This window comes from Macrotis lagotis, chromosome 1 (assembly GCF_037893015.1).
Source record: "Macrotis lagotis isolate mMagLag1 chromosome 1, bilby.v1.9.chrom.fasta, whole genome shotgun sequence".
Taxonomy (NCBI): domain Eukaryota; kingdom Metazoa; phylum Chordata; class Mammalia; order Peramelemorphia; family Peramelidae; genus Macrotis; species Macrotis lagotis.
This window is the reverse complement of record NC_133658.1, coordinates 881996708-882068796: the sequence shown is the minus strand read 5'-3', so window position 1 is coordinate 882068796 and position 72089 is coordinate 881996708. Positions and strand designations below refer to the sequence as shown.

Genomic DNA, 72089 nt, shown 5'->3' with positions numbered 1-72089 from the left:
TCTATGTACACATAAAATGAAAACAAGTTTACCTTGAGGATAGAATACAAATCTTTCATTAAAATGTCCTCAATAGGGGCAGTTAGGTGGCGCAGTGGATAGAGCACCAGCCCTGGAGTCAGGAGTACCTGAGTTCAAATCCGACCTCAGACACTTAATAATTACCTAGCTGTGTGGCCTTGGGCAAGTCACTTAACCCCATTGCCTTGCAACCCCTCCCAAAACAAAAACCTGTAAAAAAAGTCAACAATATGACTCCAATATACTTACTGATACAAATTTATTCTGTATCACTCCCTTTTATATATTTGATATTTCAGCCAAACTGAGTTAGACACTATTTCCCATATTCAATCCAGTCTCTCCCAATTCAGTACCTCAATTTTTTTTAGGTTTTGGCAAGGCAAATGGGGTCAAGTGGCTTGCACAAGGCCACACAGCTGGGTAATTATTAAGTGTCTGAGGCCGGATTTGAAACCAAGTACTCCTGACTCCAAGGCTGGTGCTTTATGCACTGTGCCACCTTAGCCACCCCCTTAGTACCTCAATTAGTCCATTCCAGTGCTTATAAAAGTCTATACTCAACTCTGACTCCTAGAATACTTCTTGTCCTTTAGAGGCTCAGGTCAGGTGCCACCCATTCCATGAAGCCTTCCTGGATCCTGAGATGAAATCATTCTCTCCCTCCTCCAGTTTTCCATACTCATTTTGTTTGCCTCTAGTTTATATGTTTTAACATGTCTGACCATGTCATTTGGGAGATTGTTTTGGCAGCTGTGTGGAAGTTACAATCTAGACTCCAGGTTCACATGCACAGGGACAGTATTATTTTTTCAACTTTTTATTCTCAGCCCCTAAAACAGTTTATTATACACATTATTATTTTCACTGTTTTTCAGTAGTGTCCAACTATCTGTGACCCCATTTGGGGTTTTCTTGGCAAGAATACTGGAGTGGTTTGCCATTTCCTTCTCCAGTTCATTTTACAGATGAGAAAAATGAAGCAAACAGGGTGAAATGACTTGCCGAGGGTCATAGTAAGTGTCTGATACTGGATTTGAATTCAGCTCTTCCTAACTCCAGGCCCTATGCTCTAACCACTATACCACTTAACTCCCATTTGGTAGTTAGCAGGATATGAACCCTTGGGAGAGAAACCCCAATGGATTTCAAATTCATTGTTGCATATAGTTTTTACTCAAATAAATGTTTGATGGATTGAATACCACCTCCCTTTAAGATTAAAAATAAGCCCCACTTCTGGTATATACTTTCCCTGATAATTTTATGGAGTTTCTCCTTCCAATATGCCCCTACAATATTCGCTATTGGCACCCCTCCTTTGTCTCTTAATATATGCTTCCTGATAACTCTATTTATCTATCTCCTTGACTATTCTGTAAGTCCTGGCATAGAAATCTTGTAATCCCTTTCTGTATCCCCAGCATCTAACAATGACCCTATAAGGAAATGATCCAAGCTGCAGGAATCTCAGCTCACTTGACCTCAGATTTTTCTGTCTAATAACAGACCCCATTTCCTCTTCTGTAAATGAGAGGCTTGAACTTGATTTCTAAGATGTTACATTATTTCACATTCTAAATTAAATTCCATTCAATAAAATCTTATTAAATGTCTATGTACTGAACATCATCTTAAACACTGGAAATATAAAAAAGAAAAAGAGGAAATCCCTGCTCTCAAGAAGCTGGCAATCTAATGGGGGAACCAAAATATACCTAAGGAAGCTAAAAAGAGTTGGCAAGGGGCATCAGGGGCTATATTGTTCCACAGAGTCCAAGACAAGCAGATCTGCTGATGGAAAATGGAATTACCAGGAAGGTTATGAATTTTCTATAAAGGAAGGCTTTGGGAGGAGTTTTGTGCTCTGCCCTCCAATTCTTTTAATCAGAGAGAGAGAGAGAGAGAGAGAGAGAGAGAGAGAGAGAGAGAGAGACAACTGAAGCTAAGCTGAGAAGGTGCAGAGTATCCATGGTGATGAGATTTCAGGTTAGCCCATGCTGGGGGCAGGTGGGGATGGGGGAGGATGCATTGTTCCCTTGAATGGTAGCCAAGCAGTATAGATGATGGAAAATGGATTTGAAGGTTCTTTCTGGACTTAGTATTCTTTGTTCTGACCAATAAATCAACCATCACTTAGAAGATGCCATTCACTATTCTAGAAATACAAATACAATAGTGATATAGTCCCTGTCTTAAATGACCTTGCACTCAATGAGAATCTTAAGTGCCTTCCAGGTCTAATGTTCTGAGGTCCCTTCGAGTTCTAAAATTCTATTTTCTAAACTATCTGTCTATAAATAACTCACTCATTGAGAACCCACCATGTTGTAAGCTGAGGTGGTGCTGAGAATGCTAAAACAAGAAAAGAATAGTCTGTGGTCTCAAGATGACTCTTCCTGACTGGGGGTGGGAGGAAGGGGACTTAGGTCCAGCCATCCTGACTCCTGAAGTGCACCTATCATTTCCAGATTATAAGAGTTAAAGGTGGAAAGGACTTCAGAGACCATCTAGTCTCTGAGATGAGAAAATTGAGGTCTAGAAAATTGAGATGACTTGTCCATGGTTAATCGATCAATCAATCAAGCAACATGGATTTATTAAGTGACTTCTGTGTGCCAAACAGTGAGTTCAAACAAAAATGAATGATTTCTACCTTCAAGGATCCTATCTTGAGATAATTCTACCAGGGAGGATAACTGGCACACTAGCAATAAGGAACAGTTAAGTTGAGCCAACAAGTAATTATGAAATACCTCCTATGGGTCAGTCATTGTGCTAAGGGCTGAGGGTACAAAGAAAGGCAAAAACAGTCCCAGTTCTCAAGGAACTCATAGTTGAAAGAAAAACAACATGCAAGCAACTATGTACAAACAAGATATTTGCCGAATAAATGAGATATAATCTTACAAGGCAGAGGAAATATTCTAGCACAGAAGAAATGAAATGTCTTAGTCAATATTGGAGAATTGAGAGGAAGGAAAGAATTAAGTATTTATCAAGTTTCTGCTGTATGCTAAATTAGTATGCTAAATGTTTTGCAAATATTAACTCATTTTATCCTCACAACAACCATGGTGCTTTTCTCATTCTTATTTTATAACTGAGGAAACTGAGGGAAACAGGGTTTAAGTGACTGACCTGGAGTTTCTAAGGTAAGACTTAAACTCCAGGTAGGCTTTCCTGATTCCAGGATCAGGGTTCTGTCCAATGACCACCTAGCTTGGTTCATTCTATTGGGATCCTGAATAATTAGGCCATGCATCTTAAAACTTCAATCCTCTGGGTTATTGAGGGCAGTATTGGTAGTTACAGTCAATTGACCCAGGGATGGCAGGACATCCAACTACATCATCTTGGTCTTTGCACAGGAACCAGGAAGACCTGAGTTCAAATCTATCTCAGATATTTGCTAGTTGTGTGATCCTGGGCAAGTCACTTAATCTCTATATTCCTCAGTTTCCTCAACTGCAAAATAAGAATGCAATTGTGCCTATTTTTTAGGGTTGTTAGGAAAATAAAATGGAGTGATATTTTTATAACTTTTAGTGCATAGTACTTAATAACTGTGTTCCCTCCCCAACCAGTTCCTTCTACAGAAATCATTTTCCCCAAAGGTTGAAGATGGTTTAATAATAATAGTAATGATGAAACAAACAATAGGGCATGTCATCCACTAAAGGCTGGAACCTCTCACCCAAGGAACATACTAATCATTGGATCAGTTGTCATCCTAACCACTGACTTCTCTGCCAAAGCCATCTGGGCTGCTGGCCTCTCTGTTGCACCATCATGGAATTCCCTCTAAGGGCCACATTCCCTCTCCTGATTTCTAGTCTTGTTTGTTTCTGCTCTGAACTCTATCAGCTGCCCACCAGGTTTGAGAAAGCAGATGGACATCACATATTAATTTCAGCCCTCTTTTATTGCCTGGACTTCTAAGCTTTTTCTTCTCCTGTGCCCTAGTGAGCTTCCTAAAGCTCATGGAACCTTGATCATCTCTCACAATCCTTTATCTGGCATCCAAACTTTCCCCCTCTCCCTCCCCTAACTTGTTTTCAGACCCACCACCAACTTTCTATCTCCAGAAACTTTGGCTCCCAGCCAAGTTGCAGGTCTGAGAAAAAGGACAAAGCTTGAACCAATGAAGTATCTTGGTCCCGATCAAGAAATTTCCCCACTTTTCCAGGTTCTTTTTCAAAAATGGATCATCAGCACCTTGGACAGGGCCTCTAAGGTAATAAATAGAGTCACTCCGTAGGGCTCTGGTGTCTGTTTATATAAAGCATCTGTTGTGTTTGCTCACATGTAGATGAATGTGTACTGTTTGGACTCTTTCTGGGCTGGAGGAACCACTCACAGGCAGCACTGCACCAAGGAGACTTATGGCAGGGGAGACCTGTTTTTTACATGATGGGGGTGGGGAGGGCAAAGCAGGAGTAATCATCTGAGGGGTAGAATGTATGTGGACCTTACCACGTGGGGGCCTGGTAGCGCCAGTGCCAGGGGGATTTCTCAGTAGATGAACTGAACCAGCAGTTGGCTTGAAGCTCACACTTCTTCCCTTCAGCACAAATCAAATGAGAATCAAATGAGCTAATGCATGCAAAGTGCATGGAAACCTTAGAGTGCTATAGAAATGCTAGTTGCTGTTATCTAAGTCACCAGTCAATCAATACACCTTTATTAAGTGCTTCCTCCATGCTAGGTACTAAGTGTTAGGGATTTAAAAAAAAGGACTGAGGGGCCTGGGAGAGAGAGCTAAAAAACATGGTCATTGCCTCCAAGAAGTTTGCAGTTGAAGGGCGAGGAAATTTTTGTGTTTGTATAATGTATATACAAGATATATTCAAAGTAAATGGAAGGTAACCTTAGCAGGAAATCTTTCCATACCTTAAGTACTGATTGGGCATTGCCTCAGTCAAACTGAGACCTGTTAAAAATTTAGTTTAAAGGGGCAGCTAGGTGGCGTAGTGGATAGAACACCGGCCCTGGAGTCAGGAGTACCTGACTGAGTTAAAATCTGACCTCAGACACTTAAAAATTACCTAGCTGTGTGGCCTTGGGCAAGTCACTTAACTCCACTGCCTTGCAAAAAAAAATTAGTTTTAAAAGACCAAGGTCTTTTACTGCATCTGGGGTCATCTCCAGTTTTCCTGATCCATGTCTGACCACAGGACCAGATGATTCTGGAGGAGAAAGTGAGACTTGTGATCTTGCCCAGCTACCCTCTCCCCACCTCACTTACATCCAATTCAGTTGCATGTCATGGCATCACCTCCCTGGTATCATAGTCCTTTTCGAGAATGAAGGACAAATAACACCAGAAGGAAAGACAACAGCAGCAGAGAGGATTGAGAAGGGCTTCTTGTATAATGTGAGTTTTGAGGTAAGTCTTGCAAAAAGCTGAGGTGAGGAGGGTGAGTATTCTTGGATAGAACAGACAGAGCAACAGCATGGAGATGGGAGATGAAGTGGGTTGTGCTTGAAGAACAGCAAGGTGACCAGTGCTACTGGTTAGTAAAATCATAGAAGGGAAGAAAAATGAGAGAAGATTGGGAAGGCAAGGAGCAGCTGGGTAGCACAGTGCATAGAGCACCAGGTCTGGAGTCAGCTGGACTTGAGTTCAAATTTGACCTCAGACATGTACTAGCTGTGTGATCCTGGACAAATCACTTAACCCCCAATTACCTCCCTTCTCGCCCAGCTAAAAAAAAGACTGGGAAGGTATTTATCACCACCACCAAACCAGCAGAAGAGTTTCTTCTTCACACAAACCAACCATATGTTGATATTTCATAGACCAGGGCACATTGTTCTTCACCATTTTTCTGCTATTCATTTAGGTGGACAGGAGGCATAGGATAGAGAGTCCAAAATGGGATTATGATATGAACTGGGAGAGGAGAAGGAGGAGTGGTTACACTAGCAAGAAGGGAGCTGGAGACTTGATGCCAAATGAAATGAGTCAAGTAAGCTCACCCAGTTGAGCTGGAGGACTTGGGGAAGGAGTCCACTGTCAAGGTAGGGATCAGGTTTCAATGATTTCTGGAATGTTGGCAGCACATTGAGGATAGATAGTTTTTCCTGATTCCTTCCGTTGTTTGTGACATTGCTGTTGTTCAGTCATTCCAGTCATATCTTATTCTCTATGGCCTTGTTTGGAGTTTTCTTGGCAGAGATACTGGAGCAGTTTGTCCTTTTCTTCTTCTGCTCATTGTACAGATAAAGAAATTGAGCAAACCAGGTTAAGTGACTTACCCAAGTACTCTACTACCTAGATTAATAAATATGTAGTGAATGAAATTGAACAGAGACCCAATAAGAGATAATAAGCTGCCGAAACTTAAGTAACTAGTTAAGTGGCAAACACTGAACCAATATCCTCTGATTTAAGATCCTGTGCTGCCATCCTCCCTTCTTACAAAGGCCACCCATTCTTACAAAGTTGTTCATTCCAGGACTAACTTTTAAGCTTATTGAAGGTGTGTGTTGAGAGAGGGAGAGGGAGGAAGAAGAGAACAGAGAGAGGAAAGAAAGGGAGAAAGAAACAGGGTGGGAGAGAAGAAAGGACAGAGAGACAGAAAAAGAGGGTGAAGAAAGGGGGGGAAGGGGAGAGAGAGGGAGAGAGAGAGAGAGAGAGAGAGAGAGAGAGAGAGAGAGAGAGAGAGAGAGAGAGAGAAGAAAGAAGAAAGAAAGGACAGAGAAAAGGGAAGAGAGATTGGGAGAGAGGGAAAGAGGGAGGGTAACCTTAGCAGGAAATCTTTACTTACCTTAATTACTGAATAGGCACTGCCTCATTCAAACTGAGACCTGTTAAAATTTTAGTTTAAAAAGGCCAAGGTCTTCTACTGCATCTGGGGTCATCTCCAGTCATCCTGACAACTGGACCAGATGATTCTGGAGGAGAAAGTGAGACTGGTGACCTTGCACAGCAACCCTCTCCCCACCTCACTTACATCCAATTCAGTTATACTATGCATGTCATGGCATCACCTTCCTGTATCATAGTCCTTTTTGAGAATGAAGGATAAACAACAGCAGGAAAGACAACAGCAGCAGAGAGGAAGGAAAGGGACTAACAGAAGGAAAAGAGGAAGGGGAGATACAGGAGAGAGAGAAAGAGAGAGAGAGACAGACAGAGACTAACAGAGAGACAGAGAGAGACAGATACACAGAGAACAAAGAAACACCCTTTCCAACAATCCTATGCTTGACTTTCCTCATTACCTGCCATGTTCTTGTTATCTAGCTTTCTTAACCCCTGTTCCCAATTGAGGGGGTCTCAGAAAGACATGGGAATATTCCCCCATGGTGCCAAACAGGCATCATTCCAAGGCATCCTTTAGTAGTGCCGCCCTCCTCATATCTGAGGCACATGAAGGGCAAGTTGCCTGCCAGAGCTTGGCCCTTTTGTCAGAGACAGTAATTGTCAGGAAATTTGGCCAATGGAGTGGAATAAAGACCCTTGAAGGTATAAAAAGGCAAAGCTGAAGATAAGAAACTATTTTATATTGACTTTCATCCCCAAGATAGGAAAGAGAACATAGGTTTTATGTGTGTAAGTGGGGTGTGTGTGTGTGTGTGTGTGTGTATGTGTGTGTGTGTGCGCACACATGTGTCATCAGAGTCAGTCTTTCTATACTTGGGAGGGAGATATGGAGACTGATGGTTGAACAAACGGGGGCTGAGGAGAGCCCAGCTACAGATCATGGCAGTGGGCAGCTTTCCTGTCCATTTTCACTGGCATAGCCTACCAGCTTCTGAAGATTCCTCCAGAGGTGCTTCCAGCTCATCTGTCCCTAGGCACAGACAGGTGAAGGGGGTGTCACACTGAACTATGCCCAACTCCTCCTACGTGATGACCCAGGGGAAAATGAGGGGAGGAGTAAAGATGGGGGTAGGACTCTTTCTAGGCCCATCTCCAGACTTCTTTAAGGCTCTGGCATCCCCTTAGTCTCTATAGAATAAGAGAATGTGAGAAGTCTTAGGAATTCTACTGCATCCCCTTGAAAAGGAAACATGGCCTGAAAAGAGCATTAAAGTCAGAGGATCTGGGATCCAATTCCCAGATCTGTGTGGCCTGGGCCCACTTAGAGGATCGAGAGAATCTGAAAAATCATGCAGTCCAACACCCTCATTTTCAGATGAGGAAACTGAGCCCCAAGGAATAGAAATGTACTATTTTTAGCCTCAAGGGTCTTGCAGTGGGCCACAGAACCAAGATGGGATGGGAGCTGGGTCTATCAGTCTTCATGATTCATGAGGCAATGGGCTCTAACTCGTAAGGGGATGTGTCAAGCATGTAATAGACCTCCCTATCTCCAGGGCCCAAGGAAGAAGCTTGAGTCTGATGGAAATGGTGGGGAGGGAGGAAAAGGGAGTGAGCAGAGGCTTTCTGGTTTGTTTATCTTGTTCTTAGAGCCCTCAGGTATATCGGGTGAGAATCCCTCTCTCATCCTGCCTCATCTTCCATTCCGGCTTTATTAATTAAATAGTTTTTTGTTTTTGTTTTTGTTTTTTTTTTTAGCAGCTGCTTCCCCAGAATTCAGCAAATGTTTAATTCAATTCTAAGCCTTCTTCATCTCCCCTCTACACATCCGCCCCACCTCCACTCCCCATCCTCCTAAAGTGGTTCCCTGGGAAATTCTTCCTGGCATCCATCCTTGCTGTTACCTCACTGCTCTTTTCCCTGGATGCTTCTCCAGGAGTTGAGTTGCTGCTTGATCTGCCAGAGGTGATTTGTTATTCAACAGAAGAATCTATAAAGAAGGAAATGTGACCAGGTGGGAAGACAATTGGTCCCCTGGACACTGATAGTGACTTATCAAAAATCCATCACACGAGAATTTGATGATCACCTTTATGACTTATTTTAGTATATCTAAATGAAGCAATAGATTGCTTTCTCTGTGGTGCTCTGGAATGGACTGGACTGCCTTGGCCTAGGTTTGGGAGCCTCTACCTACTTCAAGATGAGTAGTAGCAAAGAAGGGAGCTTGGACAGCTCATTAGCATGGAGAATGGACTCTACAGTGAGGAAGATGAGTTCAAACCTACTTCGGGAACTTATAACCTGTGTGACCCTTGACAAGTCTTTCAACCTCTGCCTCATTTTTCTTATCTATAACAGCACTATATAATACCCCAAAGGATCAAATATATGAATAGACTATATATGAATAGCACTGTCTCTATGTTCATTGTAATTATTTACAGTATCTATAATGGAAGGTGCGGGTGTCCAATAGGCTGATGGGCTGAGAAAGCTTTGGAAGGAAAGTTGAACTCAGAGACAGGACTTCCGATCAAATCCTGGCTTTGCTATTTTCTATCTATGTGACCTTGGACAAGTCATTGCACTTCTCTGGGCCTCAGTTTCCTTCTTTGTCAAGGAAGGACCTCTGAAGTTCCTTCCAGCTCGAAAGCTATGATTTTTCTAATTGTATAATTCAAGGGTCCATTTATTAAGTGCCTACATTAGACATAAAACAACTTCTGACCTTAAGAAGCCCTAGTTGATCCTTTAGATGAAGGACCCCACAACTACATCAGGAACAACTGGTAGAGCTGGGTATTGCTCCCATCATACCCCATTCTCCTTGAGTTTCCTTGGTTTCCCAGTGGACCTTAGGACCAATTTAAAACTGCAAGTGACTTTGAGGGCAGCCTACCCCTAGTCTTTCATTTACTAGATAAAGAAATTGAGACCTAGAGAGAAGTGACCCAAAGTAAGTCCTTTCCTTGTCTAACTGAGAAATAATTATCTATTCTCCACTTGCTCTTCCAGGTCTTTATTGGGTCTTTATTGTGTCTAGGTAGATGCTGTACCAGCTGAAAACCATCATCCAGGGTTTACAGATGGAAGTGACTTTAGTTGTCATCTGGTCCAATCTGCTTCATTTCTGAATCCCAGATATAGAATAGAGCTAGAGCTAGAGATAGAGATAGTGATAGAGAATAACTTCCAGTGTCGAGCAACCTTGAGAAGAAACATTGGATAATAGAGTCTGGACCTGAGATTTCTTTGGCATAGGGAATTGCTGAAGAGAAATATCATTACTACTAATGCAGGTTGTCACTTTCTCTATTATTTATAGTTGTAGAAAGTTTCTCTGGACACTGAGAGATTAAGATACTTGCCCAGGTTCAATAAATCCAGTAATGTCAGAGATGAGATTGAGTTTAGATCTTCCTAGTTCCTAGTATAGTCTTCTAAACATTACAATACAATACAATAATAATTCTATAATATCCCAAGTAATAGCAGTAGAGTTGGGTTTGGAACCCAGTCTTTGGATGTTTATTCAATTAGATCATGCCACCACAATAACTGGCACTAACAGAGATCTCAAATGAGCTCTTAGCAGAAGGCACCTTGTTTTGGTATCATTTCTCTTCTCTGCTTCCCTGGGCTCTAGTATCTTCTTATTCCCACTGCAGGAACATGGTGTTAGCAGACATGAAGTGATTTATGCTCGGGTCCCTATCTTTCCTCTTTGCCCAGATGAGATAAATGGGAGATGGCGCATCTTACCAGGTGCAGCATCTGAACCTTGAAAACAGCTGCTATAGATGTCTTCCCAGCATGCTTAGGGATTGTTAAGGAAACCAGAAGGATGCATGTGGGATGGGACCTGGAGCTGATTTAGTTGAAAAACATGATAATCAGTTCTTTTTTTAAAAGATCAAATGAGACCCCCCTCAGATTCTTGGCAAGATGATTACCACCTTCTGGGAACAAATAACCCAATTAAACCCTTGGAAGGTAGAATGACTACAGGGCTAACTTTGGTGTTAAAAGACTCGAGTTCTCCCATCTCTGATACATACTGATGGTGACCCTCGATAAGTCCCTTAACCTTTTAGTGCTCCAGGAAATTCCTAAGAAATCAAGGAGAATTTAATTTCTTGCCCTTACAAAAGATCTGGAAATAATAACTCATATTTTCTTTTTTTAAAAATGTATGTACTTTGTGATGGAATACCGTGCTATAGGAAATCTTAAGTTGGTTGATTTTAGAAAAATGTAGAAAGCCTTGCATGAAATAATGAAGAATGACATGAGCAGAACCAAGAGAACATTGTATACAGGAACAGCAACATTGTTAGAAGAGTAACTGTGAATGATGAAGTTATTCTGAGGATTAGAAATATTCAAATTAACTACAAAGGATCTAGGAAGGAAGATGCTATCCATTACCAGAGAAAGAACTGACAAATAGAAGAATACATAATATATGGTTACACACACACACACACACACACACACACACACACACGTCTTTGGAACTTAAACTATATCAAAAAATTAAATTCAAAAATTTAAAAATTTAATTTAAAAATTAAATTAAAATTTTAAAGTCCTCTGAATGGCTTTTGTTTCTCCAGCCATCATTTTTAATGTACTGCACACTCCCCTCCCTGTGTGTGCTTTCCCACATCATAAAAACAGTTATCCTTTCCAAATAGAATTTTTGGTTTAATAGTTCACATTTCTAAATTACTTTGAGTTTCTTAAAAATTAAGTTAAATTCTTTAATTAGCAAAAATTTATTTTCTCTCTCTCCTACCTCTCCTATTGAAAACAAAAATTGTATAACAACATGTGTAGCAAAACAAAGTTCCTCATTGGCCATGTCCAATAGATGCATAGCATGCTTTCTCATTAGTCCTTTGGAATAGTCATTGTGGTGATCAGAGAAAAGTTCTTCAAAGATGATAATCTTCACACTACACTGTTATTATATAAGTGATCCCTCTTATTCTTCTCACTTTACTTTGCATCAGTTTGTACAAGTCTTCCTAGGTTTCTCTGACACTACCTTCTTTATCGTTTCTTACAGCACAATAGATTCCCATCACATTTACACACCATAACTTGTTCAGCCATTTACCAATTGAAGAAGAGTCTTCTCTTTAAATCTCAAAGCATCTTCTTCCAATAACCCTATGAGTCAAGTAGTACAAATATTTTATAGATCAGGAAAATGAGACTGAAAGGTATTAAGTGACTCGTTAGAGTCACACAGCTCGTAATTGTCTTCAGCAGTGTATGAGGGATAAGAATAAATGACATCTCTGTAGGATAGCCAGGTAATGCAGTAGATAGAGGGCTTGATCTGGAGTCAGTAAGATATGGGTTCAAATCCTGTCCAGGCTATTTATTAGCAGTGTGACTTAGGACAAGTCTTTAACATTCCCTAGTCTCAGTTTCCTTATCTGCAAAATAGGAATAATAATAAAAAAGCTCCAGGGTGGCCATGAAGATTACATGAGATAATGTATGTAAAATATTTCACAAACCTTCAAGTACTATATAAATGTTAGTAACGATGATGTTACCTCATTTTTCTAGTCCTTAATCTATGAATTGGCTCATCTGTAAAATGTGATATGTTGCTTTAAAGTTTACAAAGCACTCTATATCCATTATCTCAAATCATTCTTTCAAGAACAGTGTTAGATAAGGCAGTTTATGTATTATGGTTTCCACTTTACGGATGAAGAAACTGAGGTCCATAAAAATGATGCTTTGCCCCATGGCCCTATAAGTAGGACATATTAAAGGGAGGAGGGGAACTCAGATCTGCCTGATACTCAGCCTGGACCTGCCTAGGACCCATGGTGTGTGGGGAGTAGAGCAGATATTTCTGTTCTGGAAAGTGAACCAAGCTATGTAAATGTGTTTATATCTGTTCTCCTGACTCCTATCCAGGGCTCCTTCTGTCCTTTCTTTCCATACATATAAGCTACATTTGGGGAGTGGTTGCTGTGAATCTAGATCCTTGATGTCCAGTTAGAGGATCACAGGGGACTCGAATATACCCTGTTTGATTTCATTGAGTAGGAAACCAATGAGTCCAAAGATAAGTCCAATTTTACAGGTGAGGAAACTGAGGCTAGATGCCTAGTCTGTAAAGTACAGAGTTAGGATTTGAACCGAGGTCCTCTGACTGAATCCCAGTGGGTTTCTATTTCTGAACATTGAACAGCCTGGAGGCAGAGGAAAGTTCTCTGCAAAGAGGCTGTGGGATCCCTGTGTATTTGCTTGTCTAGGAGGGGCTCCCAAAAAGAGATTGCTTAGAGTGGTTATTTTGGTCCTAAAATGATTGGGAGCTTTGAAGGCAAGAAATTGAGTGGAGATTAAGGCTGTAATAAGTTGACAACATCAAATATCATTACCCACAGAACATGCAAATGATCATATCTTTACACGGGATTTGCCATGCAAATACCAATTAGGGAGAAATGACTTGCCTTCAGAAGGGTGGTTTATTCTCTTCACATCCCCTGCCCCTCTGCAACTCCCCTTCTTCATCCTTCTTCTCCTGCAGACAAACAGGAGATACCCATCGAAGTCTCTGAGTCCGGGGTCCTGCCAAAGTTTTGTAGGGCAATAAATACAGTGAGGAGGAATGGGGGCTTAGTAGAGGTCTCCTTTTCTACCAGGCAGCATCGACTGTGCAAAGAGAAATGGCTTTAGAATCGGGGGATCCAACCAGGATTCAAATCCCACCTTAGAGATTTACTAGTCATGAGACCTTGCTTGAGTCATTAATTTTCTCTGTCTCATCTATGAAAGGAGGTGATTGAACTAGAGGTGAATATCAAGTCACTATCCAGAGAAGGTCACAACTCTGGTGTCTATCAAGAACCATGATTCCAAAAATGAATGTTGAGAACTATCTTTACATGTAAATTGGGGAAAATACTATTAAGTACAAAAAATTATGTGTTACTGTCAGGAAAAAGAATAATTATTAGTACCTTAAGGTTTGCAAAGTATTTTACAATTATAATCTCTCTTGATTATCACAATAATCTTAGGAGATAGGTGCCAATAAAATACCCATTTTAAATATGAGGCAGAAGGTGTCGAAGTGATTTGCCCAGAGCCACACAGCACTCAGCCTTGTGGCTTCCTCGTTCTTCCTCACCCCACATATCCCATTAGACATTTCCTTCTTTACATGTCTCAAATGATCCTCCTCTCTGCCAACATAGCCCTCACTCCAGTCCAGGACCTCAACATCTGAACTACTGCAATTGACTATTGCAATGATTTCCTAATCGACTGCCCTATTTCCATATTCCATCCTCCATACAGAGGTCACAGTGATATTTCTAAATTAGCAGATAGATGACCATGTTACTGATTCAGAAAGCTTCCTTGCTTCCTGTCATCTATAGTATAAAATACAAATCTCTCCATTTGGCCTTGGAACCCCACATAATCTGATCCCCAAAACAAAACAAAAATCACAGCCTTATTCTTATTGCTGTCATTTGTTTGCCACCAGATTCATTTATGAATATTATCTTTCCCAACAGTTCTAACTCAACCTCTTGGAATTCTTAGTTGGCTTCAAGATTCAGCTAATATGCTCCTTTCGACAAGAGACTTCCCCTTATTTCCCAGTTATCAAGCAGCTAGATGGGACAGTGGCTAGAGTTTTTGGACCAAGAATCAGGAAGATCTGAGTTCAAATACTGTCTCAAGACTTACAAACTCTGTGAAGTTGGGATTTTTTCCCCTTCAGTATTCTTGGGTAGGTATAGCTGAATTTTGGCATTCACTCTTTTGATTACAAGATTGACTAGGTTTTTTTGTGTGACCAAGATGTGTTTTGATCTTTAGGGACCTTAAGGGGCTCTCATGAATGAATAAATGAAAAAAGCATTTTAAAAGTCCTTCTTATAAGATGCCAGGCTCTGGCTCACATTCTGATGAATTGTGTTCTCATGATTTCCACATCCTATCACTTTCATTATCCTCAGAGAATGACTCTCCCTGTGAACTTTACCCAACCTCCCTCTCCCCTCAACCTATAAAAGGGTTCACCTGCTGTTCTTAGGCTTACTGATTTAGAACTGGTTGACAATTTTGAGGCCACTGAATCTGATTCTTTCATTTTACAGATAAAGAAACTGAGGCACACAGAGGCAAAATGATTTGCTCAGGGACTGAGTCTCTGAAGTGAGATTTCTAACTGGAACTTCCTGGGTCCTAACCTGTCAATCTATCTACTCTCTGAATGACACTACTAAGATAATTCTCAAATACTTTCTCCTCCTTTCTTCTTCAGTAGATGAGAATTCTCTTCCCTTTCCAATAGGGTCAAGGTCCCTGGTAGAACCTCTTCAGAAGTGTGGCCAGAAGGTGATTCTTCTCATGTAAATGAAGATGTTTGTGAACGTGCATTTTTAATGGGCAAGTGAACAAACCGGAGAGTTACTGGGAGGAAGCTGCATAATAGATGAAAAGCTTTGGACCCAGGCATCTGAGGGAGGGAAGAACAGAGAAGAGTGAGCGAAAGAAAGCAAGATGAGTCAGAGAGAGGAGGGGGATGTGATAGGTGGGGAAGCTGGAGGTGAGAAGAGGTCAGGCAGATTTGGTGAGAGATGGAGGCTGGGATTAGAGCATAGTTAACACTGGGGGCAGTTCAACCATTGTGAGTTTGAAAAGAAGAAATGGAGAAATCAGACTGAATTGAGGGCTCTTTCAGTGCATTAAGGAGTTACGTATTCAATTGGGCAAGAACGTGTGGTCCGTACTTAGAAAGAAAATACAAACACTTCTCTCTCTCTCTCTCTCTCTTTTGGTTTTTGTAAGGCAAATGGGGTTAAGTGGCCTGCCCAAGGCCACACAGCTAGGTAATTATTAAGTTTCTGAGACCGCAAACACTTCTCTTAAGCAAATAACTCCTCCTTCCCTGTCTCAGTTTCCTCATCTGGACAAGGAGAGGTTTGAACTAGATGATTTAAGGTTCTTTCCAGTTTTAATTTTATGGGCATTGTGATTCCAGATAGGTGAATAAGTTCTGGGGTGCTAGGGGTTTTGGGGGGGAGGGAAAAGGAAGTAGAGGTAGAGAGAGTTGGTAGATCCAGAAAAGAGAGTTCTTATTCTAGACAAATTTGAACTAGGCTGTATACATATGTGCACATATACATACATGTAAATATGGGTGAGATATATATATTCCCCAGTATACTACCTCTATGTTTTATCATATACATATATATTCACACACACATATATGTGCACACATATACACATACACCTTCAATATATCTACATATGTATGGATATCTGTATAAATATATGTGTGGATATATATGTGTATGTGTGTTTATAATATATATCAGATATGCTACTTGGGGGATAGTTCTCACCTCTAATATACACACTAATATACACACTAATATACACATATACATATACATATACACATAACATAACATACAATACACATACACATATATAGTTTGTGACACTAGGTACATAGTTATATATGTGTATAACTATATATATATATATATATATATATATATATATATATATATAGAGAGAGAGAGAGAGAGAGAGAGAGATTCTCACCTCTGATATATATTTATAGTTTGTGCCACTAGGCACACACATATAGTAAGTATGTATTACTATATATCTATAGTTTCTCACCTCTGATATATATGTGTGTGTGTGTGTGTGTGTGTGTGTGTGTGTGGCACTAGACACACACATATATAGTTATAAAATCTATCTCTCTCTCTCTATCTGTCTCTCTCTCTCTATCTCTGTCTCTCTCTCTATCTCTATCTCTATCTAATTTTCTCACCTCTGATATATATATATATATATGTATATGTATAGTTTGTGACACTAGGCAAATCCCTTAACTTTTCAATGCTAAGGACATTTTGGAGCAGGTGCCAACCTATATTGGTTGGTGGGAGTCTTCTCATTATATTTACCTCTACCATTAAAACCACAATTCCAGTCTCTAAGCATGGTTTATACCTTGAGATGTACCTAGAAAAGCATTTTCTTATTCTTTGCATAGGACTGGTAAGAAATGCCATAATACTTCCTGGGTAGATGAGACAACAGCTCTGTTGAGGTTATAACTTTCAAAAGGAGGCTGAAGAAGGAGCCAGGGGCAAAAACAGGGCAGCTCTCTTTGGAATGCCCTAATTTATGAATATCATTAGCACCTACCATTTTTGAATATCTACTGTGTAGGACAACACAATGTATGCCAAGGAAGACACCGTGTATGTGCAGGAGAACACCATACCAAGCCAGGAAAGGTGATGGTTTGGTTGGAATAGAGGGAGTCATAGGATTATAGGGTCACAAGTTAGAACTGGAAGAGACATTAGAGATCATCTAGTCTACTCTCTTCATTTTACAGGCGAGGAAACTGAGGTTCTTAAGGTGGCATGGCAAGGAAATATCAAAGGTAAGATTTGAATTCAGATCTTTCCTAATTCTAGTCTGTCTTCATGGCTTGGAGACAGACTCAGAAGGGCCTTCAACGCCAAGCTGTGGAGTTTGGACTTTGGCAAGCCATTGGAAGCCAGGGAAAGGTTTTGATCATGGGGTTTGATGTAACCAGAGCTGTGGTCACTGCATGTGCAATGTGAGTTGGTGGGGGAGAAAGAAGCCAGAGTCAGGGAGACAGTTGCTGTAATAGGGTTCCAATGTGAGGTAATAATGTGGGGACCAGCAAGATGGGCAGGCACAGGCAGGTAAGAGACACAAAGTCCCTCCAACTGATCCTCTCCCAACTGCTGCCAACTACCACCACATACATGGCCCCATTCACAAAGACGTGCTCCAGGAGGTACAGCACCTTGACAGGCCCTTGTTGGAGATGGAAGCCCTCATCATCGTGGGCCCCATCTTTCTCTTGGTCTTCTGCAGACATGCCCAGAATAAACCTGACAGAACCTCCCTGGACCTCCCAACTGGAGACAAGTGTGCAGCATTGAGCACCTGTGGGCAGAGGCAGGGGGCCTGGACCTGTTCTCCAGCAGACACTGAAACCACCTCGGATCAAACCTCCCAGCTTACTAAGACCCAATAAAGATGCCTGAACTGGAAAGAGGGAGGCAACAGGGACCAGCATGGCAGCTTCCCGCCAGATTCCATTGTAAATGCAGCCACCTCAAAGAGATTCTTTTGATCATCTAAATCCAGGTTGTATTAATTCACTAAATCCCTTAAACTCTGGGGGATTTTTCTCTGATGTCTAATGAAAGTTTCTTCCCCGGTTCTTTGGAGCTACCAGGGACCAGAGGACTTCACAGCAGTCCCTGAGCTGCGGAGGGGGGACCAGGGAAAGGAGAGGGGAGGGGCAAGAAGGGGAACTTGACAGAAGACTCAATTACCGAGCATGGAGGGACTTAATGGTCCATCCCCCACCCCTATCTTCTGAGCAGCATGCTCTGCAGATCTAGCCCAGAGGGACTGAGAGCCCAGGGGGGAGGCTCTGCTTCCTAGGGACGGCTCCTCAGAACCCCAGTGGCAATCCTGCTGGTAGAGAGGAAGTGGGCCAGAAGAGTTGTCACTCTGTGTGTGTGTGTGTGTGTGTGTGTGTGCTCCCTTTCTGAGCTGATGCCCCTCTTCTCCCCAACTCTGATAGTTCCATCTCACCTGCAAAACTCAGGCCAAGGAGGAGAATTGGGGTTTCTAACCATGGGCAAGGCGCTTGGCTCAACTAAGCCATTAAGGAGCAAAAGCTTAATTTCATGCCCTGTTTCTTCCTTCCCTGGGCTGCCTTTTCTGCTCTATTTGTCCAGAATGAACAGAGATGAAGGGAAATGAATGACAGCTTCTCTCTCTCTCTCTCTCTCTCTCTCTCTCTCTCTCTCTCTCTCTCTCTCTCTCTCTATCTCCTCCTTCCTTTCTCTCTCCTCTCCATCTCTCTCTACTCTGTCTCTCCTCCCCCTCTCTCTTCTGTCTCTTTCTCTCTCCTCTCTTCTCTCTCATTTTCTCTCTCACCTCTCTGTTCTCTCTTCCCTCTCTCTTTCCCTCCCCTTTCTCTGTTGTATCTTTTCTTTCTCTCCTCTTTCCCTCTCTGTCTTTCTCTTTCCTCTCTCCTCCTCCTCTCTTGTCTTTTTTCTTTCTCCTCTCAATTTCTCTCTCCTCTCTCTCTTCCTCTCTTCCCTAACCCCCTTGTCTTTTCTCTCTCTTCTCTCTCTTCCCTTCCCCCTTTTTTCTATCTTTCTCTTCTCTCTCTCTGTTTCTTTTTCTTGCCTCTTCTCCTTTCTCTCTTCCCCTCCCTCCTCTCTTTGTTTCTTTTTTCTCCTCCTCTCCCCTCCCCTCCTCTCCCCTCCCATCCCCCTCTCTCCCCCATCTCTTTTTTCTCTCTCCTCTCCTTCCCTCTGTTTCCCTCCCTCCCCTCTTTTTGTTTTTTCTCTCTCCTCCCCTCTCTTCTCTCTCCACTCCATTGCCCTACTTTTCTCCCTATTCCTCTGCCATCATCCCTCCTCTCCATTCCTCTTTACAATCCCCTGGGTTTCCCCCCCTCCCACCCCCTTATTTCCCAACTCATTTTTTCCCCTTTCCTCACCTTCTGTCTCTGAAACTTTGCCTGCTTTTAAAGTTTTTTCTTGTTTCTTTTCTCCCTATTTCTCTTTCCCCACTTCTTTTAGGACTCTGTCTCTCCAAACTTCCTGACTCTCCCCATTCTCTCTCTCTCCCTTTTTTCTCCTTTCCTCTCGCTTTCTGACTTTGTGTGCTTCCTTTTTACTGTCCCTCTCTTTCTCTGAGCTTTCCTCCTCTTCCCCTTCTCTCTGACTCTGTGTCTTTTCTTTCACTGTCTTGGTTTCTTTTCTCCCCTGGCTCTCTCTGGCTAATTCCAGACTTTCTCTCCCCTCACACTAGCACTCTCTGTTTCTCCCCTCTCTTCCATTCTGACTCTGCCCATCATACCCTTAGTCTTATTTCCTAACTTGAAGGAGATGTGCACTCCTCTCTTCTCACACACTGTCAAAATGATGGCACTCTGGGAAACCCTTTCTCCTCTCTCTCCTAGCATGCAGATGTATGGTTCCAACTTTCTCCCTTGCCTCTTCCTTCTCTTCTCAGCTCTTTCCCTTTGATCATTCTCTCTGGCTGATATGGAACCAGCAGGCAATAGCTGTTTGGGCTTTCCTGGTATGTCTGGGAGGGATCTGGGGTCAGAAGATAAATAGCAGTATCAGTAAGCTGGGGATCTTTCCTACCTGTCTGATCCTTCTCCTTCCCCTCTCATTGGTTCTTCTGCCTACTGTTCCTGAGATCAAAGATCAGGTATGGAAAGATAGGAAGAGGATGGAGTTTATGAAGCCACCTGAGAGAACTCGATGATCACAGGAATTTTTCATGACAAGCCACAGGGTTGAATCACAGTTCCCCAAATGTAATAGCTCCCTCTCCCCCGAGTAGAAGACCAGCCTGAGATGACCAGCCGCCATGGCAGGGCTTTATTCTTTCACTCTGGAGAGATAATAATTAGGCTTCTTGCAGCTTTCCTGTCAATCTTGCCTGTAGAACTTGTTTTTAACTTTGAGGGGAATCGGTTTACAGACTTAGAGCTGGAAGAAGTCTCAGAAACTGCCCAGTCAAACCATGAGGCAACTGAGTCCTAGGAATGTTAAAGTGACTTTTCCAAGATCACAGGAATTGAGCCTCAAAGGCAGAATTTGAACACAGGACCTTTGACTCCAGAGTCAGTACTCATTCTATCATCCATAACCTTGACTTCCCAGTTAGTCTTCCCTGTGTTTTCTAGAAAGCCTATCGAAGGTTTGGGCACTCACAGAGCTGGTAAGCACACAATTGTTAACCCAAGTCAGGAAACTTAGTTCTTTATGCTCATTCTCCCTACCGGGCAATAGAAATCAGGAAGTGGTGAACCATTATCCAATCCATTTGATACTATACCCCAAGGAGGCTCAGGAACACCAAACCAGCCTTGCCCAGAGTCATAATTGGGCTCTAACTAGGGCAGAGGGACTGTGGCTCGGCTAAGAAGAAACAATTTAGCTCCTAATTAACAAGAATAATTAAAATAGGAAGGTACTAGATGGGTTTCTTTACCCTGAATCCCAGGAAGCATCTGTCCCTCTCTATCACACCAGCTTCCCCATTCTTCCTTCCCAAGGGGTCCTGACTTTCCACCCAAAGGGTTAACACCCCAGAGTCTTCAGTCTCCTTCCTATAGGCTCATGTCCTACCTAGAAGCATCTCTTAATAATGCAACTTTATGGTCCTAGTCTCCCCCCACCCCCTCTCCCACTTCCTTGGGCAAATTTCAAGGTGCTTGCCCTAGATGGCAAAATTGCTAGCTCTGACTCTGCCTTCTCCCTGGTATTCCTGGATGATACTTTCCTAGTATGCTGATGGATTATATGTCAGTCAACATCTATTAAGCACTTAGTTTGTGTCTGCTAGGTGTTGGGGATACAAAAAAAGAGCAAAAGTGTCTGCCTTCAAGGAGCTCAAAGATTGATTAAGAAAGGAGAAAACATGCAAGCTACTATATACTGTCATATATGGGGAATAATGAAAAGGAGGAAGCACAAGAATTAGGGGGAATTAGGAAAGACTTCCTAAAATGATGAGATTTTTAGTTGGGACTTGAAGGAAGGTAGGGATGCTAGTAGGCAAGAAGTGAGGAGAAAGTTCTAGACATGGGGGCAGCCAGGAAAATACCTACAGTCAGGAGATGGGAGGGAATTGTGAGAGAAATAGTGGAGAAGGATGGTGTCACTGACTCAGAGAGGACTTGCAGGGGAATAGGGTGGGGTGGGGGGGAGAGAGAGGGATGGAAGGAATAAGACTGGAAAGAGGAGGAGACAGGTGTAATGTGCCTTTGGACACAGGTTGTATCTCCTGAGACATTTGGTTTTACTAACTGCTGCTGGTGAGGGAGAGCAGGGTCTGGGAGTTTGGAGATGACTTGAACTGAATGTCTCAAGGTCAACTCTCTTCCTAGGGTTGTTGTTCACATACTAAATGTCAAAACTAGGAGAAGGCTGAATGAGATCATGGGATCTCCAAATGGCAGGGTTGAAAAGGAGAGAATCTGAATCAGTAAAACCTAGATATGGATGAGACCTGGGAAGTCTTCTAGTCTAACCCAGTTCTGGAAAAGAATCCCCTGCTGTAAGCTAGGATACAATCATCCAGCCTTTCAGTGGAAACCTCTGATAAGGGACCACCTTCCACCTCCTGAAGCAGCCCTCATCACTTCTGGATAAGTCTAACTGATGGCTTCTAGTCCCAAGCTCTGTGGAATCCTTAGAATACTAGACCCTCTAGATACTAAACTCTCTCAAAGTTCTAATTTCTCTTAAGTTTTCTAGTTTCAAGTTCTCTGGAATGTTCAAACTAGCTAGGACTTCAGAATACAGAAAAATAAGAGAGAACTCTTACAACATAGAATGTTTGCACTGAGGGAACCTTAGAACACAAAATGTAAGAGTTGGGAGGGACCTTAGAATCCGGAATGTCAGAGCTGGGAAAGAGGACTTCAGAACACAAAATGTAAGAGTTGTGAAGGACCTTAGAACTCAGAATGCCAGAACTGGGAGAATCTTGGAACAGAGAATGTCAGAGCAGGGGAGGGGCCTTAGAACACAGATTTGTGGAACTGTAGGACCTTTAGAACATAGATATTTAGAGCTTGGAGGCTCCTTAGAACAGAGAAAGTTAGAGCTGGGAAGGAACTTTGAACATAGAATATCAGAGAAGGAGTGTGTGTGTGTGTGTGTGTGTATGCGCGTGTGTTCTTAGCATATAGATTATCAGAACTGGAAGGTACCTTAGAACAAAGGTATCTGCAAGGGATTTCGGAGTTCATAAAATTCTCTGGAATTCTAAAGATTCCCTCATTTCAAACTTTCCAGCAATTGAAAAACTAGCAAGTAAAGTTCAAAATTCTTTCTCTTTTCCCCTCCATTCTCCTCTCATCTTTTTTTCCTCTTTCTTTATAAACATACACATAGAGATACACAGAGCTACACATACATACACTCACATACACAGATACATACATACACACACAAAACACACTTACACAGATATAGCCACATCTACACAAACTCACATGCACTCACACACAGACTCACACTCACACAGACACACCCATTTATACTACACACACTCACATACACACATACACAGAGATGTATATATATATAACACACTCACAGAGACACACACAAACACACACACAGAAACACATATACAAACTCACACAGGTCCACTTAAACACACAGACACACAACACAGTCATGCACACATAGACAGATACACACATTCATACATACACACAGACACACATATATTCAAAAGCTCACATACACTCACATATTCAGTCACACATACATACACAAGTGAACATTTACTCACACAGACACAGAGACATACAGCACGCATTCTCTCACATAGACACACAAAGACACACTCACATAGACACACACAGACACACACAGACACACACAGACACACACACACACACACAGACACACACACATATGCAGAACAGACAGCCTACATCCCCCTGGCGGCAGGGCGGCTGCTGTTTCCAGTGCCTGCCTCTGACAGAAGGGGTAGTAATTACACTTTGACATTAATATTTAAACCACAAACAGAGTTAGCGGCTCTAATACCATCCCCAAAGGCTACAGACTCATTTAAGTTTTATCCTTATGAGACCTAATTATTGTCAGCAATGAATCCTAAAAGGCAGCTGAGATTAAGAAGCGAAGACTTGATCACTGGGCCTGGAGGGGGCTCATGGAGCTCCATATGGGAAGGTCTGGCGGGGGTGGTAGTGAGGAATGGGAAGAGGAGCCCCTTGGCCTCCACCAAGGCAGGTGTCACTTCATCCATTAGAGGGGCTAGCTCAATTTTAACACTCTCCCTCCCAAAGGGGCTTCTAGTCTTCTGTAAACGACCTCCCACAGGCTTCAGAGGGAAGCTGGCCAGCTGGTTCCAGGGAAGAACCCCGGGGAAATTCTCTTGGGTCTCCAATTTCCAAGGCTCTCTTGGGCTAGCCTCATCCCAACTTCTTCCCCTTTCCAATTTTCTGCTGCCCTGATCCTCAGTTGTTTTTCCTGGTCCCTACTTGAATCCAGATGTGTCATTCATGTGGTCCACAGCACATTTGTTTGCTAGGAATCAGACGAAAATGTTATTTGAAAATATTTAACAAAATAAAAACACATTAGAAAAAAGATAATAATATGTGCCTTTCTAAGCCAATATACAGCCCTCAGGGAGCCTTACTTAGAGCTCGGTTTCTATTTGAGTTTGATTCCATTGCTCTAATCTATAGAAGTCCCTCAAAACTCAGATTCCATCCCTCCTCCTAGGGAGGCCCCAACTGCCTCTGCCTCTCTTCGCTCAGCTCCTCTCGTTATTTGCAACCAGTGGGGACCAGCTGAATCCTAGGGCTATGAATTTTTCTCAGTTTATCTCAGAGAAAGAAACCTCTACCATAAATATACCTGGCTAATCCAGGGAGGAATGACTGACTCCATAATTTAGCAGTGGCCTCCCTGGCAAGACAGGTGCTTTAGGGACTGGTGGGTGAAAGGGGAGGGGTAGGACATTCTGACAAGAGTCGTAGAATGCTTGAGCTAGACAGGATGTTAAACCATAGTTTGTCAGAACAGGAAGGACACCTGGGACACAGATTATCAGATCTGGGAGGGTCCTTAGAATCAAAAAGTCATAGCTGGGTAGGTGCCTCAGAACACAGAAAAGATAATGGCTTAGCTGGATGATACCTTAGAACATAGAAAGAGAGCTGGCAAGACCCTTAGAACACAAAGTCAGAGCTGGGAGGTGCCTTAGAACACAAAAATTCATAGCTAGGAGAACACAATGTCAGAGCTTGGAAGCCCATTTTACAGGGAAAGAAAATGAGGTTCAGAAAGAGAAGCTGATCTATCCAGATTGGAGATACTTAGGAATCCCCACCCACAGCGAGTTAGCATCACCATGGAGAGCCCTATTTAGATGTCAGGAGAATTGAGTTCTAATCTTAGCTCTGGCATGAACACTCTATTTAACCTTGGAAAAGTCATTGGCCTTCTCTGGCCTCTGGCCAGTAGCTTACATAGTGAGACGGGGCTATCACATAGTAATCCTGTCCCACCTCCCTTCCAGGGCTAAACAAAGACTATGAAATGCTATATATGAAGAACACAGTTCTTTGCCAAGGTCTCCTGGCTACCCTTGATTGGTGGCCCTGGTCAGCAGACTGGGCACAGCCCTCCTCCAGCTAATTAACAAGCATACAACATTGTTGAGCAATGGGACAGTGCTCAGGGTATATCCAAGGCTCTTCCTTTCTCAGTGACATTCTAAAGTCCGTTGGTAGGCAGAGTGAAGGATTGGTGCCAGGGACCCCCTGCAGAAGGGAGACTGACAGAGCAGATGGACCCAGCCCTTCCCTTCACAGGAGCACAGGTGGCAGAGCTGCCAGGTCTCTCATTAAAGCAGCCTGGGGCTATTTCTGATGGTCATGGATGACCTGAAGTTGTGTAGGTAAGGACTTCTGTCCTTACCCAACTTCTGCTGCTCAACTTCTGCCCGAACTCCTGTTTGGTTTTTCAGGCAAACAAGAGGGAACAACATTTCTGGCATCCTCTCTTATTCTGGTATCCTCTTTCCAGCCCAATTTGATCTCCCAGAATAAGACAGATATAGCCATAGACAAGTATGGTCTTGGGGCTCCATAGCACTCATTTAAGGAATTCCATAGTAGCTGGTGGTTGAAGGGAGTCTCTATTTCCATATTGGATGACTGTGAGTTTAAAAAAGTAATTTCCAGATCTGATATCCTGTGTTCAATGTCCCTTTCTATTCTAGCATTCTACATCCCAAGTTCTCTCCCTGTTCTGACATTCAGTGTTCTAAGGGTCCTCTTAACTCTGATTTTCTGTGTTCTAAGGGTCCTTCAAATCTGACATTCCATGTTTTAAGGGCCCTCCAAGTTCTGATTTTCTATGCTCTAAGGGCCCTCCCAGCTCTGATTTTCTGTAATCTAAGGGCCCTCCCACCTCTGACTTTCTGTGTTCTAAGGGTCCTTCAGCTCTGACTTTTTTTGTTTTAATGACTCAGTTCTGAGATCCAATGTTCTAAGAGCCCTCTCAGGTATTCTGAATTTATAGATTGCAGAATCTCTGTGTTGAGAAGAGTCCTAGAGGTCACCTAGGTCACCCTGTGCCTACTTTTGGAAGCATACCCTCTGCAATATCCCCACAGAATGTTTATCTGAGGTAGAAGCCATTACTTCCATAGTTTTGCCAAGATTCATTGTACCTAAACAGTATGTCATATTCATCCTTGTCTATGCACATGGTCACCATCTCAAATCCTAAGACAGATTTTGAGGACTTCTAGGTCAAAAGTTCTTAAACTGAGGTCCATGGATTTATAGATATATTTCAGGGGATCTGGACAAACTTGGATGGGGGTAAAATCTAAACTTTTATGACCTTTAACAGATATTTAGTATTTCCTTTTATTTAAAATCTTTCTTCTGAAAAGGACATTTTAAGCTTCACCAGTTTGCCATAGGGGTTCATGACATAAAAAAAGTTAAGAATTCCTGATCTAGGTCATGAAATTTATCTTCTTTATTTACCATTTAGGAAACTGAGGCACAGAGAGGTTCAGTCTAAGGTCACAAAAGAAATAAATATTAGAAGGGAAGGGAAGATTCAACTATGTGGCATAGAGGAGAGAGTGCCAGGATCAAGAACTCTAGCTTCCTGACTTCAAATCCAGCCTCAGATACTTACTTGCTGCGTGTGACCCTGGCAAGTTACTTTGCTCTGCCTCAACTTCCTCATTTGTAGAAGGAAATAGCAGATCACTCCTGTATCTCTGCCAAGAGAACCCCAAATGAGATCATGAAGAGTCATACACTGAACAACTGAACACAGAACTGAACAACAAATGGGATCTGAACCCAGGTTTAAATGGATTCTCTATCCAGTGTTCTTTCTGACTCATAAATCTGACTAGTTTCTTTCAAAACACAACTCAGGATCAGTTCAGACATTCTTTACCTTTCCCCTGGACTATTGTAATAATCTAATTGTTCCTCCTGCCTCAAGTCTCTCTCCCCCTTCTCCAATCCATCATCTCTACAACTGCTAGTGACATTTCTAAAGCCTGGGGCTGACCTTACCATTTCTGACCAATAAACTCCAGTGGCTCCCTATTGCCTTTAGAATCAAATATATTCTGTTTGATACTGAACAACTTGGCCTTACCTACCTTTCCTGTCTATTCTATATCACTCTCCTTTATGAATTTCCAGTGATGTTCTTCACAGTCCTCCTGTTTCTCTGTATGTTTCTCCAGAATGCACTCCTTCCTTCCTCACCTCTTTTATAATATCGAGTTCCCTTCTTAACATTTCAATGGAATCTTTCTCCTTGCTTTCCTGGCACCCCCTTCTCCCAGCTCCAAGTGCTTTTCACCTTCCCTGTTTTGCATATGATTTTATATGCAACTCCTGTCACCTCAATAGAATGGAAGCTCTTTGAAGGCAGGGCTATTTTATCTTACAGGATAATATTTTGCCCTCCATTTTCTTTCTTTTCTTTTTTGTTTTTTGTTTTTAGGTTTTTGCAAGGCAAATGGGGTTAAGTGACTTGCCCAAGGCCACACAGCTAGGTAATTATTAAGTGTCTGGGGTCGGATTTGAACTCAAGTACTCCTGACTCCAAGGCTGGTGCTCTATCTACTGCACCACCTAGCTGTCCCTGTCCTTCATTTTTGAAGAAGACCACGATGTCAGGGAGGTGATGCCATGACAACCACATGAATTGGATTTGAGTGAGGTGGCTGTGATAAGTCACCAGCCTCACTTTCTCCTTCAGAGTCATCTGGGTCCAGTGGCCAGATATGGATCAAGTCAACTGGAGATGGCTGGGAGAGAGGCAATCAGGGTTAAGTGACTTGCCCAAGGTCACACAGTTAGTAAGTGGCAAGTGCCTGGGACTGGATTCAAACTCTCGTCCTCCTGCCTCCAAGACCAGTGCTCCATTCACTGACACCAATAAATGCTGATGGAAACTAAGGTAGCTCATTTTAAATGCAGCTGAAATCTTCCTCTTTGCCATTTCTACTTCTAATCACTAAATGTGCTTTGCCTCAGTCAAAGTGAGACCTGTTAAAGACCTTAGTTCAAAAAGGCCAAGGTCTCCCACTGCATCCTGGGTCATCTCTGGTTGTCCTGATCTGTATCTGGCCACTAGACCCAGTTGGTTCTGGAGGAGAGAGTGAGGTTGGTGACTTTGCATAGCTCCCCCCCAAATCCAATTCATTTCCATGTCACAGTCCTCTTAATAAAGGAAGCACAAACAACAACCTCATTCTCTTAGTTCTGTCTGGGGCCATTAATCTCCAAAGGAGATTCATCCCTCTTTCCCATAACAACCCTTCAAATATTTGAAGTCAATGACGCTCCTTAGTCTACTCCTTGTCAGACTAAATATCCTTTGTTCTTTCAACTGTCCAAGATTGGATTTAATTCAGTAAACATTTATTAAATACTAACTATGTGTCATCTGAGTACTAGAGAAGGGAAAAACCAGTGTTTGCTTCAAGGAGCTTACAATCTGATAAGGGAAGATAACCACTTAAACAGAAACTGAAGAGGGGAAAAGTGGGGAATGCACCAGGGAGTATCTGACATAGGGTCATGATGTTCAATGAATGGGAAATCAAGCAGTCTCTGATGGAAAAAGCACTAGGTGCAAAGTGCTGAGCCTTTATAAAGGAACTTTTTGGAAGGCATTAACTTGCTCTTGCTCCACCCTCCAGTCCTGCCATCAGAAGGAAGATGTAACTGAGGGTGAGTTGAAAAGGTGCTGAACATCAAAAATTGAGTCAGTCTGCACGGTAATGAGATTCCATATGACCATGGAGCATGGAGGAACATGATGGTCTAAGGGTTCAAAGTTAAGTGGAACTACTGCTGGAAAATGGAGAGCATTCAAGGGAAGGCAAAAATACACTTCTTGCCCTCCAGAAGCTTACATTCAGCTTGGGGAGACAATATGTATATAACTAGATACATACAGAATGCATACAGTGGAAGTGGGAGATCATCTCAGAAGGTACTAGAATTGAGGGTTGAATGGGATGGAAGGCTGGGAAGGATCTCATAGAATGTAAAATTCAAGGCCCTCTTAGCTTATACATTCATTGTTCTAAGTCTTGTCCAACTCTGACATTATGGTCTAAGTTTCTTTTGTCTCTCAAATGTTCTGAAGACTTTCCCATTTCTGACATTCTCTGTTCTATGGTCCCTCCCATTACTAATATTCTCTGTTCTAAGCCCCTTCCCCTCAGCTCTGACATTCTCCATTCTTAGATCCCTCCAAGTACTGAAATTATATGTTCTATGACCCTTCCCAGCTCTGACATTCTGTTTTCTAAGATCCTTCCCAGTTCTGACATTCTCTGGTCTTTGATCCAATTGTGTGCTAAGGGCCTTTCCAGCTTTAGTATTGTATGGCTCTAATAGTCTTCTAGACTCCATTTATTTAATTAAATATTCTCTGAAAATATCTCATGCCCCAGTGGGCCAGAGTTGAGAATGACCAGATGCTGGGAGCTGAGGAATGCCTCTAGTTGCTGAAGGATTCAGAAGTTGGGGGCCTGGTCTTGGAAGACCATCAGCATTTCTTATTCCAGTTCTCTTCTCAATGTATCAGACTTATCCCACAAACCTCCTTAGCCCCTCAATAAAACATGGAAGTATCTTGAATCCTTCCAAATGGAATTCCATCATCTCTGATATCAAGGAGTCAAGACAACTCATGAAAGTCACTCAACAGGTCAGTAGTGGAGTTGGGATTCTAGAGTTTGGGTTCTATTCAACCTCGCAACTGTGTGTCTTTCAGCAAGAACCTTATTCAATTTGGGCTTCAGTTTCCTCTTCAAAATGAAGAGATCAGAAAGGAATGATTCTTGCTTCTTGCCAGTTCTAAATCTTAGACTACTGGAAACCTTCTGATGACACTAACCACTTGCTTCCTCTGGATTCCCCCAGGGCCCACCACATCCCTTGTCTCCCTTGCTTCCCATTTGTTTCTCCTTTCAAGAATCCAATTAGTTTGCAGGGCTTTTGTTTAACATTCATGGTGAAGGATTTAAATTGGAATAGGAATTAATTGTGAGGAAGAGGCATTGGGCAATGCTGGCAACGGTTATGCAGGTTGATTTCCGTCCAGTAAACAGGGCTACTATTAAGGATTTATATCATGATTTGCATATTCACAGAGTTCTTTGCAATCCTTCAAATGGCAGTACTGCACTTGAAGGATTGTGGAATTGGGGTGGGAAGGAAGGATTATGAGAGAATACTGGGCTCCTTTGGGCCCTGGAGGGGAAACTGAGACTTTAAAGCTAAAGTGACTTGTCCAAGGTCACAAAATGAGAGCTGGGACTCTGAAGCCTCTCTTTGGGTCTCTGCTTCTGAACTATGTAAGTCTTTTAAATCTACCTGAAAGTGAAATTTGGTGCAGAGAGGATGGCCACTCAGATAAGAAACAGACCCAGATCAGGGATCTGCAGTCTATTTTTGTAAAGAAGGGGCGTGCTATTTTTCTCCCTCTCTTAAGGTTTCATGATTATTTGATGGGAAAAGGGGTGCTGACGGTATCATCTTCAGGGTAGTGAGGGGAGGAAGGCAATACCGGGATACCTCCTTTCCCTCTGGGCAAAGAGTAGAGAGGAGAGATAGCTGGTTGAATAGAGGTGGCTTATTGGGGTCCTGTGGTTGGGTTTTCTAACCATTCTTATGACAGGTTAAAGGGTTACATTGACCTAGAACTGGAACCTTAGAAATCATCAAGTCCAATCTGCTCCCATTCTGCAGATGAGGAAACTGAAGTTCTCAGAGGCCAAGTACCCTAGGATTATAGGATTATAGATCTTGAGATAGAAGAGAGCATAGAACCCACTTGATCCAACCCTTCTCAGTTTACAAATGGGAAAAATGAGTCCTAAGGTGAGTTTCCCAAGGCCATACTAAGAGTAAGTAGTAGAAATGGGATTCGAATCCAAGTCTTAGATGGCAAATCCAGTGGTTTTTCCACTGTTCAACAAGGTCTTGGCCCTAGATCCTGCCCCTATCTGTGAGTCATCCATACTTGGCAATTCCTTTGCTCTATGGTATAGGGTGGATGGGGACAAGACAATGTCTTGGTACTTTCTTGCCATTCAGACACTTCTAACAGTTATATCACAGAATCACAACTTGAAAGCTGAGTGGGCTCTTAGAGATCATCTGGTCATTTTACAGATGAGGAAACTGAGGACCAGAGCAGTAAAAAGAAGTGACTTGTCCCATGGTCACATCAGAAGTAATGGCAGATATGACATTTACATTTAGATCCCTCTGACTGCACATGTAGAACTCATTTCACTGTACCACTGACCCATCTCTTTTTGTGAAAATCTCAGTTCATTCCTCTTGCCCATTGTAGTGGGGGACCTGACCCAGGTGTCCCCACATGAAATAAAAATTACTGATGAGAATCCAGTGTGACTGGAGTTCAACTGGGGAGGAGTGACCTTTCAAATGATTATCTAACCTAGGGCTTCTGAAGTTTTTTATAGCATTTATTGTATAGTATATTGTATATTGTATTGTATAGTATTTATAGTATTTATTGACACCAATTATGTGTCAAGATAATTTTTAGCATCTATTTTTACAGGATTTTGAGTTCCAAATTTTTCTCTCTTCCAAAAATGGTAGGCAATTTGATAGAGATTACATGTGCTATCATGTAAATATATTCATTCATTAGTCACAGTTGAAGAAGAAACAGATAAAAGGAACCACCCCCCCAAAAAACAGATTAAAGTGAAAAAAGGATGCTTCTATATTAGTTCTTTATCTGGATATAGATAGCACTTTCCTCTGTGAGTCCTTTGTACTTGTCTTGGATCATTGTGTTGCTGAGAAAAGCAGAGTCACTCATAGCTGATATCACACAATATTGCTGATACTGTGTACAATATTTTACTGGTTCTGCTCATTTCAATTTGTATCAGTTTCTTTCTTAAACTAAACTGCCACTTATCCAAACTGCTACAGAGTGTGCAACTCTGATGGACTGACTACATTGTTTAAATACCAATCATATGCTTGTCAAAATGACCATTTTATGGAGAACTCACATAGGACAAGCACTCCCAAGGGGGTCAAAAAAGCAATGCAAGGACACTCTGAAGGTCTCTCTTAAAAATTACGTGATTTGAGGGTGGCTAGGTGGCACAGTGGATAGAGCACCGACCCTGGAGTCAGGAGCATCTCAGACACTTAATAATTACCTGGCTGTGTGGCCTTGGGCAAGTCACTTAACTCCATTGCCTTGCCAAAACCTAAAAAAAAAAAAGAATTATGTGATTCATTCAACTTAGATCAATATATACCATTGAAACAATGTAAAGACTAACAGACTGCCTTCTGTGGAGGGTGGGGGGATGGGGGAGGGAATTGAGATTAGGGGAAAAAAATTGTAAAATTCAAAATAAATTAAAAAAAGAATTATGTGATTGATTTATGCCACATGGGAGATACTGGCACAGGACCAGCCAGTATGGTGTGCCTTCATCAAAAAAGATGCTATGTTCTATGAGCAAAGAAAAACTGAAGTATCTTATAGGAAATGTGACATGTGCAAGTTTAGAGAATCCATGACAGGTCTTCACAAAGAGTATTTTTGCCTGATTGGTGGTAGAACATTCCAAGTTTATACTAATCTGTTCAGCCACAGTTGGACATATTGCAAGACTCTTAACATAGCAAAGTTGTTTTGGTCCTCTTCTAGAATGAAGGACAGCAAGGAACCAGCCGATCAATTCTTATGCCTTTCCTAGTTTTTCTGAAATCTGCCTGTTCATCATTTCTTATAGCACAACAGTATTCTATTACATTCATTTACCACAGATTGTTCAGCCATTCCCCAATTGATGGGTATCCCCTCAATTTCCAATTCTTTGCCACAACAAAAAGAGCTACTATAAGCATTTTTGCACATGCAGGTCCTTTTCCTTTTATTATGATCTCTTTGGGATACAGACTTAGTAGTGGTCTTGCTAGATTAAAGGCTATGTACAGTTTGATTGCCCTTTGGGTAGAGTTGTGAACTTGTTTTTTTTTTTTAATTGAATAATTTTAGGTGGAACAGTGAATAGAGTGCTGGAGTCAGGAAGATTCATCATCCTGAATTCAAATTTGGCTTCAGATACTTACTAGTAGTGTGGCTTTGGGCAAGTCTTGTTTGCCTTAACTTCCTCATCTATAAAATGAGCAGGAGAAGGAAATGACCAACCACTCCAGGATCTCTGCCAAGAAAACCCTAAATGATGTCCTGAAGAGTCAGACATGACTCAACAGAATGAACAACAACAGAATTTCAATATCATTGGACAAGAATAACAAAATCCTGGTAACCAATATAATGAAATAAAACAAATTCATATACTGGCCATTTCTGAAAAAAAAAAAGCCATTCTGCATCTTGAGTCTATGGTCCTTCTGTCCGAGGGTTTCACCATCAATCCCCTGCAGCAGTCATTGATCAGAATTCTTAAGTCTTTTGATGCTATTTTTCTTTACAATGTTATTTTTATGGTGAAAATGTCCTTGGGTTCTGTTCACTTCAGTCTGTATCAGATCATATAAGTCTTACTAGGTTTCTCTGACAGTCAAACTATGTTAAAGTGCTGGGGATATACATACATACATACGTACATATATATATATATGTATATATATACATATATATATATATGAAGTAAAAACTGTCTTTGCTCATATGGAGTTCACATTGAAATGAGGGAGACAATATGTATGCAAACATCTCTATAAGTAAGATATAAAATTGAAGGTGACTTCAAAGGGCAGGTGCTACCATTAAGGGGGAGTGAGAAAATCTTTTGAAATGAGAATTTAGCTGAGACTTGAAAGAAACTGGAGAAGCTCTGGGGTAGAGATTTGGAGCAAAAGAATTCCAGCATGAACAACAACCAATGAAAATACCTAGAGTCTCAAAATGGAAAGTCTTGTGTGAGAAGTAAGGAGATCAGTGTCACAAAATCAAAGAGTATATGGAAAAGAGTAAGATCTAAGAAGACTGGTTATAAAGGGTTTTGAATGCCAAACAAATTAATTTCTATTTGATCTTGGAGGTGATAGTCAATGGTGGTGAATGGGAGTGGTGTGGTGTGGTGTTGTGTGTGTGTGTGTGTGTGTATGTGTTGAGAGAGAGACAGAGAGAGAGAGAGAGAGAGAGAGAGAGAGAGAGAGAGAGAGAGAGAGAGAGAGAGAGGAGAGAGACAAAGAGAGAGAGAGAGACCTGAGTTTTAGGAAGATTACTTTGGCAGATGAACAAGGAAAGATAAAAATAGGGAGAGAGTCCTCTGAAGCTTCTCCTTTTGTAAATTTTTATTGCAAAAATAGCATTCAATTACATTCATATACTATAATGTGTTCAGCCATTCTCCAGTGAATGGGCACCTCCTTAGGTGAGGACTTTACATTCTAATTGAAGGAGATAAGTCATATAAGGGAGTATTGATTTTGGAAGGGAGTTTTGATATGGGAATCAGAGAGATGGTAAATAGAGCAGTAGGAGAGTCCATCAACATCCCTTTACCAATGCTATAGGAATTGTTGATTTAGTTATAGTTCTTAGAGAAAGAGAGAGCAAGGAGTGAGAGGCAGGATGGACAATAGTCAGGTGAAGAAGCATGGTGCCAGAGTGTGCAGAACTAAGTGGTTTAGCTTCTTCAGGTGTTCCCATTTGGAGGATGGAGAAGCAGTAATAGCAGATGACTGCACTAAGGGCTCTTCTTGGATGGAACCATGGCTGAAATCATATTAAGAATAAGAATTATTTGTATCATCATTCCTGCTGCACTTTATCCCTCCTTCCATACCATCTGACCCTCTCTATCTGGCCCAATTCGCACCCGCCTCACGGTATTCCCAAGGACCAATAGTAACGCCGACCCCAACCCTTGCTTCTCTGATTCCAGGCTCTTTGATCAGCATGGCCCTTCCCTTCCTCCTCCTCGTCCCCCTTCCCTCCCTCCCTTCCTGTGTCATGCTTCCTCTTAGAGTGGGGAGGAGGAGGTCATTAGGAAAGTCTTGGAGATTTATATGCTTGAGTCTCAGAGAAGTCAGATGAGCTACACATGAGTGACCCAACCAGCAGGGTCACACGTCAGCAGGTTTCAGAGTCAGAATTTGAACCTTACCTGATTCAGGGCATGGCAGTCTATCCACTGTCCTAAAGCTGCCTCTGCAATAAAAACAACAGTAATAACAATCTTGATGACCCTTTTCGTTGGTCCGGGACTTTATACTTTCCAAAGATGTTTGGAGTAGCCAGTAGCTTCAGTCAGTTTCCAATGGGGAGAAATCCAGCCACTGAGCTCCTTAAGACAACCTAAGCTGAAGACTGGCTGCTTAATTTATTTAATCAATTCTAGGGCCCATGGGCTGGAAAAAGGATAAGGCAGGATATTAAATCTGTCGCCCTCACCAATCTGTCACCCAGATGTCAGAGTACATTGATTCTTCTACTCCTGCCTTTATTAACTGTCTCGTCCTCAGGGCTTTTGCCTGGTCAGGCTGCTAGTGGCAAATGGGAAGGGGGGGAGAGATGAAGGGAAGGGGGGGGAGGTGACCCTGGGAGAAGTTGGACTCTTCCTGGGAAATGTGCTATAGGTCTTTTCTAGAGATTGGAAAACAAAAAGCAGACAGTCTAGTGCTGTGAACAGGGCTTAGAGACCCGATCTCTCAGACACAGACCCAGCCTGCATCTTCAAAAAGCTTAGCAAGAGGTTTCCTGGGGAAATGAGTGAGTTGGCATTATTCTGAGAGGCAACATGTTCGAGGGGTGAGGAACTAATCCTGAAGTCAAGAAGCCTCTGACATATAGTGATTGTGTGAACCTAGGTAAGCTGTACTCTCAGCACCCAAGGCAACTCTGTAAGACCAGATGTTGCCAAGTTGGTGCTGAACTGCATTGGCAGAAGGGGTCTCCTAACTTGAGCTAGGTCCTGATGCCATTGGTATCACAGGTTCAGACCCTATCTCTATTCTTACCCTCCATCATTCTTCCAAAGTATGACCTCTCCTTGCCCCTCCACCCATCTCTGACTGCTGCCTTCTCTGCCAGGATTCTATCCAAAGAATTGGAAAAAAACAGTAGAACTCCAATGGAATTTTCATTGGCATGGAAGGTAAAATGAATCCTCCAATTGGAGGCAGTACACACTTTTTATCTGTGTGTATGACCTTAGATACATTATGAATCTTTGTTTCCTCATTTATAAAATGGAGATAATAACAAAATCCTTGAATATTAGAATTGAAAGGATCAGAGGGTCATAAATTTAGAGCTGAGAGGGACCTTAGAGGTCATTGTATCCAACTCCCTCATGTTACAGAGTAAGAAACTGAGGCTCAGATAGATCAAGAAATTTGCTAGAATGCAGCAGAGTCAGGGCTCTGACTACAGACTCACCTTGTCATAACGATAGTCCAATATTCTTCCTTCCCTTACACTACCTACCTCACTGGACAGTGGTGGGGAATTAAAGTATTTTGCAGCTCTTAATGTTTTCTCTCCTCCCCCTCTTTCTCCTCCTTCCCCCTCTTTCTTTCCCTTTCTCTCTCTCTCTCTCTCCTCTTTCTATCTCTCTCCTCCCTCTCTCCTTACCTCTATAAAATACAATATTGGTACACTGATAAAATCTTTCTTATTCTTATCATCATGCTAGAACGACTCCGAGGCTGAGGAAATGTGCTAATGCTTGGGTGGTGGAAGGTAGAGTAATCCCCTTTACATTCCTGGCCTTAGTGAGCCAGGAGCTGACCCAGTTCAAGGACTTTGACTTGGATTTCTCCTGTGGAAGGATTTTAGTTTTCCTTGCTTCATATTCGACTCTGTGCCAATTGTTTTTCCCAAAGGTACTCTACTCTACTCCCAATCCTCTGGTTCGTGATCAGCAATCCTCAAATAAGCTCAGATGATGGGACAGGGAGGGAGGAAGATGGCAGAGGAATCACAAAACTTTGGAGGTGGAAGGGACCTTGGAGATAATTTAGTCTGACTCATACCTGAAAAAGGAATCTTTTCGGTAATATCCCTAGAAAATAGTCATCTCTATGTTAGATAGTATAGTGGCTAGAGTAAGGAAGGGCTGAATTTACATCCAGTTATTAGCTGTGTGATCCTGGACAAGTTACCTAACTGGTACCTGCCTCAGTTTCTCCATTTGTAAAATGAATCTAATAATAACACCTCCCTCCTAGGGTTGTTTGGAGGCTCAAGTGGGTGAACTTATAGAAAGCATTTGTACCCCTTAAAGTTCTATACAAATGCTAACTATCGTTGCTTCTGTTGCTGCTACTGCTGCTACTTCTATTGCATACTACTATTCTACTGCTTCCCTTCTTATTCCTCTTCCTCTTTTTACTGCTTCTACTGCAAATACTGCTGCTGCCGCTACTACTACTGGTACAACTACTGCCGCTCCTGCTACTCCTACTACTATTTACCCTTCCTCCTATTATTATTCCTCTTCCTCCTTTTACTATTACTGCTATTACTACTACTACTACTACTACTACTACTACTATTACTACTACTACTATTTACTACTACTACTACTATTACTACTACTATTACTATTATTATTACTACTATTACTACTAACTACTACTACCACTAACCACTATTACTACTCTCCCTCCTCCTGTTATTTCTCTTCCTCTTCCTCTAGTTCCCCTCCTATTAATATTCTTCCTCCTCCTTCCATCACTCCTCCTATACTACTATTACTTACTACTTTCCCCTCCTCATATTATTCCTCCTCCTACTTCCCCTCCTATTTTTATTCCTTCTCCTCCTCCCATTATTCCTCCTCCTTTTACTAGGACTACTACTACTACTACTACTACTACTACTACTATGACTATTATTACTACTAGTACTATTACTACCACTACTACTACTACTACTATTATTACTACTACTACTACTGCTGCTATTACTAACTCTACTTCTACTACTACTAACCCTACCCCTACCTTCTAGGCTTCAGTAGGAGAATGGTGCAGCTTAGTTCACTTTTGGGTCATTTTGTTCCTTAGAAAGTTTGCCCTTACTTCAGACCTACATTGTTTTTCTTCTTAGCGACTAGAGAGCTGTCCTAGGAGTTGGTAAGAACTGGTCTCTAGTCTGACCTTGGATATACTGGTTTTGTGATCTTAGATAAATATTCAATCTCTGAGTTCCCCTGGTAAGTAAGAGGAGTTGCTGATCCGTATGGATGGAGAAAGTTCTCTCCTCCAGGATGTTTAAAAAAATCAAAAGGAAAGAGTAAAAGACTCCATAGATAGGGTAGCCTAAAAATGCTCTTTCCCTGGAGTTGCATGGGACCAAAGGATTCTCCTAGGTTCAGACTAAAAGAAGCCTTCCATTTACTGATAAGGACATCAAAGCCCAGAAAGGTAATCACAAAGCTGGTAATAATGTTGGTCCCCTGACAGAACCTGGGGTACTCGTTTCCACTTCAACACCAAAGGAGACAGCTGGAAAAGCAGTTTTGATTGGTTTCCAGTTTCTTAACCTAGACACCCTCTGATGGGGGCCTTACTAAGAATAGGACTGAATCGTACGTTCACCTGAAGGATGGAGAACCTTCTGAGCTGCTCCGGAACTGTCTGCAGGAGAGCCCAGGCTCTAAAAAATTGAGATTCTCCCCCTCCTTCCTGCTTCCCTCCCTATCTCCCTATTTCCTTCCCTCCCTTTCCCATCTCTCATTCTTACGATTTATTTGCTCATAAAATTGAAGGCCTTCTTCTTTGGCACAGCTCTCTGTTCAGCTTAGACAAATATTTAGTGGTGAAGCTTGACCTTAATTTCCTTAAATATCAGTGGCACCGGAAACTGGGAACCTGTGAGATGCTGCCTGGTTTCTAAGGACCTGTTCAATCTCCTCCTAGGAGGAGCTTCTCTCTGGCTTTGACAGTCTTTCCTTTGACCTCCTATAGCCTGACACCGATTCTGCATTGCCTTAAAGCTTTTGGGAGGGGAGAAAAAGAGAGTCCAGAGGAGGAAAAGGATGGATAGATAAAAGCATTTCTGGTTTTGTTGAAAATCCTTCATTGGTATTTGGAGGCAGGGTTATGTTAAACAGTGCTGTCACTTCCCAAGTACCACCCCCATCCTTACAACCCTTCTTTGTAACAGAGAAATAGTAAAACAAAAAACATACCAATCACATTTAATCTGAGAGTAACTATAGCATTCTATAACCATTGTACCACTTGTTTATTTAATTTTATATTGAACAAATTACTTAACCCTGGTTGCCCCAGTTTCCACATCTAGAAAATGAGCTGGAGAAGTAAATGGCAAATCAATCCAGTTTTTTTTTTTTTTTGCCAAGAAAAGCAACTGGTTAACATGGTTTTACATGTATAACCTCTTTTAGACTACTCTCTATCAGGGGGAAATGGAGGGAGGGGAAAAATGTGAAACTCAAAACCTTACAAAAAGTGTTTGATAAAAACTATCTTTGCATGTAGTTGGAAAAATTAAAAAGTTAAAAAAAAAGAAAAAAGAAAAGCAAAGGGGGCAGCTAGAGCATCAGGTCTGGAGTCAGGAGGATAGATCTTCATGAGTTCAAATCCATCCTCAGATACTTACTAAATGAGTGATCCTGGGCAAGATACTCCATCCTGATTGTCATTTTCTCTTCTGTGAAATAAGCTGGAGAAGAAAACCAAAAATGGCACCATGAAGAGTTGAACACGACTGAACAACTAGAATGATTTTTGAGATTCTGAGCTGGCTGAAATGAAACCCAGAATGGTAAGAAAATTTGCATTGGACAGTTTGTAGTTCTAGGTTCATCTACTGCAGTAATTAGTCCGTGAAGAATCTTAACCAGAGATCTTTTTTTGCTTAATTAAAAAATGAAATATTAATGATATAGGGGAGGAGTGAATCGTAATTGCCTCTCTCTTCTAGCTCTTCAAATATGGCCATTTTAAGCTATTTAACTTGTGTAAAACCAACCTGGAATAATTTAAAGTACGGTCCTTCAGTTATTTGCTATGCTCTTTGTCAGTTCAATTAGAATTCAGTGACTTGGACTCAAAAGCTATTGCTTAAAGTTTTGTTCTTCTATTTACTAACTGTATGGTCCTCATCCAGTTTTTCTCCTCTTCTGAGTCTTAGTTTCCTTTTCTGTATAACTGATAGATTTTTTAGTCATGTCTGACCCTTTATGACCCATTTGGGGTTTTCTTGGCAGAGATACTGGGGATGGTTTTACCATTTTCTTTTCCAACTCAGTTTTAAAAGGAGGAAACTGAGGCTAATAGAGTGAAGTGACTTGTCCAGGTTCACACAGTCAATAGATGTTTGAATCCAGATTTGAATTCAGGAAGATGCGTCTTCCTGATTTCAGGTCTGGCACTAGCTGCCCCATCTATATAATAGAGATAATAAAATGTACACTTTCTGCCATATGGGGCTGCTATCAGAAAAAAAATGATTTATAACCCTTAAAGATCTGTAAATGAGAGCAATTATAACCATTATTATCTGTCAGAGTCAACCTCAGGACCCCAGTGTTTTAGGAAGTCTTCCCTCATTACCCTCCATCCCACAATGATTGTTTTTTAAATTTAAATTTGTTTGCCTGTACTTTGCAAACTTCATCAAACATGAGGATTTCCATATGCATAAAAACACAGAGAAGACTGAAGGAGAAACCATGAATCTATTATATACAGTTTGCATTTTTAAAAGAAAATAGTATTTCCTACATAGTTTCAAGGCTGTCTTACTTGTTTGTCTTGTTCTGAATCTCCTGTTAAAAATGCTCTAATGACCTTCTTTTCTTTTTTCTCTTTTGAGACTCCAAGCAAAAATCAGGAAATTAATAGGACTATTTCACTCTTTCCTCAATTCTTTTTCTTTTACTATTTCCATCATTAGCTCCTCTTTCCTTTTCCAAATATCCAATGAAAAACATTTTGAAGCAAGCAAGCAAATCAGAATTTCCTTTGTAAAATATCAGTATAGTCAAGGAAAACAAATCTATTCTTCAACCAAGTTCAAAAATGTGCATCTCAATCTGACCCTTGAGTTTTCCATCTTTTTATCAGATGGTGTTTAAGTGGTTCAGTGCCAGTCCTTTGGAGTAGTGGTTGGTCATTGCTTTGATGAGAATTACTATTTTTTCAAAGCTGTTTCTCTTTAAAATGTTAGAAGTTATTACAAAAAATGTCCTCCTGATTCTCCTCTTGTCACTCTGCAACAATTTATATATCTTTTCAGATTTCTCTGAATTCATCTTTTTTCATTATTTATTGTGGCAAAATAATAGTCCCTTACATTCATGTACCAACATTTGTTCAGTTATTCGCCAATTGATAACCACAGTGCACCTCTTAGTTTAAAATTCTTTCCTACAACAAAAAAGTTCTGTTATTAATTACTCTTGTGCATTTGTTTTCTGCCCCCTGTCTTTGTTCTCTTTGTGGTATAAGTATGGTCATGATGGACCAAAGCCAAGGAGAATTCATAATTAAGTAGTCCTGCAAGATCTCATCCTATTTTTGTTTTAATTATTTTTAGGTTTTTTCCCCCAAGGCAAATGGGATTAAGTGGCTTGCCCAAGGCCACACAGCTAGGTAATTATTAAGTGTCTCAGGCATGATTTGAACTCAGGTCCTCCTGACTCCAGGGCCAGTGCTCTATCCACTGTGCCACCTAGCTGCCCAATCTCATCCTATTGACCATGGAACTTAAAGTTTATTTCTCTGACTGATTTAAAGAGGATTGCCATCATTTTAAAGAAATGTCTAAGGGGCAGCTAGGTGGCACAGTGGATAGAGCACCGGCCCTGGAGTCAGGAGGATCTGAGTTCAAATCCGGCCTCAGACACTTAATAATTACCTAGCTGTGTGGCCTTCGGCAAGCCACTTAACCTCATTGCCTGGCAAAAACCTAAAAGAAAAAAAAAAGAAATGTCTATCCCTTCATTTGCTGTCTGCCTGCATTTTTCTGAACTCCATCCTGGTCCTGAAACGGGTGCCTCTTCTTTACAACTTCCTTTTATATGTTGCCTTCCCCATTAGATTATAAGCTCCTTGAGGATAAGGACTGACTTTTTTTTTTTTTTTGGATAGCCAATACTTAACACAATGTTTATTAATCAATGGAGAGTTCATTTCTTTCCAGAATTTGCACATCAAATCACATCTCCACTGTTTTTCCCATTCCCTCCAAAGTTCTATTTCTCCTTTTTGACTTCTTTGCCAATCTGATGAGTGGGAGGTAGAATTTGAGAGCTGTCAATCACCTTCTTCTTGACCCTTCTCTCAAGAATTCCATGCCACTGTACTCTTAAGGGTCTTCTACTTGTATGACTGTTCCTTCTCAGTCTCCTTTTTTGAGGAACTTCATCCAGGTCATACCTGATTAACCATGGGTGCCTCACAGGTTTTTCAAGGACACTCTTCTCTTCTCCCTCTCTATTATTAAGATCTACTTATCTGGTCCTAACATCTCTGCTGACTTCCAGGCACCTATTAGATAGCTCAAACTGGATGTTCCACAGAAATGTACCAAAGTGAACTCATCATCCCTTTCCCTACATCTTCCCCCTTTCTTTAACTTCCCTATTACTGTCAAAGATACCACCATTCTCTCAATAACCACCCAGACTCTCAGCCTAGCTATCATATTCTCTTTCATCTCCCATATCAACCAATTACCAAGAATTGCTAATTTTACCTTTGTAAAATCAACAGTTTTTACTTGCCACTCTTCTTTCCTCTGACACTACAACAACCTTGGTGAAAGCCCTCACCATCTCATAGCTAGACTATTGCAATAGCCTGCTAACTGTTTTTTCTGACCCAAGTCTCAACCTACTCTAGTCCATTCTCCACCCAGCTATCTAATTACTCTTTTAAAGTCCAAGTATGGCTATGTCAGCTAGGTGGCACAGTGGATAGAGCACTTGGAGTCAGGAAGAATTTACCTTCTTGAGCTCAAATCCAGCTTCAGATACTTATTAGCTGTGTGACTCCGGGAAAGTCACTTAACTCTGTTTGCCTTTGTTTCCTCATATAAGGGAATGGTAAATCACTCCAGTGTCTTTGCCAAGTAATCCCCCCAATGGGGTCATGAAGAATCACATATGACTAAAATGATTGAGCAATAGTAACAATGTCACTACCACCTCATCCCTCAGTTCAACAAACTGCAATGTCTCTCTGTCACCTAATGGATCAAAATAAAATCCTCTACCTGGAATTTAAAGCCCTTTATATCCTGGCCACCTCTCACCTTTCCTCACCTACCTTTCTTATTCCTTAGTACCTTCCACTTACTCTGTGATCTAGGAACATTAGTCTCCTTGCTGCTCTGAAGCAAAATAATCTATTTGGGAACTCCATGCAATTTCATTGACTGTCCCCATCTATGGAATTTTCTCTTTTCTTATCTCTATCTCCTGGCCTCCTTCAAGTTGCAGTTAAAATACTCTCTCCAAAGGAAGCCTTTCCTTATCCCTTTTAATACTAATGCCTTCCCTCCATTGATTATTGTCAATTTATCCCATCTATAACCTTTTTTGAACATAATTCTTTGCATGTTGTCTTCCCCATTAGACTGTGAGCTCCACGAGGGTGGGAGCTTTCTTTCGCCTCTCTTTGTCTACTAGGCATAGAAGGTGCTTAAAAAAATACTTATCAATTGAGTTTGTATTTTTCTTATTCTTATGATTTAGACCATTTTCATGCGTCTGTTGGTAGCTTGTATCTCATCCTTTGAGTGCTGCCTTTTTATATCTCTTTACTACTTATCTATTGGGGAACGCAATATGATATTACTTCTCCGAATTTTCAGCTCTCAACTTATTCTCTTACATTGTTCTCTGATTTGTTCAAGAATGAAGATCTTAGCTTCTCAACCAAATTGGGAGCTCCTAAAGGCAGATATTTACCTTCCATTTGCGGGTATTTTTGAGGTATTCCCTAACCAATCCAAAATCCATCAGGAGTTCTCTAGACTCATGTCTTTCTTCATTCGATTTCTTTTGGTGGGAATGCTTCCCCCCAATACATGCTTTTATCTATTTAATTTCTACCTAACCCTTAAAACCCAATTCAAAGGGCGTCTAGGTGGCACAGATAGAGCCCTGGAGTCGGGAGTACCTGAGTTCAAATCTGGCCTCAGACACTTAATAATTACCTAGTTGTGTGGCCTTGGGCAAGCCACTTAACCCCATTGCCTAGCAAAAACCTAAAAAAAAAACCCCAAATCAAAGTCATCTTCTCCAAGAAGCTCCAGAATGGCTGATCCATTCTTTACAACTATTTGTTAATAGGCACATATTAAGTGTCTCCTGCATGCAGCATACTGGCAGTGGAAGATATACACTGTTAAGAAAATATTATTATAGTCATCTTTGTTTATCTTTTTTAAACTTCAACCTCCATGAAGGCCAGGTACTTTGTTTAATTAAACTTTGTAACTCCTCCCTTGCCTAAAACAATGTCATACATGTAGTAAGCAAGCAATAAATGTTTGATAAAATACTGAATTGTTGTTTTCATTTAGAACACTGGAAAAATCATCAATATTACATGTCAAAGTTAAGAGAGAGCTTAGAACAGACAATGTTAGATTTGGGGGGCAACCTTAAAATACAGAATGTCAGAAAAAAAGGAAGAGATTTTTAGAATAGAGAATTGTTAGACCTGGGAGGAACATTAGAACACAAAGTCAGAGCTGGGAGGAGCCTTAGAACACAGAATGTCAGAACTGTGAGGGCCCTTAGAACACAGAATGTCAGAGCTAGGAGGGTCCTTAAAACATAGAATGTCAGAGTTGGGAGGGTCTTAGAACATTGAATGTCAGGGTGGGAGGATCTTAGAACAGAAAATGTCAGAGCTAGGAGGGCCCTTAGAACATAGAATGTTAGAGCTGGGAGGCCCTTAGAACATAGAGTGTTATATCTATTAGGACTTTAGAACAGACAATGTCAGAGTTGGAAGGGACCTTAGAACACAGAATGTCAAAGCTCAGAGGATCCTTAAAACAGTATATTAAAGTTGGGAAAGTTCTTAGAATATAGACTGAGAGGGAAAGCCCTTATATATCAACTATTCCAAATTTAAAATTTTATAAAGACCCCAAAAGACGAAATAACTTGGTTTGGGTCACCTCATCTGTGATGGATCTGAGACCAGAACCTAGGATACCCAGCTCTGAATCTAGAATTACTTAATGGAAAAGGCTCTTGCAGTGGGTGGTTGTAGGTAGGTAGATGTTTCTCGGTATCCACCAATTCCCTCTTTCCCTTCTGCACCATCAGGCTCAGTGATGAGGACTTCCCTCCCCTCCCATCTACCACTTTCAGACTGCCAGATGCTTCTGAATAAGGAAAGAGGGTTGACCAGGACCCAGGGGGTTAATATAGATCTGTATCCCCAGAGTCTAGAGTCTGGTCCCTAATTATCCCTCATCAGCACCAGGAAAGGCCCAAACTGAATTGGTTGGTTAGGTCGTGGCTGGGGCTCCTAATCGTGTGTGACATTCAACACTTATTCAATGAAACTCTCTTCTTCTCCTGCACTAATTATTAAGCATGGTAAGTTGATATTGAACGAGGCCATTGAGCCAAGACGGTTCAGTCACCAGCGGAGCTGAGCAGAGATTATTTCAATAAAATGAATACGCCAGAGCCAGATGGAGCTCCCAGAATGCACCAGGAGGGCATGACACATGGTGGTGTCTTCTGGCTTATGTGGGTAATGCTAACTATGTCATTAAAAAGCCATCAGGAGGTGGCATTTGGAACAGAAAGACCAGGGACAGGGAGAGGTTGATGAGGAAGGGGGAAGGCTGGAGACTCCATCTAGATGACTAGGTTCTGGGGGAATAGGGCTAATGGGCTGCTCACCCTCTCCCATCTCCCTTGGAAAGAACCATGGACTAATTTCTCCTTTGAGGCTTCCTTAATCACTCAGCTCTTTTCTAGTGCCTTCACCACCAGGAGTGGACATGCAGGGTAGAAAAGGTTCTGGCCCTGAACTTCCTGACCCATCTGTCTCAACCTCAGCGCCAGCTCTGATAGGGAAGATGGGGGATCTAGGGGGTCTGGAACAGATGGAGAAATGTCCTTACTGACCATCATGAAGGAAGCAGGAAATTGTGTAGGAGAGATGGATATTAAGAAATATGCAGCAGAATCTTGGGTTTTATTAGTTGCCATGACCAGATATGAGGAGGAGGGGGGAAAAAGAGGGGGTCCTGGGTCATCTTTTTATCCCAGGGGCAGTAACCTAATTGTATTCTCTCTCTGATGAAAGTAGAGTTGAGGAATGCCTCATTCCTGCCTTCTAGCTGGCCCACAGTCCGAAGTGTATGACTACCTTCAGTGTTCTTCCCCTAGATCTAACATATCAGGATCTCAAAGTACTACATTTCTTGCAAGGTCCCCAGCCTCCACACCACTTCTTGGCCTGTCCTATTCTCCAGTTCCACTTTTCTCAACTCCCCTTTATGAATTATCTTCCATTAGAATGTAAGCTTCTTGAGGGCAAGGATTGTTTTGCTTATATTTCTCTCCCTAGCACTTAGAATAGTACCTCAACTGTTGTTGTTTGTCCTTCAGTCTTGAGGACTATGACATCAGGGAGGTGATGCCATGACAAGCACATGAATTGAATTTGAGTGAGGAGGTGCTGTGCTAAGTCACCAGCCTCACTACAGAGCCATCTGGGTCCATTGGCCAGGTATGAATCAAAATGACTGGAGATGGCCCTGAATATGAGGCAAGGAAGTTAAGTGAATTGTCCAAGGTCAAACAGTTAGTAAGAGATAAGTATCTGAGACCAAATTTGAACTCAGGTCCTCTTGACTCCAGGGCTGATGTACTATCTACTGTATCACCTAGCTGCTTCTATCTATTTATCTGTCTGTCTTTGTCTATGTCTGGAAAATATTGAGTTTAAACAATGCTTCCTCAATTTTTCTATAAATCTATCTGTATATCTTACCTGCTTACTGTTATCTGTTTATCTATTTGTCATTTAGCTATCTGTTTTTCTATGTACCTTTCAAAAAAAAACACCCAACTTTCTCTCTCTCTTTTTTAATTTTCGAAAGGTTTGGTTTTGAGTTTTACAAATCCCCCCATCTTGCTTCCCCCCCCCACAGAAGGCAGTTTGTAAGTCTTTACATCATTCCAATGGTATGTATCAATCTAAACAGCAACAACAAACTCTCTCCTTCCTCACTCCAGGAAAGGAATCTTCTGGTATCATAATTACAGGAAGCTAGAGCTAAGAAATCTAGACTTCTCCTCTTCTGCTGCTCCCGATATTTCAAGGCTCCATACTTTCATTGCTAGTACAGAACATTTCCAACATTTTAGTAGCACAATTGTCATTTGCTATTGTGGCTGAAAAACAATTGTTATCTGGTGACCAACATCGTGCAGTCAAGCTCCTCTCCATTCATTGGGTCCTTGCACCTCACCTACACAGACCATTGCTGGATCCAAATTCTAAATTTTCCCTGATTGATAGGAGCTGCCAGAGCTTGCACTCCATAGGGACAGCCCTTGAAAAGCTAGGGTCAGCTCCATCCCATGATGAGAAAACAGAGGTACATTGAAGTAGTGTGATCATTACACAAGTTCCTCGTGGTATGGAGATATCCTCAGAGACGTAAGCACTCATAGAAGGGGGTTGCTTACGAAAGAAAATATCAGAATTTGAAGGGCTGACATGGTTCTTAAAACATACTGCATTAAGAGTTAGATGGGTCCTTAGATTATAGAATTCAGACATAAGAGGGCCTATAGAACAGAAAAGATCAGAGCTAAAAGATTTTAGGAGGGTCCTTAGAACACAGGATTCAGAGCTGAGAGAGTCCTTAGAACACAGGATGTCAGATCTCAGAGGATTATCTAGAGACTATCTAGTAGTTCCTATGAAGAGACCATCTACATCTTTCTTTACAGATTAAAAAATTGTAGCTTAGGTTATGGAAATAACTTAAGATCAGAAACTTGAATTTGCCTTTCCTCTTAAAAGGTCAAAATGTGTTCATCTGTGCTATCTCAAGGCCTTTCTTATTATTTAAATAGGGCTGTTTAATCCCCATTTTATAGATGAAGAAATTGAAGCCCAAGAAGCATAAGGCAACTATCCAGGGTCACAAATTGACTTCACATCTGAACTGAGCTTCCAACTCTCATCTCATGTCCCCCAGTCCCTATGCTCTTCTCTAGATCCTTTCTGGTTCAGTCACTGACTAAAGGGAATTCGCCTTCAGCTTTGTTACAGCCTACTTCTTTCTGCTAAACTTGTTTCTAATGTTTTTTAAGGTCTCTTCCCTCTTGCTCTCCCTGCCAGGTGCTTTGCCAGCCTTGCCTTCCCTAAAGCATCGTCTTCTTCCTCCTGCCTCTGCTTCCCCTCCAGGTCTCTCTTCATTCCTTTTTGTGGGGAGGGGGGCACAGGAGACCTCTGTGTCACCACTGAGAAGTTTCCTCAGGTTCCAGGAAGTCCCTCCTTCCAGTCCCAGGCCTGGGCCCTCTCCTAGGCAGCCCAGAGGTCTGTGACATCTAATTATCCAAACAGAATATAATGCAATTTCACCCATGGGCAGAGCTGAAAAGCCGGGCATTTCTTCTAGACCAGCGAGGTAGCAGCTGTAATGTATGGGCTGGTGCTCCTATCTGGAGCCTCCCGCCTGCTTCCTGGGCCCTGGCAAATCTCTAAAGCACCCGAGATGCTGGAACAGGGGCAGGCTCACAGCTGAGGGGTGAAGATAAACCTCGACATAGCGTCTTGTTGTTTGAGGCCCTGAGCAAACATCAGGAAATTAATGGACCTTTCTTTCCTGCTCTTTCCCCGATTCGATTTGTCTCCCCCTCTCTTGTTTCCTCCTCCCCCCCGAGTCTCCCTCCCTTCCCCCTTTCCTTCACTCTCCTCCTTTTCCTCTTTGTTTCTTGTTTCCGATAAACTTGATTCATTCCAACCCGGGCCATTCGCTTAGCCCTGAGCTGAGTTCTGCATCATTCGAATGAGTCTGGCACGATGGAGTCGATTGGAGAGAGGGAGGGAGGAAATGGGGATGTCACCAGATGGAAGGGGAGGGCCTGCCAGCCAGGGAAAGGGGAGGGGGCTCTGACAGGAGAGAAGCAGAAATGGCAGAAAGTGGGGTCAAGAAAGGGACAGCCATGGGTGGTTGAATGTTTGAGAGGCATCATAGAGTGCTGGCAAAGGCGGGCTTGGGAGAGATCAGAAAGACCTGGTTTATAAACAAGTTATTGTCCTCGCTTAGCCTCAGTTTCTTCACCTACAAAATGGGGATAACACTCTCTACCATATTACTAACAGGATTGCTGGGAAATTCAAATGAGATAGTGATAAGCTTGTTAACTTGCCAACAGTACAGTGCCACGAAAATATCTACCATTCTTCATATTAACATCAATAGAACAAATAGGTCATGTTGCAATCTGATCACAGTAGAAGACTTAGGAACTGGGGCTTGATCATTTAGCACTTGGGTGACTTTGGGTAAGTCACATTCCTGGGGACTGTTTCTTCCTCTGTCAAATAAGAGGACCTGTCCTTAGAGTCCTGATCTCATGATTCCAGTTCAGGGCTGCTTCATGGCCCTTTCAATTCAATTTAGTTCCACAACTAAGGTCTCAAAGGAGGCAGCAGTGGCTAGAGCACTGGCCTTGGGATCAGGAGGATGGGAGTTCGAAACCAGCCCCTGACATTTACTAGTTGTGTGACTTTGGGCAATTTACTGAACCCCGATTGCCCCATATCCGGGGTCATCTCCAGTCCTCCTGCTTTATATCTGTCCACTGGACTCAGATGACACTGGAGGAGAAAGTGAGGCTGGTGACTGAGCACGGCAACCCCCCCGCCCCACTCAAATCCAATTCATGTGCTTGTCATGGCATCACCTCCCTGATGTCATTTTTGAGAACGAAGGACAAACATTATTATGGCTTCAGTGTCTACTAAGTGGAAAGTTAAAGAAAGCTAGTCAGCCTCAAAGACAAGAAGACCTGGGTTCAATTAGCCATTCTAATGAAGTTTCCTATACTATTCAATCACAGATCTGAACCAAAAAAAAAAAAGAAAAAAATCCTTCAAGACTGTGTTAGAGGGAGAGAAGGACAAAAAGGAGACAGTTCCTCCCCTCAAGGAGTTTACATTCTACAAAGAATAGAATTTTGTCACTTTGTTCCTCAGTTACTCCATCTGTAAAAATGGGGAAAATATTAGGAATAAGATTTTGAAATGTACTCTAGGGAATGCTTAGTCTTTATCAAGTAACTGATCTTGTCTTTGCTAAAGCCTAAACTTTATTATCCCAAGAAAATGGATGAGGGAAGCAACACCATCTATTCCCTTAAACCTCAGTCCCTGAACAAGTAAGTGTCTGATGAAGTACTGTGCTCCCTGTGGGAGATGGCTATTTCCCATTTCTCTTTTCCTTGTGTCTGCCCCTAATTACTTAAACTTTCAAAGTTATTTTTTTTTAAAGAAAGAAGCAAAGCATAGCTAATCAGCCATTTACAATCATTGTATCACAATCTTTGAATTCTCCTTCTACCACAATCTGTTAGGCAATTATTTTGGGCAATGGGAGTAGAGCATCATGGGTAATGCTGTATGCAAATTTCTATGAGATGAAGGTAGAGAGAGAAGAATCTTGACTTTACTAGATTGCTCTTTCTGTCCACGAAATGACTCAGTCTATTGAAATCTAGGAATATAATATCATAAGTCTTTAGGGTTCTCCCCATAGAGTGCTCCAACTAGACTAGGAATGCATAATTGATGAGATGTGGCCACGTGGTCGTGAAGTGAGGGAAGATGGTCCAATGAAACATTCACAGAGTATAAGCAGAATTTAGGATAAAGGGGGAGAGTGATCCCCACCCCCCAGAAATATATGTGATATAAGATATAAAATGTTCTGTTTGACTTTTAAAACCCTTTGTAACCTGGCCCCTTCCAATCCTTCTACATCATACTCCTCTCCTCTATAATACAGTCAGAGACACTGTACTCCTTCCTGCTTCTTGAATAAGTCCATGCAACTTCTGACTCTATTCAAAACTAAAATCCCCTCATCTGTTGGGTGCCTATATCCATCCCTTCTAATGCTAAGCACCTTCCCTCTGTGATTATCTCCAGCTTATCTCATTTACTTTGTACACACAGTCTATGTTTTCATATCTTCACACACAGTAGGTACTTAATAAATAATGTTTGTTGACTTGACTTAACAAAAGATTAAGATTTTAAGCTATTACAGTTTTTTCTCTCATTTTTGCATATTTCCTTTTCCCTGTCTTCCTCTTCATCTCAATAAAAAATGAGCGAATTAATGAAATTTATTAAGCAAAGGCCTACTATTCCAGGATTCAGATCCTACTACCAAGAAAATTTTGTTTAAGCAAGAGAGACGAGTACACATTTGAGTATATACAGAATAAATACAAAATCTTTAATTAAAAGATTGTTTAGGGGGGAGGGAGGACACTAGAAATAAGAAGATTAAGAAAGACTTTAGGTAGAAAGTGGTCTTTGAAAGGCAGGGAATAATCATTTATAAATAGTGCCTACTATATTTCAGATTTTGTAATAAGTACTTTTAAAATTCTCTGGACTAGAACTGATAAATAGAAGTATTTTAAAATATGTATGTGAATATTTGTGTCTAATGGTAGCCATCTGGTGGGGGGGTAGAAAAAAGGAAAAAAGAAATTTACATGATAACTATTATATTTTTTAACATATCAAGTTGTACATAAAAGGTTTGTAGTTTCATGTGCAATCATTTTTTATTATATTTATTTTATTATATTTATCATATCATAGTATAGTATAGTATAATATAGTATAGTATATTATGGAAAAATTTATTTAATTCGATAAATAAAAAATAAAATAAGAACCCAAATATTTTCTTCAGTCCTTACAACAATCTTTCAAGGTGGTTGCTATTATCATTGTCATTTTATTGTTGAGTAAACTGAGGTAAAAAGAAGTCAAGTGACTTGCCTAGGGTTACATAACTAAGTGACTGAGACTGTTGAACTCAGTTCCTCCCGACTCCAGAGCTCTACTCACTTTCATTCCTTGTGCAGGGGCCATGCTAATCTTCTCTATGTCATTCCAATTTTAGTATATGTGTTGCTGAAATGAGCACTTTACTCACTTTCATCTAGCTCCCTTTGCAGGAAAAGAGAGATTCTCTGAGATGTCAATGAGGAAGGAGTGGATTTCAGACATGGGTGGTAGTGGCAGAGATTCTGCAGAGACAGAGTTGGGTGGTGCTTAATAGAGTCAGTGTGGCCGTTTTGTAAAATGCATGAAAGGAATGTAATGTCCAATAAGACTGGCCAAATGGCTTGGGATCAGTTTGTGGAGGACTTTAAAAACTAAACAAAGGAGTCACTGGAGCTGTTTGAGTGAGGGAACAACAGAAGAATAGGGAGATGGACTGAAGTTGGGAGAGACTTGAGGCTGAGACTAGATAAGAATTCCTTACAATATAGGTCAGAAAGGATAATAAGGGCCTGAACTGAGCTAGTAGCTTTGTGAATAGACAGACAGGATCAGCTTTGAGACATGTTGTAAAGGTAGAAACGGTGAGATATGGCAGCTGATGAGATGTGTAGGGTAAGGCATCAAGGAGAATGTCAAAGTTAAGAACCCAGAAGAATGGTGGTATCTTTGATAGAAGCAAGAAGATAGAGAAGGTTTGGGGGGAAGCTAGTCAGTTCAATTCTAGCGATATTGGGTTTAGGGTTGAGATGTCTCCATCCAATTTGAAATTTCCAGTAGGCAATTGGTGGTGCAGGATAGAAGCTCCAGAGACAGACTAAGATAGACTATATAGATGTAGAAGTCATCAGCATAGATATGATAATTAAACTTATGGGAGTTGATGAAGTGAAAAGAGAAGAAATACAAATAAGGAAGAATAAAGGACCCAGGACCTTGGGGAACACTCAGTTAGGGGGCTCACATGCCTGTGGATGATGAGCCAACAAAGGAGTCTGAGAAGTGGTCAATAGGTAGGAAGAGAATGTAGAGAGATTAGTATCAAGAAAACCAAGAGAGAAGGGTATATTAAGGTGTAATGGGTGATCAATGGTGTGGAATGCCATAGTGACAGCTTAAGTGGGATGAGGATTGAAACCATTGGATTTGGAAGTGGAAAGATAACTGATAACTCTGGGGAGAGGCATTTCAATTGAGTGATGAGCTTCAAAACTAGGCTGTGATGAGCTGAAAAGTGAATGAAAAGAAGGAAATTTATAGTAGGAAGAACAGTTGGTTCAATTGTTAAAAGGAGGATAATATTTTGAAGGGATAGTAGGGGCTAGTTAAAGTTTTTAAGGACTTGGGGAGGGAGAATAGACAGGGAGAGGTTGAATATTAGTTGCTATTGTTTAGTTATCAGTGGACCTGATTTGTGATTTTCTTGGCAAAGATACTGGAGTGGTTTACCTTTTCATTTTCCAACTCATTTTTTATAGATGAGGAACCTGAGGCAAATAGGGTGAAGCGACTTGTTCTGGATCACACAGCTGGTAAGCGTCTGAGGCCAGATTTGAACTCATGAAATGAGTCTTCCTCATTCTAAGTCAAGTGCTCTATGCTCTATGATACCTCCTCACCACCCCCAAATAACATTATCCTCCTATATCTGTGACTTCTGTAATTCAGAACACACTCAGACCAGTGAGAAAATGCTTAGAGAGGTCTATAATTACTATTAGGTTTGACTGGTTCAATCCTGGGTACTCTTCTCCCAAAACAAAGCTGTTCACCTGGGGAGGTGGGGAGACAGGTAATCAGCAACGTTAGAGCTAAAATTCTCATTTTACAAAGGAGGAAACTGAGGTCCAGAGCAGGAAAGACTTAACCAAGATTCCATGGCTAGTAGGTAGCATAGGATTTGAATCTAGACCTTCTCTTTTCTGTTCTTTCCAGTATGCCATATTTTCTTTGTCCAATTATTACCTCTGAAACACACAGAGGATTGGAGTTCTGTAAAGTCTCCATTGCAAGAGTACTGATTTTTCCTAACAGCTGGTCCAATAAGCAAATGATATAATAGGTCCTTTGGATTCAGAAGACCTAGGTTCAAATCCTGTATCAGATATGAAATAATTTGTGCCACTTTCATCATTAATAATTAAAATAACTTTCAGTCCTTCAAGGCCTATGACTGGCAAAATACTTCTGCTAGGTAGGTATTATGACTATCCCCACTTTACAGGTGAGAAAACTAAAGCTTAGAGAGGTTGTGAATTGTTCAGGGAGAACTGCTAATAAATGTTCAAGGCAGAATTTAAACTCATGTCTTCCTGACTGCAGGTCTAACACTCTATCCGCTATGACTCTGGGTTGGCCTAGCTCATCTTTGAGGACCCTTCCAACTCTTTCTTTAAGACCCCATAAATCCTTCATCAGCTAATGCAAACAATTAAAAAGAACAAACCAGAAAACTGAGCAAAAGGATGGAAGAGGGGAAGCCTATTAGGGGTAGGGTAACAAGTTCATTTTGGCTGTAACAAAGGCTTCCTGCAGGGGAGTCATGGAAGATGGGACTAGAAAGGAAGGGGAGGGTCAGATTATGAAGGACCTTAAATGCTGGGACCAAGGAGTTGGGGTTTTATCCTATAGCCACTGGGGAGCCATTGAATATAATTGAGCAAAGAAAGGTTATTATAGAAATAATAATCATAGCTCAGGGATGGTACATTGAAAAGAGTGTCAGGTATGGAATCAGAGAACCTATATTCAAATTATTCCCTCCTCCTCCTGCTCCTCCCTTACTATTTGTAGGACCATGAGTGTGCCACAACCTCAGTTTCCTTATATATATAAAGTGAAAAGATTCTGTCTAACCCCAAAATTGATGATCCTGCATCATTTGCAATTCTAGGTAGTACAACATATAGAGCAATGTACTTGAATCAGGAAGACTCATTTTCATGAGTTCAAATCTGGCCTCAGATACATACTAGCTGTGTGACTCTGGGCAAGTCACTTCACTCTGATTCTGTTTCCTCATTTGTAAAATGACTTGGAGAAGGAAAGGGCAAACCACTGTAGTTTCTCTTCCAAGAAACCATAGAAGGAGTCACAAAGAGTCAGGAATTTTACAGAAATTACAGAAGAGAAATTTAGAGAAACAGGTTCAGAGCAAGGGAAATGACTTTCTCAGGTTCACACAACTAGGAAATGATAGAGCAAGGAGGCCTTGAATCAAGTCTTTAAAAAAATACAATTTTATATTATTTCTAGTTCAAAATTTTTCTACCCCGTTGAGAAGGTGAGAAAAATAAGACCCATTAAAAATATATAGTCATGCAAAACAAATGTCCACATTAGCCATGTTTAAAAAAATACCCAAGAATGCAAGAGAGAAAAAAATTCTTCAATCTGCACTCTGAGTCACGATGGGAGGCATATGTTATGAATTCTTTGGAACTGAGGTTGAACAAGGCCTTCTTTTCCCTCTATACAAGAAAAGTAAGTGATTGTTCCCATTTTATAGATGGAAAGCTAGAGACTTGGAATGTTACAGTGTTTTTCATAGTAAACCAACAGTGCAATCTGGATTAGAAACCAGTTCTAACTCCAGTCTACCTCCTGTGGCAGTTTTCCCTAGTGAAAGAAAGATAAACCCTTCTCCAAAGAGTCAGTGATCAGTCCAATCAGGAGGTGGTGATTTCTGTGCTGAGAGACAAGGATAGGAGTGAGGGCTGGAGAAGAAAGAGACCGGGAGGGAGATGTCACCCTGATTCTTTTAGAAAGTGGTTTGCATGAGCCTGGTCCTATCCATTAACACTTTGTTAAGTTGCTTAACGAGGCTGTGATGGAGAGAAAACATTCTCTCAGGCTGGCCCACTTGCCTGAAATAGTCTCCAGAAGGTATCATATAATGAAAAATATGGGGGAGGTAGAGCCTTCTAGAGTGTCCCTGGTCATTGGATTAGTGCGAATCAGTCCCCACTGGGATTCAGTGAAATGTGCCTGAAGACCATCCACTCTCCCACCTTCTCCTGTTTCCCTTGATGATTACAGAATAATGCAATGTCAGCCATAAGGAAACTTAGAATATAAAATGTCAGGCAAGGAAAGGATGCCTCCCGGGCTCAGTTTCCCCATCCATAAAATGAAGAGGTTGGACTAGAAAATCTCTAAAGGCTCCTTCCTGTGAGAAATTCTATGTCCGTGTAGAGGCTTAGAATTAAAGATTAGAGCAGGGGAAAAACCTTAAAACAGAATGTCAAAGCTGGAGGGTCCTTAGAGTAGGGAGGGCCCTTAGAACACAGAAACTGGGAGGGTCCTTGGAATATAGAGTGTCAGAACTGGGAGGCTCTTAGAACACAGAACAAGAGAGGTAATTACGTATAATTTGGAAGGTGCTTCTAAGGCCCTTTTAATCCAAGCTTCCTCATTTTCCAGTTGAGGAATTTGAAGTCCAGAGAAATGAAATAAGCAAAGATTTGAACCAGGTCTTCCTTCTCCAATCCATCACATTTTCCTCTGTACCATGGAGCAACAGGTTTTAATTGTCAGTTCCTAGAGGGTAAGGACTGAGTCTGTAAGGCCTCAAATGGTGCAAGAGACTTGTTTGTTGTCATCTTGTGCGCTCAAAGAGGACCAGTGACATCAGGGATGTAATTTTTTGACTTGCAAGTGAATTGGTTTTAAATGAGGCAGAGCTATGCAAAGTCACCAGCCCCATTCTCCCCTCTAGAGTCACTAGAGTCCAATGGCAAGACATAGGTCAGGACAAATGGCAATGGCCCAGCAAGCAACTAACAAGCATCTAACAAAAGATAATGATGCTCTCAGAACTGGCTGTGTCCTTCCTTATATTCATCCAATGACTGCCTTCCTCTTTAGAAAGAAAGGGGGAAACTAAACCTTCCCTGCGAGACTGGGGAAGAACACCTTTGGGGGTGTATAAAGAGTTTAGAAATATGAAGTAGATACAGATGAGGCAATGACAAAGATGAGGAACTGGACTGATTTGTAATCTACAGTTAAGTTGCCTCACCCCTTTGGGTAGCAGTTTCTGTCACATGAAAGTTGGACTAGCCTATCTCAGTACTACTTAACCCTGAGACACTCTCATCTCTGACATCCTATGTTCTACCGTCCCTCCCAGCTTGGACATTCTGTGTTCTAAGATTCCTCCCAGCTCTGACATTCTGTGTTCTAAGGCCCTTCCAAGATCTTTTATTCTCTGTTCTAAGACCCTACCTACTCTCTGCTCCAAGGTCCTTCTTAGCTCTGATGTTTCTATATTCTAAGTTTTAATGTTCCATAGACCCTTCCAAAGCTCACAGTTTGTAGCATTAATATATAAGTTGACTACAAAGATGGTGCCTATACCAGCAGGAGTGGGGGTGGAGGTTAGCACCCACCATCCGTTACTCCTCTTAATTTGGAGTCAGCAGATTTGCCCTTGTCTCCTTCTGACAGAGCAGGTACTTCTATCAGTCAGCCGTCCCAGGCCTCAGGGCCCTCCAAAGTCATATTGAAGGGTGGGCAGATGGTGTAGGAAGGCCCAAGCCAGAGGGGGTGGCTGTCTGGGCAAAGGCTTGCTAGGGAGGGAAGCTTTTGACCTTGGGTAGTAATAGGCTGATCAGGAAAATAGAGAACACTGGGATCTATTTGCCAGCTGGGTAATGGCTTAGTTTTAAATGGGATGAGAGTGGGAAGAAGGTAGAGTACATAGACTACAAAGTGATTTGTTCTTCTGCCTCCCCTTTCCTGGATCAGAGCCCAAGTTCCTCAGCCCACTTCAGGACCTGGGACAGGGAAGAGAAGAGTCATCCACGCACCCCCTGCCCCATCTGGCAGCAGCCCTGAGTCACCCTGTCTATTTTTCACAGGCCTGGGACTTCTGGGGATTCTTCTAGCTTCTCAACACCCATGAAGATGTTAATTGTTCAAGATCCTGGAGAAGCCACATCCAGGCAGGGTTTGTTTCTTTTTTTCTGTGATGAAAATTTTAGATACATTCAGCAATTCTGTGTGAAAAGGTGAGTTTCTCACCCATCAGAAAAGATGGAATTATGAGCTCATCAGCAAGAGGGTGGGAAGGATCAGGCAGAGCTCAGGGAGCAGAGTTACCCACTCTCCAACACCAGCTCTTTTGTACCTCTCTGAAGGTTAGGAAATGGTCAGGGATCCAAGAAAAGCCTCTGAACATAGAAGTGTAGCCTTAAGGAGCCCTCCCTGGAGAGGGGGGCAAAGCTATAAATTCTACCCACTGCCCAGGCAGAAAAACCAAGAGGGAACTGTGCCATTCAGAATAAGAAAATCAAATGGCTTTCCTTCTTCAGCTAGTCAGATGACTTTTATACCTCTGAACAGAATGATCCTGGGATCTCAGGCTATAAAGAATTAGAGGTCAAAGGAGAGGAAAATTGAAAAGGGACTTTTCCATTTATAATGTGAGATCTAGGAGGGACTTTGGAACACAGAGAATGTCACAGTTGAAAGGGTCCTTAGAACACAGAACACCAGAGCTGGGAGGACCCTTAGATAACCCAGAATGTCAGAGCTAGGAGGGGTACTTAGAACATAGAATATCAGAGCTGGGAGGACCTTTAGAACACAGAATATCAAAGTTGGGAGGGGTCTTAGAACACAGAATGTCAGAGCTGGAAATAAGCTTATAAATCACTTCATTCAATCTCCTCATTTTCTTGGGGAGGAAACTGGTCCAGAGATGAGAAATGACTTGTCCACAGGCAGTAAGTAGAAATGTTTTCAAATGGAGTTCTTCTGGCATCTAGTCCAGTGTTCTCTCCACATTAAAACACTCAATTTCTGCCTCAGCTCCATGTATTGCTGCCATACTTAAGTGATCACAACATTCCAGTTTATGGCGCTGCCATTACTATCAGGAGAAAGAGAGAGATGGATTTAGAAAGAAATGAAAACCAAGTGAGTTTTTGAAGTTACAAAACAATTTTAATTACGTGAAATAAAGGGACAATTTCAATCACTTGAAATTTTAAAGTTTTATGTATGCATGAACAAAATCTCTAAAGCTACAAGTGGAAGAAAAACTATCAGTTGGAAAAATAATTCCACCAAGTATCTCTGATGAAGGTCTTATATCCAGGCTATATAGGGAATTTACCCAAACATACAAAACCAAGACTTATTTCCAAAAGAATATGTATACACATTTCTGAAGTTCTGAAAAAGAATTACATACCATTAACAATCATTAGAAAGATTGTTCTGAATCACTAACAATAACAGAAATGTTATTAGGGGAAAGGACCCCAGCACTTTTCATCTCATTTGAAATACATTTATATCCCTGGTTTGAAAAAAGAGACTAGAATAAGGTGGGGGGATAGTGAGGAGATACACTGAGAGAGACAAAGACAGAGAGGACAGAGATAAAGAGAGAAACAGAGGAGAAAAGAGAAGAGGAGAGGAGAGAGAAAGGGAGGGGAGAGGAAGGGAGGGGAGGGGAGAGGAGAGGGGAGAAGAGGGGAGGGGAGTGAGGAGAAAGGAAAGGAGGGGAGGGGAGGAGAGGTGGAGAGGGGAGAGGAGAGAGGAGATAGATAATATCTCTCTCTGTCTCTGTCTCAAACAGGTAAATCTGAAATGGAAGAGATAAAAACAAAGAAGAAAGGAGGAGGAGGGCAAGAACAATTGCAGCAGGGGGGAGGGTCAGCTTGGATTGGTTTCCTGTAGGCAGCAGCTGGCAGCTCAGGGCTCCATTCCAGCCTCTGATTGAGCAGGCCCTGGGGCCCCTGGGGCCTACTTTCTCCAAGAGTTCTCATTAAGCCTCCTTGTGTATTCTTGCTGCATCCAGCTGCCACATCTGCCAGATGTAGCCCTGGACAGAGGAGAACAGCAGATCCACTGGCCTGTCCGATGTGCATGGGCTGGAGGAAGGGGACTGGGTAGAGGTGATGCTGAACCAAGGGGCACAAGATAACTCCCATTCAATCAGTTTCAGAAATTCCTAGGGATGATCACTGCCCTGCCAGACCTATCCTCTTTCACTTTCAGACCCCCATCCCCTCTCCACCTCTGACCCACAGACACAGATATATACACAGTTCCACCCCTGCCTGCTGGCTTCCAACTGTTAGTCTTGGGTATATTGGTTTTATGTGGGACTTCCCATCTGGCTCCCAATAATAGGGAGAAAGCCTCTGGCTGCTCTGGCCTTACATTAGGAGTATCCTTACTATTTCTCTTTCTGGAGACCAGGGAATTATCATTCAGAAAAGATGAAGAACAAGGGAGTAATTTGATCTCCCTTTCTCTAAGGACTTTGGATCTTGAATGAGAGGTGAGCAGATGACTTGGAAATTCACTGTGAGTCTGCAGGAGAGCTGAGGGTTCCCCTTTCCCATGAACCAAAGGGCTCATGGTGTTTAGTGCTGAAAATATTCTTCATGAACCTCTGGAATAGCCACTTTATTTTACAGGTGAGGAGCCCAGAGTACTGGGTTGATGTACTCAACTTCATTCAGGATAGTCAGTAGACAGGCTAGATTTCACCAAGGTTGCCTGGATCCAAACAAGTCTAGTCTTCTACCCCCACTACACCCACCATCCTGTTTGTTCAAAGTATGACTGTGGGCAGCTAGGTGGCACAGTGGATAGAGCACCGGCCCTTGGAGTCAGGAGTATCTAAGTTCAAATCCGGCTTCAGACACTTAATACCTAGCTGTGTGGCCTTGGGCAAGCCACTTAACCCCATTTGCGAAAAAACAAAAACAAAACAAAACTGGAAAGTATGACTGGTAGGGCCAAAGAGCTCACCTTCCCCCAGGTCAACCTGGCACCCTGACTGTTTAGGAAAGTAGCTCTGTGTTCCTCCAAAAGCAGCGAACCCTAGTGCCAGTGCTTGGGCTGAGGCATCCTTCTTGGAACATAATTGGTTCCTCATCAAGAAATTGCAAGGTTAGGACTTTTCTGCCAGCATCACAGACACCCTGGCTAGACCTGGCACTGGGTAGACTTGGGGTAAAAACTAGGTCTGGCTTCCTGGCGCCAGTTGGGTCAGGCAAGCCCAATAGGGCCATGGAGCCATGCCAGGAAGCTGAGGCTAGTTGGATAATTGGTGGCAGGGGGTAGAGACAAGCAGAAGGGTAAGACTTCAGTGCTGAGTCAGAGTGTTGAGTCAGGAGAAAGAAATATACTCCTGCCCCCCCCCATATTCTCTTTTGCATCATCTGAAAGTTACTGAAGGGGTTAGGGCAATGATGAGCTGATAACTGTTTTATATTTGGCTCTTGGAGAATACTGTCCTCCCAATCAACTTGGAAGTTTCACTTGGATTGTTGACATTTATTTTTGCATTCTAAAGTCTAGACAATCAAGAAAACAACAGATCAAGCCTGAATTTGAAATTGTTTTCCAAGGTGTAAATGCTCATATAAAACATTTAACAACCAGTTCTCAAGAATCCATTTGAACTAGCTCCAGGACACCCCTACTGAGGGAAAGGGGAATCCAAGGCAAGTACTGGGCCTGTGAACTCCTTCTGAATTATAAGGAGAACAGTCCATACTTTAATAATGTCCCCCAGGAACAACCTCCCCCCCCCCAAATGTCTAAGTCTCATCATTCTTGAGCTTGCAACAAAACTGGATCCCTTAAGCTGAGATGTTACTAAACACCCCTCACACCACGCTGTACAGAATCCCTACAAGATCTAACATGTCTTCAAGTCTGGACTTGTCTTACTCATAGAGTTTTTAAAAATTAATTTTACTGCTTTTTTGTTTTCATATCACCTATATTCCCAATGGATCTCTTTCCCTTCTTCTTGGAGAATTATCTCTTAGATAGTTAAAGATTGGACCTGTGATTTCACTAATATAGAGAACTCCCCAATGAGCTTGTTTCCTCTATCAATATAGACTAACACCTTCCCTGCAACTTATACTTACTTTTAGAGTAATCTAGAACTTTAGAATTACCCAGAACATTGAGGTTAAATGACATGTTCACATAATCATTATGTGTCAGAAGCTAGACTTGAACCTAGGTCTTCTTGACTCTCTATGCATTATAACATGCTGCTTTTTATACCTTATTACAAAAAAACAAAACAAAACAAAAAAAACAAGAACAGTTTGGCACTGAAAACAAATCTTATATGTAGCATTTTTCATGGTCGCTTCCCCAAGTTCATGGAATTTTATAAGTGATCATAGTTCATAGATCATAGTTCTAGAGTTGAAAGGGGTCATCTAGGCCCACATATTCATCTTCATTTCACAATTTGGGAAACTTTGGCCCAGAGAAGTGAAGTGATTTGTCTAAGTTCACAAAGGTAAAAAATGGTTTATGGGGATTTGACTTTGGATTTGGTAGTCTTCTCACTATTTGACCATAGTCTATAAAAACTGGAAGGGACCTTTATCCAAACTCATTTTTTTATAAGGAAACTGAGACATAGAGACCTACTTACTACAGTGGCAGATTCAGGACTACAACTTGGGTTTTTCATTCCCTGATAGATTATGACCCTTACCAGAGAAAAGAACCAAGAGAAAGACCTATTTCTTATTTCTCTATGTTTTCCTGTAGTGGAGGATCATCTCCTCTATTTCCAATGCCTTTGCCTTGGGACTTTTGAATTTCCAACTTCCACCTATTTTATATAGGACTTTAGTGAGTATAAAGTGTTTTATAAACATCAACTCATTAAATCCTTCCAGTGGTCCTTTGAGGTAGGTATTTCCAGTTTTATTACACCCATTTTTACATAAAAAACCCACTCTGGGGCCACTTCCCCAACTTAAACTATATCTTAAATTTTGTGGTTCCCAGAGGATTAGTTGACTGCTACTCTGAGGATTCTAGGGTTAGTCTTGAGCTTTATTTCTGATGCTATATAACTCTTGAGCCCACTTGAGTGTGCTATCCATTAGCAATCAGCCAATAGCCTCAATTATATTTTATCAAAGGCATTTACTAAGGCAATAGTTTGCATAAAACATCTCCATTCCTATCCAGACAAGCTTGGCACATGCTTTCCCGTAAATATACATAAGTCCATGAGAAGAGTGGATTCAAACTTAGAGTATAATGCTTATGTAGCACAAGAATTAGGATATCCATGTGACAGAAGGAATACAACCCCTGGTAGTGTATTGACTGGAAGTCCTTTCTTCAATCCATGGTTGACTTTTTTCTCTGGTGCAAAGGGTCATGCTCCTTGAATCTGTCTTCCTTTTGAAGTGGCCGTCTTTCCTTGTCTTTTTGTCTTTGGTGTTTCAGTCTGAATGTATTGGCCCAATCTCTTTGGTCCCAGATAGATGCATTGTGTGTTGCTGATCCAATCTTTCCAAAGACTCTCAAGCACCTCTTAGGGCTTGGGTCCTTAGAAACTCAGCTCCTTAAGCATGAAGTTTTGGAGTCCTCTACTAAGAGGTTGGGTTATTGCTTAACTGGATTCACTACTGAATTTCCTCCAGCTACTTAAAGCCCTCAGAGACATGGTTGAATTTTTGGTTAGTTTATCGGTTGCTCCCTTTTTGTCATAATTAAAATCATACTTCATAAAGAGATCACAGGGTAGAGATCATATTGATCATTCCTTTACACTAATTACATTATGTAAGGTGTATTTGGGGGGAGAAGTTGGAAACTTCTCTTATATCAAGATAAGAAAACTGAAGCAAATTTACTAGCTATATGACAGAGATTAGATTCAAACCCATGTATCTGCTGACACCAGCTATAAAATCTCTCTACACTCAAAACATCCTATCTAAATCTAGGAGTTCACTGGAAACCTTTAACAACTCAGGAGAGCCAAATGTTAATTTTTCAGTTTGAATGTTTGTTTTGGAAACAGCAAATGCTACAAATCAAGACTTGATTTATTGTTTTTTTGTTTGCCTAGGATGTAAAAAGAGATACAGACAATATTAATAATGCATATTAGACTTAAAAGTGTGTCATGCCTGCCTTTTCCCCATAGAAAGCTGCTTGTTAAACATTTACCAGCATACTTCTGACTAGACCCTACTTTGCCCTCAAGCTACCATCCAATTTCTCTTCTCTCTTTCTCTGTCAAACTGCTTTTTTAAAAAGAGATGTCTATATTAGGTGTCTCTGCCTTTTTTTCTTCAACCAAAACAGCTTTCTTTAGGATTACCAATGATCGCTTAATTACCAAAGTTGATGTTCTTTTCTCACTTCTCAAACTTCGCAGCCCTATTTGACACCATTGACCACAGATGCTTCCTGGATGCTTTCTTGTCTCTGGATTTTTTTGACACTGCTCTTTTCTAGTTCTCTTTATATTTCTTTGATGATTCCTCACTCTTTTTTGTTAAATCATCACTCATATCATGCTCTCCAAATGTATGTTCCCAAAGTTTCTGTCCTATGCCACATTCCACTCTCTCGTTCTCCCTGTTGGGTGTATGGGATATTCAGGAGAACCAGCAACATCCACAGTGTGAAGATTTGCCAACTCCTTTTTGGGGTGGCTTATTTACCTTTGGTGACAACATATCATCCAACTCTCACCTGTAGCTCCAAGAAGTTGTAGCAGGTACACCATCTCAACAGATGGGTTAAACCAAACTGAAAGTAAATCCATAGGTGGGTTAGGGGGATTCCTACCCCAAGTAAATGGAGACTTCTCCCCAGTAAAATGGGCAGATAAGAATAATTTATTCCAATAGTCATGAAGGGAGCTGAAGCAGTTGCTGTTGAGGGTTTAAAGCTTGGTCAGAAACACCATGAACTACATCCTAGGCCACTGCCAGTCATCTTGACTTTTGTCTTGCCATTTGACTTTGCTGACACAGAAAGAGAAGCTGATGACTTTGTGCAGAACTCTGCCTCAGTTGAATCCAGTTCACCTCTAAGTCAAGACATCACCCACGTTATCATTGGTCCTCTTTAAAAGCAAAGGGTGAACAACTTGTTCCTGCTCTTTACTTCCCTTTCTTCTCTCTTAGTAACTTTATTAACTTTCATGGGTTCAATGATTATCTCTAAGCAAACAATTCATATATCTATATGCCTAATCCTAGTTTCTCCCCTGAACTCTAGTCCTCTATCAACACTTGCCCATTGGATATTTCATTCAGAATATCCTGGAGACATGGAAATAAACATGACCAAAAATTAACTCATCTTTTGCACTAAAAACATCCCATCTTCCCATTGTCTACATTTCTCTAGCTAGGTGGTGCAATGGTTAGAGCACTGACCTTGGAATCAGGAGGACAGGGATTTGAATCCAGTTTCAGACTCTTACTATCTGTGTGACCTTGAGCAATCCACTTAACCCTGATTGCCTCCTATCCAGGGTCATTTCCAGTCTTTCTGATTCATATCTGGTCAAGGACCCAGAAAAGAAAGTGAGGCTAGTGACTTAACCCAGCACACCTCACTTAAATCCACTACATTTGCTTGTCATGGTACCACCTCCCTGATGTCATAGTCTTCAAAAATGAAGGACAAACATTATTTCTATTGAAGGCATCACCACCCTTCCAGTCTCCTAGGTCATGACCTCAGCATTATCAACCTCTTACTCTTCCTAATACTATGTTTCTAGATAATTACCAGATCATGCTTTTTCTTCTTCCACATCTCTATTCACATATCTACTACCTGAGCTCAGAGCATATCTCCTCTAAATTATTGCAATAGTCTCCTAAATGTTCCCCCAACCTCATCTTTCCTCATTGTATTCCTTTCACCATACTTTTTTGCTATTCCCCCCCCCTAATTTTCCAAATTTTTTTGTTTACCATATATCTCACCATGTCTCTCCTTACTTAATAAACCAGTGTTGCCTCTAGGCTAAGCTATAAAACAAACAAACAAAAAAACCTCCTCATGTTTTTAAAGTCTTATACAGAAAGACCCCAATCTAATTTTCATTCTCATTTTTTTGGTAAGGCAATGGGGTAAAGTGACTTGCCCAAAGTCACAGAGCTAGGTAATAATTAAGTGTCTGAGGCTGGATTTGAACTCCAAGTCCTCCTGACTTGACTCCAGGGCCAATGTTCTATCCACTGGCCACCTAGCTGCCCCCTTTTCATTCTCATTGAACATTACTTCCCATCCCACACTGAAATCCATCCAAATTGGTTTTCTTTTTTTCTCTACAAGACACCCTATCTTCTAACTCCATGCATTTGAACTGACCATTCTTTAGGCCTGAATGCCTTCCCTCTTCATCTCTGTTTCAAAGAATTCTCCTTTTCCTTTAAACTGAATCCAAGTGCCATCTACATGAGTACATGAGTGAGTGACATATTTAAAATTCCCTGAGTCTCTGGAAGGGAGAACATTTTTACTCAGGTCAGCAGGAGGTTCACCTCACCTTTGGTCTGACCTTCCCTGCTGTGGTCAAGAACTTTCTATCTCCATGCCCCCAGGGTTCTTCCCCCACATTAGCCTTCAGACTTTTCACTTCCAGACTCCTCAAATATTTGATCTTTATGGAATGCAGAGGAGAACTACAAAATCCCCAGCAAGCTCCTAAAAGGAGAGGTAGGGCCAAGAGAAGAGATCCTTTACAGTGGGGAAAGGGACTATCAGAGAATGGAGCTTATGTGAGATGAATATTGATGAGGCTGTAATTGGTGTTCATATGAAGCCAAGGTGCTCAGGTGGCCCAGAATTGTTGTAGGCAATTAATAATTCGGATTCTATTAATTCTGGCTCAAGTAACTGGCTTCATTAGAAGAGTCTGTGGGGAAGGATGCTGAGCTATCTAGCTCTGTGGGCTTGGAAAGAAAGGTTATGGCAAACCTGGTTTGCAGAGCCTTTGGGGAGAGCAAGATGGGAGTGTATTTCTTGGCTTTCACTAGAACCTCTGTTCAAGGTAAATCTTACTGGGTCACTTTCTTGTCTAACTGGTTTCCATGGCCTTACTTCATGTCCTTTGCTCTTTCATTGATGAGAAATGGTAATTTAATCAACAGGTTCAAGGGCCCTTTTTACTTCCTGAGTCCTGGGTGTATGCTTTTTCTTTCACTTTAAGGTTCAAGTTTTAATGAAATCTAGGTTTAAGTTGATCTTTTAGTCTTGAACCTAATTTTTAAAATTAGTTTTGTTTGAAATTTTAGAAGGTTAATTTTTTAACTTAGGAAGTATTGTTTGTTCACAGTTTTACCTTCCTGTACCCAAAAGTATAAATAGTAAGTATAATAGAAAACTTTCCCTCTAGCTCTTCTTGCTTCTCACTCCAAAGGCAGTGATCTGAGGATCTATTAGGTTTTTTAGTTTACAGGACAATAAGATATGAAGCTAAAGGGATTTTAGAGTTTGTCTAGGCCAATGTCATAGATTTGTTTTACACAGGAGTAAACTGAGGCCCAAAAAGAAGTAACACTCTTAAGTCCACACAATTAGTAGGTAGGGAAAAGTGAGATTCAAGTCCATATTTTAATAATTATGTAATTTATACAAGGTATCCCATCAATATTAGTGCAATTTTCAGCTAGTAAAAATTTAAACTGCACTAAGATTTTTGGGACACCCTTTTTATCTGGCATATAATTAATAGATGATAATGATGATGCCAGCAATGCCACTACCCTTCAGATAGAGAAGATTCTTATTTAGATATAGTTTGACCTAAACAGCCTCTTGGGTCTCTTCTAAACTTCTATGATTTTCTGACTGTTTTCTATGTTTGGTCCTAGAAAAAAATGAACTGGGAGTAATGTGTGGAAGCTAAGGGAGACATTTCAACACACTGTAAGGAAACCTTCATCAATAAGCTTCCTAACATTCAAGGATGCTTTGGTGTGTTTCCTGTCCCTGGCAGTGTTTAATATGGATGATAACCTCTTGTTTGGGGATATTGTAAAAGAGATTTCTTTCTTCTCTTTAGGTAGAACTTGGATGAAGGTCCTCTGAAGTCTCTTCCACTCAGAGATCAATTAATTTTATGGTCTGAGCACACATTTATTTAAGACTTTATTTTTTCTCATAATGAACCAGTAAGTTAGTTGATATAAGCATTGTTCCCTCCATCTTATAGGTGAGGAAACTGAGGCTCAAGGATGTGAATTGACTTGTCTGTGGTTACATGAATAAGTGTAAGAGATTTTCAAAACTCCTACCTCATTCTATGGCCTCCTAATTGACTTAGAGGAAGAGCAATATTTACTCCCCACTCTCTCCTATAAAATGAAACAGCTGAGCTGACATTTAATTATTACCTTGAGGTTTACAAAGCATTTTATATGCATTATCTAATTTGAGCCTCAGAACAAATTCTTTGGTGTGTCCTTTCCAACATTATTAGAACTATTTTATAGATAAAGAAACTGAGACTCAGAAGTTGAATCAATTTGCTCATGCCACCCAGTAAGTTTTGATGAGATTCATATTTCTCTCTATATAAGATAAGATGCACCTTAATTTGGGGGCCTGAAATATGAAAAATATATATTACATAAAGTGATTGAACTCAAGTTTTATTCATCATGAAATTCAAAGACCTTTTGCTCAGAGCTTTCAGGCATCTTTTGAACAAGTCTGGTGCATGGACACATGCTTAATCCATTCCATTTCATGAACTCGAAGTACCAATTGTGTCTTTTGAAATCAGTAGCTTCTTTTTCATCAACAATTCTTTTTGCCTCATGCTGAACCATCTTTGTGGACACAGGAATTCCAATTTCCCTTTGCTCTTCAATCCAGATCTTCAATTCCCTCTCTAAATCAGGCCATTTTGCCTCTCATGGCCTTCTTCAGTAGGGTTTCTTCTTCCCATAGCTAGTCTTGGATTGCTTTCTCAGTTGGAGGAAGACCAAACTTACATTCAGCAGCATGATTTCCATTCATTTTTGCAAACTGGATCACTTTTAACTTGGATTTAAGCACCACATGAAAATCTTTTCTGAGCTATTTCTGGGCAGAACGTGGCAAACTATAGCCTAATAACAAATGTGAAACAATGAGCACAAAGACAAAAAAAGCGGGAAATGCAAGTATAAAAATCTACAACCACTGTATAATACACTCCCAGTTTTTAGATCCCAAATTTTCCAACAAAGGGTGCATCTTATATACAGAGAAATATGGTAACAACAAAAGAGAGAACTGGGCAAAAATAGTACAAGATATTTGAGATGAAATCTTCCTGTTAGCTTACAAATCCTCAATTCACAGAATCCCAGAGTTTGAAGGGACTTGATTTTATTCTGTTCCTTCATCTTCTTCCTTCTTTTTCCTCATCAGGCCTATAATCCTTGACTCACATAATCTCAGAGTTTGAAGGGACTGAATTTATCCTGTTCCTTCACCTTCTTTATTCTTTTTCTTCATCATCCTCTTCTCTCCTTTCAGTCTTTCACCTTCTTCCTCCTCCTTTATGTTCTCCTCTTTCTCCTCTTTGTTCACTCTGCCCAATATATCATCTATTTCAAGTCCCCTTACCTTTAGCTTTTCCTATACTCCCTCCACTCTTCTAACCAACAATAGTTGGGGAAAGAAAGTCAAAGTTAGTCCTACCCACATCATTGGATTGTTGAGGTGCTGATCAACAGCCCCTGCCAGGAAAATTCCTTCTTGCCTTTTTTTTTTTAGGTTTTTGCAAGGCAACGGGGTTAAGTGGCTTGCCCAAGGCCACACAGCTAGGTAATTATTAAGTGTCTGAGACCAGATTTGAACCCAGGTCATCCTGACTCCAGGGCCAGTGCTCTATCCACTACACCACCTAGCCGCCTCTCTTCTTGCCTTTCTTCAAGGAATCAATAAGCAGACTGGAACGATGCAAAGAATGTGGCTGCCAAGCCAGGTTTAAACCTGGCTAGCTCTTTCTACTCACTATCTGTGAGACCTTGGGAATTTTGCCCACCTTTCAGGGCTTCGGTGTCTACCTGTGAAAAAGAAGAGATTGAACTAGGCGAGCTCAAAGATCCCCTTTATGCCTATACACCAAACAGCCTGATAAGTCTCTAGGTCACTGCTTTTGGGGTGTGATGCAAAAAGAAGTAGAGAGAAGGAGGAAAAGACTGGAGAAAAAAAATTATCCATTTACTGAACCCTCCTTAAGTTAGTTTAAATCAATAGAAAAGCATTCATTCATTAAGTGCCTATGATATCCTGGTTACTATACTAAACTATGGGCTACAAAGAAAAAGCAAAATGATTCCCAGCCCTTAAAGCAGTTCATATTCCACTAAGCAGGAGCAATAAAATTTTGATATCAAAAATTTATATTCTAAAATTTTAAATTAAAAAATTAAAAATTTTTATAACTATCTTAATATGATGCAGTCTCTTTATACTCCTATTGTCTTTTTTTTAAAAGTTTTTAGGTTTTTTGCAAGGCAATGGGGTTAAGTGACTTGTCCAAGGCCACACAGCTAGGTAATTATTAAGTGTCTGAGAATGGTACTCAGGTATTCCTGACTCCAAGGCCAGTGCTCTATCCATTGTGCTACCTAGCCACCCCACTGCTATTGTCTTATTGCATGTTTTCAAAAATATCCTGAGAAGAAATCCATAAGTTTCACCAAACTGTCAAAGAGGCTTAGGACACAAAAAAGACTGAGAATTTTTGTACTATTTCAACATGTAACTTAAAAATAAATACAAAGTACTATGGGGAAGCAGTAATAACTGATGAGATCAAGATATGGTACTTGGGCCTCAGTTTTTTCATCTGTAAAATGAGGGATGATCTCTAAGGTCCTTAGAGGTGCTATAAAGTAATCTGTTGATGTCCTTTTGAACTCTGGAGTTGTGTGAAGACCTAGCTATGTCCCAGAACTGAAGCTAAAGATTCTGTGGTGTAACATAGCAAGCTCTAGATATGATAATAAGACACCTGGTTTCAAATCTTGTTACTGTCACATACTATTTTTGTGACCTGTGCTTAATCATTTAACCTCTGTGGAGCTCAATCTGCTCCTCTGTTAAATGAGTAGGTGGGACTTGATGGTCTCTAAATCCTTTCTGGCTCTAAATTTTATGATAGTAGGACAACCTTTAAGACTTTCTGATTCCCTACTCACTCTGCATTTTCCCTTTACAACCAGCTTATTTTAAAACCTGATATTCATTTGCATTTTTAAAACCTTGGTTATGGCTTGGGGAGATAAGATTCTCCTCTTCCAGGATATATTTACCTACATTCTCCTCTTTTCCTCTTGTCATAGTTTGGACAGAGACCTTGGGAAGATTTTGAAATCATAGAATCTCAGATTTGGAAGGGACCTCATAATCTATGCCTGCACAACCTCAGAAATTCACAATATCCAAAGATGGTCTATTCTTATGAAGTCACAGGCAGAAAAGTCAACTATGTGATCCTGGGCAAGTCATTTAATCTATCATTCTCTTTTTTTCTCATCTATAAAATGGGGATAACAATGTCACCCATCTTTCAAAATTGTGAGGATTAAATGAGATAATATTTGTAAAATGCTTTGCTGAATTTTTTTGATACATATATAGATACATGTATGTGTAGAGAAGGTAAAAATCATTTACATAGCACTTACTACATGCTAAACACTGTGCTAAACACTTAAAAAATACAACTATTACCTCATTTGATCTTCACCATAATCCTATGAGGTAGGTTGCATTGTTTTTCCCATTTTACACATGAGGAAACTAAGACAGCCATAGCCGTTAAGTGATTTGCCTAGGGTCACAATGCTAGTAGATAGCCCAGGATCAAGGCCAGAATGACTTTGACACAATCATCAACAGGAGCAAGAGGAAAAGAATCATAAATAAGGAAAGGAAGAATAGGTAAAGAATAAGGAGAAAGATAGGGTGAATGAATAAATTAATGAGAAAGGAGGAAGAAGAGGAGAAGGTGAAAGAACCTAAAAGGGGAAGGGAAAGTAATAGAAGAAAGAACACTGACTGGAGGAAATGAGAAACATAAGCAATACTATTAATAAATGTTGTTTATGGATTTAAGATTCTACAGCAATCCTATGAGTTAGGGGCTAATAGGGATACCTCAGAGATATTTTGGGTTCAGTTCTATATTACCAAAATAAAGGGAACATTGCAATAAAGTGAGTCATATGAATTTTTGTTTCCTAGTACATAATGAAAGTTATATTTACACTATATTGCAGTCTATTAAGTGTGCAATAATATTACATCTAAAAT

General features: G+C 41.2%; 1 long non-coding RNA gene and 1 pseudogene across 1 annotated transcript; one reads left to right on the top strand and one right to left on the bottom strand.

The window, feature by feature from the left end:
• The first annotated feature begins 17577 nt into the window (after nucleotides 1–17577).
• On the top strand, nucleotides 17578–57978 carry LOC141491340 (uncharacterized). Its single transcript, XR_012469568.1, has 3 exons — nucleotides 17578–18004; nucleotides 39634–39735; nucleotides 57863–57978. It is a non-coding gene; the product is annotated as an uncharacterized LOC141491340 (long non-coding RNA).
• On the bottom strand, nucleotides 52071–52143 carry LOC141510584 (U6 spliceosomal RNA; annotated as a pseudogene).
• Nucleotides 57979–72089: the final 14111 nt, after the last annotated feature.